General features: G+C 42.0%; 4 protein-coding genes across 5 annotated transcripts in view; 3 read left to right on the top strand and 1 right to left on the bottom strand.

Annotated features, from left to right (window-relative positions):
• LOC115356199 (pleckstrin homology domain-containing family G member 1) overlaps nt 1-13,931 on the bottom strand; it is a 76,716-nt gene extending 62,785 nt beyond the window's left edge. The window contains exon 1 of the mRNA XM_030047266.1: nt 13,660-13,931. Coding sequence (XP_029903126.1) covers nt 13,660-13,765 — 106 coding nt within the window. The 5' untranslated portion in view covers nt 13,766-13,931. The remainder of the gene's footprint in view (nt 1-13,659) is intronic.
• Nucleotides 13,932-41,081: 27,150 nt separating this feature from the next.
• On the top strand, nt 41,082-46,990 carry paplnb (papilin b, proteoglycan-like sulfated glycoprotein). Its single transcript, XM_030047906.1, has 13 exons — nt 41,082-41,259; nt 41,508-41,590; nt 41,987-42,096; nt 42,636-42,696; nt 42,806-42,908; nt 43,225-43,355; nt 43,498-43,815; nt 44,116-44,292; nt 44,383-44,533; nt 44,633-44,713; nt 45,191-45,362; nt 45,472-45,550; nt 46,532-46,990. The coding sequence occupies exons 2-13, from the start codon at nt 41,534-41,536 to the stop codon at nt 46,874-46,876; spliced, it is 1,785 nt and encodes a 594-aa protein (XP_029903766.1). The 5' UTR covers nt 41,082-41,259; nt 41,508-41,533; the 3' UTR covers nt 46,877-46,990.
• A 519-nt stretch (nt 46,991-47,509) lies between these two features.
• On the top strand, nt 47,510-51,350 carry erh (ERH mRNA splicing and mitosis factor). The gene is made up of 4 exons (XM_030047905.1): nt 47,510-47,658; nt 48,066-48,153; nt 50,276-50,396; nt 50,517-51,350. The coding sequence occupies exons 1-4, from the start codon at nt 47,656-47,658 to the stop codon at nt 50,617-50,619; spliced, it is 315 nt and encodes a 104-aa protein (XP_029903765.1). The 5' UTR covers nt 47,510-47,655; the 3' UTR covers nt 50,620-51,350.
• A 314-nt stretch (nt 51,351-51,664) lies between these two features.
• Nucleotides 51,665-65,866, top strand: smek1 (SMEK homolog 1, suppressor of mek1 (Dictyostelium)). Of its 2 annotated transcripts, none has more exons than XM_030047903.1 (15): nt 51,665-52,793; nt 53,813-53,868; nt 53,973-54,071; nt 54,229-54,846; nt 55,971-56,048; nt 56,154-56,270; nt 57,345-57,461; nt 57,681-57,812; nt 58,667-58,769; nt 58,858-59,016; nt 59,156-59,325; nt 60,204-60,343; nt 62,687-62,877; nt 63,242-63,453; nt 64,725-65,866. In XM_030047903.1, the coding sequence occupies exons 1-15, from the start codon at nt 52,652-52,654 to the stop codon at nt 64,842-64,844; spliced, it is 2,454 nt and encodes an 817-aa protein (XP_029903763.1). In that variant the 5' UTR covers nt 51,665-52,651; the 3' UTR covers nt 64,845-65,866. The 2 variants fall into 2 exon arrangements, with proteins under 2 accessions (XP_029903763.1, XP_029903762.1); XM_030047902.1 differs by having other exon boundaries at nt 51,666-52,793; nt 60,201-60,343.
• The last annotated feature ends 5,884 nt before the right edge of the window (nt 65,867-71,750 follow it).

Below are 71,750 nucleotides of genomic sequence, written 5' to 3'. Positions count from 1 at the left end.
GAGCTGGAGATTGGCCAGGTGGGACAGGCGGTACCGGGGCTGGGGGAACTGGGGGGGACTCCAGGTGGGACCCTCACATTTACCTTTGTTTTAAACTCTCTGCTGGGACTGTGTATTAAGCGCAACAGCTATCAGTACCATATACTCATAATTGATTTAGAGGCTGATATGTTTGGCTGAGCATGGCAAAGCTGTAAAACATGGACCCTCTATAGTCAGCCATTGTGAAAACCATCAATCAGCCCATCAATCAGCTTGTCGGGTCACATCTGTCACATCTGTCCTGGCTGACAGTGCCAGTAAGGTTTATTCAAAACAGCCTTTACACCAAAGATGGTGAATAAAGAGAAAGATAGTGGACTAATTTGCAAGAATCAGGCAAAATCTACCTGTTGTCATTGTCTGATCCACCCGACCCGATCCTCGTTTGCTGCAGCGGGCCCGGTGGAAACTGCAAGCTAATGCTATCTGTACCATGTCACATTCATTCGTTCATAACATTAACATGAGACAGTATCGTTTCTTTGCATCTACGACAATCTTTTGAGAGATTTGAAAGCATGTGTTTGAAAGAACGATGCTCAGAAAGTTATGGATTTCAGCTTTAAAGCATCAAAAGGTGTCAAACAACTTCCAAAGAGAGGATTTTTTAAAGACAATGATTGGGTTTTTCTACAGTCATATGGGCACTGTCAATGACAGGATATGGTCTGATTAGTTATTAGACTGAGCAGCATGTGCAGATACACAGAAAATTACTTTATTGTCACTTAATGTACAAATTATTAGGGGCATTTTGCAGCCTTTGTGCACAATTAACACCTCAGTTTTCTCAAAGGTGGAAACCCCTTCTCTAAGGGAAACTAATACATTTTCATGGATTTTATGTGGATTCGACTCATCAGTGCACTCCATCAAAAGAGTAAATGCCTTAATATTTTGAACATCAAAGCTTGTCAACAAACATGCCTCCGGAGCTCCGGGGCAATTCTCGAGAATACCGATTATTTACAAAGTTATCATTACTGTTTTATTGCCGTAGATATTAACAAGTAATAAAACGACACTTCCTCAGCCCTAATAAATTTTACAGTCCCTCGGATGTTGTTGGTTACCTGTTTCTAAGGAACAATCCAGAGAGCTACAAATATGCGAGAAGGTGGTATATGGCAGGGTGCGCTTCATCCACCCCTGTTGCACGGGACAGTTGGTCTGACCCGGGGGTCACGCGTCTGATGTTTGTGTTTGGTACAGCCCAGGGCGACATCCAAATACAGCTGCTCACTCGGCTCAGCCTGCCACTAGGAAAAAAACACCAGTCAGCAAATAAAAAGCCTCGAAAAAGAAGGAAGAAACAGACTTGCGACTCGAGACCAGAAATACAGTTTATTTGGAGTATTCTGGGCTGCCCGGTGCAAGTCTGTCGCTCTCTAATTTAATAGAAAAACTATTAAAAAAAAAAAAGAAAAAGGTTGTTGGTTGCAAAATACCAGCTTCCTCGCCGCAGCGTTTTATTTTTGTCACATATTTCACAGACGGCGCTCTCACTCGTCTCCCTCCTCTCTCACTTGGCAGCGTCTTTCACATGTACATTAAATGGAATGGGTGCCAAAAATAGATCGGCGTATGCAGGGAGGGGTGAGGGGTGTGGGGGGGCTGTAGACATAACAAAACTAGAGAGGAAAGAAGCCAGCCACATATATATGGGGGCTTGGGGACTCAAACAGGGAAGGAGGGAGGCGCCAAGGCCAACAATGGCACACATTCACATTCTGGTTCAACCTACAAGTTTCTGGTGGCCTCGTTATTCGGGAGAATTAAGTGGAACGGCACTCGGCATCACAATTCAAGTGTGTTTCTACTGCACAGGAGTCCAGTCAATACTGTGAATGTGAACCACCACTAAAAACTTTATCAGGTAGACAGGCAGGGAGCCGAGTCATAAACAGCAGACGTGGGGTGGATTAGATCAAAAAAAAAAAAAAAAAAAAAAAAAAAAAATGGTTTGAGTTAATCTTTTTTTTCTAATGTGGTAGTCAGTGTTGGACTTGTTAATGTATTACTCATTATTACTTGTTACTCATTTTCAGATTTATTAGTATTACTCGGTTACCTATCCTGTGAATGATCAGAGAGAACAAACAGCATCAAATAGAGAGGGCATGTTAAATTTCCTTTTGCCAGGCTGTATTTTTTTTTTTTTTAAGCATAATTTGCTCTTAAGTGACCTGCCTGGTTATATAAAGGTTAAATAAAAACTAAAGTTATACTGGTGTCCTCTCTAATAGCAACAACAAATTAGGGATTGTTAGAGGAAGCAGTGGATTCGAATATCGGCCACTAATGTTTTTACTAGTAAGGGAATCATTTGTTGCACGACTCATTACTGGTTCAGTGTTACCGCATAACACGGGCGGTGAATGTTATTTTCACATCTTTCAGGTCTTTCAGGTCCAGCTCTGTTCAGGTTTTCAGTTTGAGCAAGAGGAAAAGCTCCCCCAGATGCCACTCCCATTCCCGGATCTTCAGCCACCAGACTTTAATCTTTCCCACTTCATTTGTACCTGATGACATCTCAGATTTGAGGTTTCTCGCTTGCAGAGACAGTTCAGCGATAGTGACTGAACTGCCTACATGATCCTGTGATTCACAGATTGTTTAATTCTAAAAAAAAAAAAAAAAAATGCTGAAATGAAAATAAAAGAAAAGACAGATTACCAACTGTGCTTTTGAAAGAAGACAAACGGGCATGTAAAAACAACACTGACTCAGCAGAAGACCAAACAAAGGGTAACATGAGGCCGATGTCAATATCTGAAATCTTCCCACCCATAATAACAATTACAGATACTGATATCAATGTTTGAAGAATCATAACACAAATGCAGGTGCAAAATAGGCAGAGCTTTTCAGACAGGGCGGTCTCTTTTTTTTTTTTTTTTTTTTTTTTAAACAAAAGACTATGTTAGTTTTAGTCTGTTACTAATTTGACAGATGTGTTAAGTGAAACTCCTTGGAAAAAAGATCACAGTTTCACACTCGCCCAAATATCGACAGTGAAAATAATCCTGGACTGATACCGGTATTGATTTTAAAGCTCATATCAGCCGGCACAGATAAGCTGCCTATGAATCAGTAAATCCCAAATCGTGGTCAGTCTGAGTTCAGAGATGCATCATAAAGCTAATGTGGCGCGCGTACTTTCTCTCTCACTGGACTGGACTGGTTTGTGACTGCCCAGCAACCTCGGAGGTCAAGCTTCCTCACCTCCCCACCCTCGCATTTCACTCAGTCACCAGCGGCTTCCCACTGCCAGCTGAGAGCTACGGGGATATTTTAAAAAAACAAGAGGAATTTATTCTCCCCGCAACATTCAGCCCCACATAGTTTCCCAGTTAGAGCTCCAACCTGATAAACTTAGCAGGCGAGGAATCCGCCCTACTGGCATAAAAATGTCACTGGGACATTTTCTGGCCATGGTGAGCTGCTGACCCCTGGCCCGTCCTGGCTCTCTCTCCTCTCCTCTTCTCTTCTCTTCTCTCCCGCTGGGGAAACATCTGATGGCTCATTAAAAAGACTGTTTTCCCTGATCAAGATGATGAGGCGAGGCCCCATTAGGTTCAGGTCTCGACGTGGATGAGGTTTGATCTTGGGAACTTGGCTGGACGCTGCTCCGTCTCACGAATAGAGGAGCAAGGATTACTTTATAATTTGGTTTTATTATTTTGGTAAACAAGCTTGTTGGAAAGTGCCGGTGTACAAAAATAGGGCAGATAGCCGGATGAAACTGTGGTGGTGCAGCTGCTCATCCATGAAACATCTTTCTTTCTTTCTGTATAAACACATGTATAAACAACAACAACAAACACACACTGAGGGGGAAAAAAGGGTCTTTAGGGGCCTGGCGTGTACCGATTTCAATGGGAGGTTTAATTGGCTTAAGCTGCTGTGTCGAATCCTGTCGTCTGACTAACACAGTACGGGCGCACACACACACACAAACACACACACGTTCACAGAGAGATAATAACAGTGCTGTGAAAGTTTGCCAGCCTTTGATATCTAAGTTTGCAGCATCATATCTTTGTGTCCAACCTGTCCATTTTCCCTTGCAATCTGTGTTTAGAGTAAAACTAAGCGTATTTCGCTTAATACATGTAGACATTTACAACTACACATATTTATGTTATAAAAAAAAACAGTATATTCATATAATGCAATTGCTACAACCTGTCTAAGTGTTAAATGAAGTACTGCAAAATGAGTTAAACTAGAAATTCCTCTCCAATAATTTTTCTGCTGAGGCAAAGCTGTTGGCCATCCGTGCATGACACACGCACACTAACAGCAAAAAGCAAACAAGGGCCCACACACCTGTGTAGATGTTTATACACACAACCAAAATCCACAGACAGCAGTATTTTCCCCTTTGATAAGAGGATATGTTTACATACCCTTATTATGCAGCATTAGTTCTCCACTAGTGTACAGCAGTGACTAAGTGCAGGGCGGGGTTACGACAGAGGTTGGGACACACACACTCACTCACACACACACACACACACACACACACACACACACACACACACAGAGTACAACCTACCCCGCATTCAGCCTCTTCACAATGTTTACAGCCCCTGAATGGGCAGTGATGGCCTCCTACGACTGTACAATAAGTGAGTGTGTCAACAGAGCAGCGTTCCCATATATAGCCACTCCTGTTAGGACTCCTTTCCTCGGCGTCTGAAATTAGCCCGCTCCGTTCAGAGCCACCAAAGGAGTATTTCAGTCTCACCCTGCCTGACCTCTGACCTTTGTGCCTTGAGTTTACACGGCCACAACCTGTAGGGAGCAGCCGGAGAGGAGCTGGGGGAGGCAAGTGCACAGTCAAACCTCTGTCAAGGTTGTTAAATAAATACAACAAGGGTATCATTTGTCAGCATGGGAAAAAAAAAATCATGGAGCCACTAGGAACTGACTGATATTGAGTTTGTAGGGCCGATACCAATACCGATTATTTGTAATCCAGGAGACCAAAAACTGATATTTAGGCTGATATTCATTTGTAATAAATTTGAAAGTGTCAAAATTTACAGTATTAGAAATGCCAAAACAAACCTTGCTTTGAATTGACAAGAGAATTACCAGAAAAAATTTTTTTTTTTAAATCAAATAAGAAAAAAACCCTATGAAACCTAAGAAAACCTAAGAAAAAAAAAATCTAAAACCTACACCTAAATAACCTGACACCTACAACTAAACCCAATAAATCTGTAACCCTCCAGTTCTTAAGGCAGGTAAGTAGGGGCAACAAGCTACAACTTAGTGTTTTTGCTTTTCTACAAAACTAAAATAAATATGAATCCAGTGAAAATGGAAATACATATTATAACCACTTTATTGGAAACACTGCCCACCACTGAGGGAATATAAAGCTTAGGGGCGGCATCTTAGGAAAAGGGAATAGAGAGGTTAGGGAACATAAGGCAGAGGGAGCATAGAGCTTAGGGAACATAGAGATTATGGAACATAGGGCTGAGGGAACATATAGCTCTGCAAACATAGGGATGAGAGAACATATAGCTTAGGGAACATATAGCTTGGGGAACATATAGCTTGGAGAACATAGAGCTGAAGGAACATATAGCTTAGGGAGGACTGGGATGAGGGAACATTCAGCTTAAGGAACATAAGACTGAGGGAACATATAGTTTGGGGAATATAGGGTTGAGGGAACATATGGCTTAGGGAACACAGGACTAAGGGAGTATAAAGCTTGGGGAACATAGGGCAAATGGAATATAAAAATTAGGGAACACAGAGTTGAGGGAACATATAGCTTAGGTTACACAGGGATGAGGGAACATAGAGCTTGGGGAACATAGGACTAAGGGAGTATAAAGCTTGGGGAACATAGGGCAAATGTTATATAAAGCTTAGGGAACATAGAGTTGACAAACATAGAGCTTAGGGAACATAGGACTAAGGGAGTATAAATCCTTGGGAACATAGAACTGAGGGAAAATGGGGGATGATGTCGGATGATAGCAAACCACGGCTAATTGAGTCTCCCTGCCTGCAAGAGAAAATATAGCGCTTAGGGAACATAGGACTGAGAGAACATATACTATAGCTTTGGGACCATGGGGCATGAATCAACTTTTTGGGAACTGCAAAAACTGCCTTGTTTTTATCTCGATCATCATGCATGTTCAAGATTAACCAACATTATGTTGATCTCATGGTCCACAATGTCTCTCCTTCTGAGCAAAGGATTATAAACAAACAGACTATATTTCATTGTGGAGTAACGCTTAAAGTAATATAATTCTAACTACCTCTGCAGGCTTGGTAACCTGTCTCTGTAGAATGGCTCTTGTTCAGGTGTCAAAGCTTTTCTGAAGGTATGCATTAAAGTATTTTCATAGGTAACCATTTGAAGTACTAAAGTCAGTGGGCCAAACTTTCCCTCTCCATGTCGCAACCATGTAATTAGGTGAAACATGTTTTTACAGTAGATCTTCTGCAAGCACTTTAAGTGGTGGGTAGTCGTGTACAAAAAAAACACACACACACTTAAATCACAGTCTAGGTATGTCTTTCAGGATGTCTCTCCTTGCTTGACACATGCAGACGGCCGTGTGGCAGGCTTTCAGAGAATGTGTTGTGACATATACATACATATATATATATATATATATATATATATATATCTGTACAAACACACCAGTACGCTGAGCTCAGATCCTATAGGAAGACGTGTGAGAACGGGATGAAATTTCGCTCATACAAGTTAGACAGGTTCATGTTTTGCATTTCAAACACCCACATTCAAAATACATACTGTTTTTTTACGTATGTATTTAAAATCTATCTTAAACAAAGTGCAGTAGTCATTGTTCATTTTTTATATTATACAAATCATGTTTTATTGGCTCTCAACTCTCAATTGGTGAATTCACTGCAGTGCTCAATGCTTGTCGTGACACTCCCATGTATCCTAATTGTAATTATTACTAGGAAGTTGACATGAACTTTTTTTGCCCCAGGTAATATTTACTGTAAATCCTCTATAATATGAATCTGGCAGTACACCCTCCATTTAACATATGAATCGTGTGTGGGTGTGTTGAACAGACATGGGTTAAATTAGCAGGTGTTAGGTGTTTCAAAGGTCAATTTGTACCCTCAGTATTTCGTTATCCTATTAGGGCATAACACACATAAACATACAAGTGCTGAGATGGATAAGTAAAAATAGAAGCCTAGTAGAGTGCCTTCCTCTGATAATTTGTGAGTACAGAACATAGATATTTGGTCACTTTCCACTCTGAACCCGGAAATGACATCAACTCAAAACCTTACTATCTTTAAACAGCCTGTCCAGTCACTCCAAAAGGAAACTCTGTTCACTGGAACAGACTGGAAAACTGCACTGCGGAAATCCTTGTTTAAAAAAAAAAAAAAGAGAAGAAAAAGAAAAAAAAGGCTGTCAACATGCATACTCATCTGCTGGAGTTGTGCTTTAATTTCAAATTAATAAATAAGCCTGTGTTGACATAGTCCACACTTAATCGTGTCCAGCAAGCCAGATTTGGCTGCGTGTGAATGTCGGCGTGTCTTTTTGGCCACACATACTGTATGTGTGTGTACACTGTGCAGGTCAGGTCAAGGTTCCCTATGTGTGCTATCTGTATTTAGTTCTAAGGTAAGGAGGTCGGGTCAGTCTCCTTCACAGCAAAATTCTCTTCTGTGGGCTGGGTGTATAAAAGCCACTTATATCCTCTAATTTTACATGCAGATCCTCACAAGACTTCAGTGAACTATTTGCAGCTTTTTGCTAGTTTTTATTTGCCAAACAGCTGTCATTTTTTTGCTGGGAACAGTGTCTTCCTATCATTTCAAATGACAACAAAAACACACTGATTATTTACACAAAGCTTCCCCCCCCAAGGAGTCAGGCCCCTTGAAAAAAAAGTCATTTGGTCTTCAAAAGGAGGTTTTAGGATTTTTTTTTTGATGGACAACTGAGGGGAGCAAGCAGCCTTCCTCACTGTGGCACAACAATCCAAAAATATCACTGCACTGTATGGGACAGGTCTCTGCATGTCCCTGTGCAGCTCCAGTCTGGGCCACGGAAATATGGGCTGGACCTGAAAAGACGTGCACGCACACACACACACCTTCAGGAAACACATGGCGATATCCATCAACCTTCTGCCCTGTGACACGCACACAACCACACACAAGCACACGTGCGTGCACACACACAATGATACACTGTGCATTTTGGAAACTACAACAGGAAGCAGCACCAGCAGCACAAGTTCACCCATCAAGGCCACAGCACAAAACTAATAAACATACTAACACAAACAAACGTATTCAGAACTTTCCCAAATGAGCCAACATGTTCAGAGAAAAGCTATTTTCAGAGAAAACTGTTTTTGCAAGAATGTATTTATGCATTATTAGAAAGGTTAATGAACTTCTGAAACATCTTGTTGCCATGGAGAGGACGATGCCAGGCTGGCTGGCTGGCACAGTTTTGCATGGTGAGAAAGGGCATGGTTTGCATATAAGCCCAGACCTAAGCCCTTGTTTGCATGTGTACTCACGACAGGAGTGAGAAAATGACGGGTGAGACATTGTTTGTTCTCCGCCCGAGGCAGCAGTACTGTACCTGTCTTTACCATGACATGTCTATCTAGACAGGCTTTACATGAAAGCCCGTAAATGAGCAGGGTGGTGCTGAGGCTTCTCACAAGCTATTCACTAAAGGTTAACAGCATACCCTATAGATCAGGCTTTATGCATTACACAATGTGGAGCTTTTGAGAGTGCACACTACATATCTATGTAAGTGCAAGCCCATTTGTGGCTGTGGCAGGTAGGCTCATCTTCAAGCTGAATGCCGTGCTTGTTGGCACAGCTCACTTCCCTTTCCTGTGCGACGGGCAGGAAAGGTTGTTCAGCTGTGCAGCTGAACACACGGAGGTCCGATGGTGACCGAGCTGCAGGACGGATGTGCTCTGATCTGAAGGCTTCTCCAGGCTGCAGGGACAAACAGTAAGACAGACCCACCCCCCCTCTTGGCTCACTTACACACACAAGCACTGCTGGGATCGAGCCGGGGAAAGTAAAATCATGTAAACTTTACGTCCTACTCTTACTCCTCGCTGGTCCTTTTCCAGGTTCATGGCCTAAAAATCTACTAAATAAACTGCAGGGGTTGTTGTTTTCTGTGGGATGCCCAGATATGTAGAGATGACAGCTTTGAGTGGGCCAGACACTAATACCTTTACACACAAAATTAAACCAGACCCAGACACAACGAGGAAACTCGAGGCAACCACATCAACATAAGACCCACTATTTGCCAATGAAACTTGAATATTTACAACAGATGAGTTGAGTTGGGAGCGACAGATCACCAGACAATAGTGCTACAAGCCCAGGCAAGAAAAAATCTGGTTTGTGTGTTTTAAAAGAATCTCAATGGCTCGACGACGTGTCTGACATGACAGTTTACAATTATAATGGCAACGACAAGGGCGGCCACAAAACATAATGCAGCAATCATAATAGTTTGTAGCAGCTGTGGATAGCACATGCGCACAAACCTCAATGAGTGGGAAAATATTGGTTTTCTGTGGCCCTAAAGTCCTTTGGAACAAATTTTAGCAGTGTCCCTTCATATAAAGTGTAAAATGTAAATAGTAACACATACGCCAGAAACACCCAAGTGCCCCGTCTCTTTTTATTTTACACAGTTTACAGAGATTCAATCAGCTCATGTTCTCATGGAGTCTCAAGCACACTTTTTTCTCATCACCTTCTTCCTCGGCTGTCCTCCCCCGCTCCCCAGCCTCCCGCTCTCCCCCCTCTCTTGTCGACTCCTTCACGCCTCAGTTCCTACATGTGACCTCCCAGCAGGGCACGCTGCCAGCAGCAGGTGAAAGATCGTGACCCCAAACACAAAGACTCGCTGCCTCTGCTCCTGTAGGCAGAGGGCTCCAGAGGAGATTAGCAAAATGGGGGGGATATCACATCTCTCAGCAGCACCAATTTAAGGGGAAGGATTTCAAAGCACAAACAAAGGTGCCCCTCAGTAGAACATGGACTTTTAGCCAAACCCGTCATCAAATAGCATACAGTTTACTACTGCAATACAGGCTACTATAACCCGAAACACAAAACTAATGTGGAATCAACGTTAGAAAGGAATTCATGATTCTGGCTTACTGCTAAAACAAATCTGACCTTTAATTCATGGCGTATCCGCTTTCTGTAGCATCAGTAAGTAAGAGGACTGTAGCTGCTTTCGTCGTAATAAAATATGCCAGATATGCGTTTCATGTCTCCTATGGAAGCAAGATGCGCAGTTGGGTCTTTTCCGCCTGCCGTGCGTTTGAGCTCCGCACGCGATCTGGAACTTCTTAAGGCAGAGCAGAGATAAAAGTGTTGGGTTACACTGGACATCAGGATGCCGGGTATATCATCAAACACAGGCGCACACACACACGCTTACTTGTTATTCCTATAAACCGTCGCTTCAGAAAAACACGCTAAAGGCCCATGCGTTCCCATTGGAGCTGCGCACACACACACACACACACACACACACACACACACCTGGACTTCTATCTGGATTGCCACATAAACTGGGCAGGTTGAGGAGTGATTTAAGATAATCTTCAAGGGGGAGAAATGCGATCCCGTGCGGGACCAAAGACATCCTGTGGAGCCATCCGTCTGAAAGTCCTCCAGTAAAAACATCAATCAGGAGACACGGAGAGAAAGAGAGAAAGAGAAAGAGAGAGAGAGAGAGAGCTACTTGACAGCTGCAGCCCAGCTCATCATAAACTTGACCGGGCTGCACCACCACAGGTTTGATGCCATGTGACCCAAACACCTGATGAGACGAGTAGCTGCACCGTTTCAGGGAAATTTCTAGGGTAACTCTAGTTTGCAGCTGTGCCCGATGATTTGCTGCTGCAATGAGGTTTCAATCAGGGAAGCACCCACATACTGGCCATTGGTATTGGCCGATATCAGCTTTAAAGGAATAGTCCAACGTTTTCGGCAAAATACATATTTTCCGACTTACCCAGACCAGGGCAAGGTGTTCAATACCATTTTCACCTCTGTTGGTCCAGTGGTTCGGTTTCACTGGGTAGCATTTTGTGTTAGCTTAGCATAAAGACTTGAAACCTATAGGAGCCATTAGCCTTGCTCCCTTAATGTGAAAAAATAAACCTTACAGCAACTCTGAAGCTGTCTTATTAACACAACACATGCAACAGACTAAACGTAACAATGTATTTAAAAATATTCTTGAGATAGGCATGTCTGAAAAGTCAACCTTGTTTTTCACAAGCATGTGTTCTTACAGTTCTTACAAAAATGCATACTGACATCTGTACTGACCGTTAGGGGTGGCAAATTGTTGGTATCCACCTCAAAAATGACACGGGTGCATCCCCAGATTTAATGACACAGAAACATCTTCCTTCCAGGAAATATCAGAGCACAGATTATTTTTTTAAACAGTGTGGGATGGGCACTCCCCATGAATCCACTTTAACTCATTTTTGACAATGCACCACACTGGGTGGCCTATTTCTGGGAGCGTTACTCATCTACATGGCCACAAAAATGCTTCACCACCCTTTCCACTACAGCAAGCATCAACACAGTGCCCTCAAAAGTAGCAATTTGTTACTGAAATATGAGAATTTGTAAGCTGTAGCACTGATATTAGTGTTATGATTAGTCAATCAATTAGGCGACTGACTGCTTTGGTCATTTATGCAGTAAAAACTCCAAACATTTGCTAGTTCCAGCCTCACACACATTTGCTTTCGTCTCTTCATTTGATATGATTACAAAATGAAAACTTTGTTAAGACCTCATTTGATCATTTGGCAACTTCCAATGCACATTTATCAGTGCTGTTGACATTTGATAGTCAACAAGGAAAATAATCATTGGTTGCAGCCCTGGTATGAAGGATTCAAACATGACCTTCATGACAAGAAACACTCCCAGAGGCTGATCCCTCACAAGACAAACCCCGAACAACGGTGCAGTCAGAGGACAGGACCGGCAGAAGTCTGTAAATCAAAAGAGCCGATGCACCGACAGGACAAGAGAGGATCTGAGTGCACTGCTCACCCTGCAGGGGTTTAGCGTTACGAGGTGGCACAGTGGGGGTGAAGGTGTTAAGGTCGCCTCGGCTCACATTACTTTCTCACGAGATTTAGAAGCAGGGTAACACCTGCCACCCTGCTGTGATTCTCAGGAGGGAAACTGCATCTAACTCTTCTAATTCTGCCCTGTGCCGGCCTGGGATGAACAAACCTGAACTCAGGTTACCTGCTTTAATATTTATGAGCAAATTTAACCGCCTTTTTCAGTGCCTATCAGTTACTGTAAGGAATTAATTGCATACATGATTGATCGAAGCCAGTATATCATTCTGAAAACTTGAATTTAGAGTTTACTCTAATGTGCAACAGGTACAGGAGATGAGAGGAAAATTATGTTTTTTTTCTGAGAGAGTGGTTATCGTCTTTTTCTTGTCATTTGACATTTTCTTATTAATGCAACTGATTTATGGTTCACTTTTTCTTCCTTTTTTATCACTTATGATCACTTACGTAATGTTAGGTGGCAGTGTGATGAGCCTGTGAGCGAATGGCAAGTACATGGAGACAGCCCGTGTTTTTCAAGCCACATAAATTACATTTCCTCAGTACCTGTTTCATAATGTAGTAAACTCTCCCCAAGAAAAGAAACCATCTTGGCTCATCTGACTGAGAAATTGTCAGTTTTGACAAACTATGTTCTTAACGAAATCAATCTTGGCTGTGGACAGCCATTATGTAAAGTGATGCTTCTGTTACGCAAGATTTTCATTTTCAAAAGGGTCAGTGTCAGAGTTCATCATGTCTCACCGCATTACCATAACTCTCCTCAGAGAAGTTCATGTTCCTTATGCCCATCTCTCCCTCTCTCTCCCTCTCTGTCTATCAATCTTTTCTCGCTCTCTCTCTATCTCTCTCTCTCTCTCTCTCACACACACACACACACACACACACACACACACACACACACACACACACACAAAGAGTAGTATTTTTTTCTTTTAAAAAGTCACTGTCCCATTTTCCTTCCTTATAATTAATCTCCCCTGTGCAGTCTCTTCCCTCGTCACTCTCCATTATCTTCAATCTGCATTCATCTGTCAGCACTTATCTCCTTTATCCGAGGCTAGACTCTAACCTGCAGACTTCTCACACGAGTTAAATTTGCATACCTAGGGCACCTCGCACACCTGTTTTCTGCACAAACGTATCTTCTCGGTAGAAATAACCCAAAGAACCCTTATGAGCAGCATAAAATCCTGAGTTTGTATAATGCCCTCAAGTCATGACCCTAAATCTTACTGATTTGTAACAGCTTGGTCAAAAAGGCGCACAAATTGGAAAAGTTGGTTACTACTGACGGCAGCGGGGGGAGTTGTAGAGGGAGCGGTGGGGGCCATACCTGTAATGAACCATGTGCAACGCATGCTTCTACTTTACCTGCGAGCGTTTCATTAAACATATTGAAGGGACTCTGGCGGCTCGGGACTGAGCAATTCTTTTCACTCACTCGGTTTCTTTGAAGATGTCTTTGGAGAGCGCAATTGCGCAAATCTTCGGTTTCCTGCAGCGGCTGGACGCGCCGCTGCTCCCGGAGACAATAAATTGTTCTTCATTGAGCCCTGGGGGAAATTCTCCGATGTGTCTAAACTGCTTTCACTTTGAGCCACTTAACAACTCCGCTGGGTTAAACACACTGAGTATCCTGGTCAGAAAATGTCACGGGCAGAAAATCCTCCACACTGCGCGGCTCTGTGTTGTGCTGCGGTCGGCAAAGTGCAGGCGCACCTGATTTGAATGGGGGTTCATTCTCAGCAGGGCACAAAATGCCACTGGTTGTCCTCAGTAGGCTACAGTGCAGACATGTAAATCAGCCTCAAGGTCTACTGCTCAGATGTGAAAACTTTTTCCACACCTCTTCAAATAAAAGGCATTCCAACGGGCTACCTTCTTTTGACTGTCAGCAAGAATTATCTTTATTTATTATTATGTTGATTTTTATGATTATTTTGGCACAACTTAAACCAAACTGCAACCAGGTACTTTATGTACCCAGACAACCTCACCAGAAACTGTTGACAGTCTATTGATAGTAATTTGAGCAGGCACGCTTGGCATGCAACATGTAGCCGGCTGGCATAAATAACATAGTTGAACATTTGTTGATAGTAAACTGAAAATGCCTCTCTGATAGTGTGTTGAGACTATTTTTGCTGACAGTTAGCTGACACACTGTGCAATACTTGCAGTGGACTGTCAAAATAAAGTGATACCCTACAGAGACTCAACAGTGAGTGAGAAGTTTTATCCTTTTTTTGACTTCTATCATTGATATGTTTTGATCCCCATGCTTAACATTTAGCTGATTTTTATTCTAAAATGTATTATCTGGTAACTTCAGCTCCTTTTTCTTGGGAAAATTAAACCGATTCTAGTCTCTTTTTGATTTTAGTGTAGTACACACAACATAACCACAGTCCATAACAAAAAATCCTACTTGCCTAAAAGCAAAGATGACATAACAAGGCCTAAAAACTGCTGTTGATGGTATGAATGGAATTCATCCACCCTTGAAAAGTGTCAATCTCAAAACTTCATTTGCTATGAGCCAACTAATTTTTGCCTCATCTCTTATTCTCCTAAACACCGGGGAATCCCATAAAGATGTGAACTGAACAGAGCAAATACAAGACATAAAATCTGATGAAGGCTGATATCTCCAGCCTCCGCCATGAGCCTCTTGATGGTGTGTGAATCTGTTGGCAACCAGGGAAAATCATACTTCCATCTCAACACTGGGGCTGTAACATGCTGCATTTTGCTTTATTTAATAGTTTAACTGTTATCTGTTGGTTATATATTTAAGCTGTGGATGTGATGGCTCTGCTCTCTGCAGCAGTAAAAGATCAATTAGCTCGGGGTGATCTCACTAACCTGTATGGAATTCAAAAGTCCCTGAAGGTCTGCTTAGCATCCAGCAGCTTGGGTCTCATGGTTTTAGTTTTCATCTGGCCTTTGACCTGCAGCGGAGATGCACAGGATTCCTCTGCCTGTCTGTGCCTTGTTTTGTTTTTAGGCTAAAATATTATGTAAACATAATCAACACAATTCAAATCACAATGCAAAATCACTCTTCAACTGCACTGCTCCCACGGGTGGGTTTGTCATCGCTGCGCAGCCGAGCTTTGTTCAAAACCCACAGAACTTTATTTTAAATTCTAGTGGAGATTCCAAGGTTTCCAAAAATACCAAATATGTCCTGCTGAATTACAGGGAAATGTGTTTAAAAATGATGAACAACACTTTCAGATGTTTTCTATTTTTGATGTAATGGTGCGGCCATAAAACAATGGCCTCTTGTGTCTGAATGTTTCACTCCATATAAGCGTGATGTAGCTTCAATGAAGCGTCACAACCAGTAGATACAGAATGTATAATGTGCCATTGTCCTACAGTATTACTTTGTTGCTACTTAAGGGGAAATTCGTGGGAGAATCTGAGTTCAAAGGGTTAAGCATTCAGGAGGTTTGGACATTTAAGTCCCATTCATCTATAAAAAGAGATTATCGTTATCCTCACTTTTTCCCAAGAGTTTTGTTCACTACTTCACGCTGGATGAGGGTGATTTCTTCAAAATCAGATCAAAATATGTATACGGTGCCAGTGGTAGCCTTGAGGTTAGAGTAGCTGGTTTGTGACTGAAATTTTGTTGTTCAAAATCCTCTATCTGGTTGGGAAATGTGGTTGGGGAAAGTGAGTGTCTAAATCTTTTCCCCTCCCCAAAAACCCTTACAGTGCCCCCGAGAAATACACAAAACCCCCAACTACTCCTGTGGTCAGCAATAAAAAGGCTGTGGTCGTACTGGGCAGATCCCAGTTGGCAGTGAGTCTAAGTGTGTGAATGTGAAGCAGGGCATTGCTGGGAAAGAGCAATCAGGCTCACTTTCCTCTGATTTGAAAAAAAAAAAAAAAAAAAAAAAAAAAAAAAAAAAAAAATTAAAGTGTCAAGAAAATCTGCTTTGTGTGGCCCTGATACCTACATCAATGTGGACCATCATGCTGTTTTGAATATTACCTTACAGCTAAGACCAGTTGTGAAGAAAACTTCTCAAATTCCCCAAATGCTCAATTTAAACTAAACATCCTGCACTGAAAATGTTACATGTTATTCACTTTATTGTACACTCACTGTAAAGAAGAGCTCCCCTCGGGGTTTGATCATTAATGAATTAACTTGCAAAAAGTATTTTAGTGTTGTAGCTCTAGCTGCTTGATATACTGTTGGCTAGTTTACACTCTGACAGTGCATCATATTTGATGTTTTGCATGCAAAACCTGACTCTGCAAAGTGATTTCTCACTACAGCTGCCAGATAAACACAGTGCAGTAAATACCTCCCTCTGAAAAGTAGTGCAGTAAAAGTATAAAGTCTCACAAAATGCAAATAGTTTCTTTTCTGCCTAAGAAAAGCCTGACTCTGACAATTGCCCAGGAAAAACTCCACTAACATCCCGGCAGTCAAATAGAAAGTAAAGGAAACCCAAAACCAAACCCAATCCCTTCCTTTTGTATTAATAGCCTATCATTAGTGTAGTGAAAACACAGTGTGAGGGAAGGACATGTCTGTTATCACTGAATTAGCGATGGAAACTGGGTCACAGCCAGGAACCCATGGGGACAGACCAGTATGGTCCTTTACCTTCCACTCATACCCTGCCGCTCCTCCCCATTTACCTCACTAATCATGTGCCTTCCTCTCTTAAAATAGGTTCAGTGGCAAAATCTTGCACTGTAATCTTATTTTGCGGCGAAATGAATCGTGGCTGGGTCCCGTGTTTCGTTACGGTCATCCTGTCTGGACAAAGCTGTCAATAAAAAGGAAGAAGGGCAAGGTCTCCCCTCCATAGTTTGATTTATAGGCCTCATGCTCTCTGCTGTCTGCTGGGAGAAATCTTCCGGCACTGCAGAGGCCTGGGCCCAGATGATTGTCCCACAGGGGATAGGCTCGGCCTCGGAGCCTTTTCACGCCGTATCGTCTTTCCTACAGCGAGATGACTTCATCGTCAACTGAAACCGTTAGAGTCCTGACAGTGATGAAGGTCTCCCCTCAGGTAGCAGCCTAACAGACAGACAGTGCTGAAGCTGTTTATTAACATTGCTGTGTCCTCTCAGCATGTCAGTGTCTAGCCTTCCAGTTAGAGGAATTATAGTGGGGTAATAACAGTTTTTTCCCCCCAAACAGGTGTAGGCATGCCTAGCCATTTTCAGTAAATGGAAGTCCCATAGTCCAAATACTTTTGAGTTCAACTAAGAAGGTTGTGGCCGTGAACCTACAAGTGTGGGAGTCAAAAGTCCTAGTAACTACATTAGCCGCTGGCAGTGAATTGGCTGACTCACACCTGGGTAAGCAGTCAAAAAATAACCAATAAAACTGCTGCTGCTGCTGTGATGACATAGATGCCTCTTGAATTGAAATAATTTCATGCTTGCTTCCACTTGTGAGCACCGCGTCACGTTCTCAAAGCTTTAGAGATGGATTTCTGAAGGAACGTACAGCAGGGAGGAGGCTCCGATGAAAATGATTTCATAGGATTAGTCATATGACAATGTCTGTGTGTATCCTGTGGCGTGGGACAACAGAGGGAAATGATGCACCGTTCAAAATAGGCTTTTATCTCAGATTTTTTTTTTGCTGCAGGACTCTGAAATGACTTCCTGGACTCCAGATAAGTATTTCCTGCATTTACCGATGTTTATGCCCCTCTGGTAATGTGACTGCATCAGTTCCTGTATTGTTTGTCCTTACACGTCTTTTTCAGTCTTAGTCATCCATCTGCGCTCGGTGTCTTCTGAAGAATGTATGACACTCCTACTCATTTCCCCGAAAGCAACTGGATGTAAGCGACCATCAAGGCAGTTTGACGGCCTGTTCAAAGACGGTCCGAACCTGTTTCCGTCTTCGGAGGAGAATCACGCTTCATAAAAGTTGCATGTTGAAGAAGCTGGCTCTATTGGCTAAAATCGTCTTCATAAGACTGAAAGGATAAAATCATCTTCCTACGCTTCATCATTCTTGATATAATTAGGCCATGCTTTCACTTAGCTGAGTCACACCAGTGTATTACAGGAAGCTAAGGGTTATTGCTTGGAAACTATATGCAGGGAAAATGCAGAGAAACACGATAAATGACATCTGGGTTGGAGACACATCATCACAGGAAGTTTCTAGAGCATAGAGACTGGGAACACATCCTGTTGATTTCCCGTTTTTGCTTCCCATAAACAGAAATGTAATATACACAGTAAATAGGTGATGTGATGCAGGTATGGCATATATGAAACATTGTAGGATCTGGCACGTTTTCTTATATGGACCTATCTGTCCAACTTATATGACAAATACATGTCCTCTCATGTTTTTGCGTCACCAGCCTCTACTGTCGTATACGTGTGTTAAGCAGGTTTGGGTGCACATCCAGTACATGACCATATAAGGACAATATGCTGATTTCATACACTTATATAAATTACTACACATACATATATCCAGAGGGATTATGTGTTTGGTTCATATGGCTAGATAAGTATACGTCAACATTTTTCCGACATATATGTTCATGTATTAGATTTCTGAATGGGATATTTTTAATGCCAAAAGAATAGTGACAAACTGTATGTTGTCTAATTAGTTCAGCATTATAAATTATTACTTTTGAACTTTCACCTTTTTCACTGAGAGCGTGAGAGAGATTAAATGTGCATACATATTCTTAGAGATTAGATCATTATGCGTGTGTGTGTGTGTGTGTGTGTGTGTGTGTGCAACAATGCTGACTGGTGTGATTGTGGTGAGGTGGTTTAGGGACTACTTATCTCTGGCAGGCTATGGAGGAGACATGGCAAAGACTGCTGGTTGACTCAAGTCACGCTAGGAGATAAACAATGTCTGTCGTTTGCCAAAAAAGAACAAAAAAAAAAAAAAAAAAAACAAGGGAGCGATATGACAGATGAGATGCCTGACGCTGGGCTCGGCGATGTGCTGCAAGTAACAAAGACCCAATAAGAAGGAAGATGAGGGCAGCCATAACGTGATGCACGACAGATTTTTCCAATGCCGTGTGCGCTCGTAACAATTTAGATGACACATAAACACTGTTGGTTTTTAACAAACTCTTCATCAAGCCATGCAGGCTCAACAATACTAGGAAAAAAATGCATGTGGGCACCAAACACTGTGCTTAGTCTGCAGTCTGGATTAGCACTCCTTGAATTGTTCTTACAGACGATTTTGACACCGACTCAGAGCAGCTCACTGGCACTGCTATCACACTTTCCCATGCTGTTTTACCCCAGGGCTTTGCTGTATACACTGTACGTCTCTCTCTTTCTCTCTCTCACACACACACACGCACGCACGCACACACACACACAAGAAAGCTTATCTCCACCATCGGCTGTGAAATACTGGGAGCCCGGGCCTGCTGCTTTCAGAGCGAGACCCGTCTGTGCGAGTGAGAGAGCGCCTTTGTGATATCAGACCCTGAGACAGAAAGAGCTGTCGAAAGTTTGCCAGGATTAATAGACATTAGCACATGAAGTCGCGAAGAAAGCCGGAAACACCACAGGAAATGCCTAAGAGAGTGTGTAATGCCATCTCTGATCAGGGCCCATGTGGCACCCTCATAATATATGCTTATATGGTGGGAAAATACTGTGCTTTTGTAGGTTTAGCACACAACGCTGACTCTGTTTCCGTGTCTTTTGCCTGTTTTAACACATCAAGGTTTTGTTGCATGTGACACTGACATGTTGTGTTAGAGCAGACAACACACCAAATTAACAAAACTGAGTCGCCCGAGTGCTGAATGAGATACCACAGTTCTTATTTGTATCAAACCAGAATGAACAATGGTTTCACATTATTTACGTATGATAAATTAACAAATGTATGTCATGTTTTCAGGTTTTGTGACGTAGTACAAATCGAAAAAAACGCCCCGTTAGGCGTTAGGTGGGGTTTTATAACATGAACCATACTCTTTTCCTCACCTTAACCAGGTAGTTTTGGTGGCTAATGAAGCAAACAAAAATGGCAAAAGTGGCTAATGTCAGCTAGTGCCAGTGCATGCATGAACTCAGCAGCCGTAAAATGTTGACGCAGGCTCCACCACAGTGGCTATTAATCTAAATATTGATATTTAGTGTATTTTTGGTTAAGAAATGTTCACGTTTCAACAAGACGAGCTAAAATAGGTCATAGATAATAACAGCTATGATGATGATGATGTGTATGTTTGATTTTTGTTGATGAGACGAGGATAAGACAAAAACTTTATTAGCAGACTGTCAGACATTCAAAAATCCCTTCTCTTGTGTATCTCTCAAAATATAGCCTTGCAGTGTGCCGGCCTGTTATTGGTTGAATTGGTTTAATGAGGGCGGGGCCGCCGACCCTGATCCTCAGCCACACAGGTACACAGAGTTTGCTGCGTCCCCTTTGCTGCGATTCAAAAAACAATCCATTCAAGCTCACTGGCTTTGTCGTAAAAAAAAAAAAAAAAAAAAAAGAATAGATCTATAGACACATTTTACTTATGATTCTGCAGGAAATAAAACACAATGCACAGCAGTAACAGAAGAGACGCCCTGTGCTGCTGTTTGACGGGCCTAGTTCTTGTGATCATTTGCCAGTAATCACTGTATTTGCATTTTGCAGTGTTCCACAGGAAGCAGCTAAATATTATAGCCACAATGGTTACAGAAAGAATATTTTATTTCTTGAGTTGGAGTAAAGCAACGTTCATTGCAGGGTCCTATTACTCTACTCATCACACTGCATCATCAAATACATGTAGTTCAGACTGAAGTGCATCTAAAATCATCTCTGTGTGTGCTTGATGAAAAGTTACTGTGTTGATTCCATTTTAAAAATCACAAAAATGCATTTGACTAAAATGAGACCAAAACTTCTATAGATTCTATAGATTTTCTATAGATTTTGTTGACAAAAACTGGATTAAAACTTCTATAGATGTTGTCACCTAAAACTAGACTAACAATAAATCAGATGACTAAAATGTGACTCAAACTAATATGCATTTTGTTTGATTGAGTTCATTATGTCGTCTCTTACTTAGATCTTCTATGTATTTTCTTTTTTTCAGACATATAAGGTTTATTTATTTACCTGACATGTTTCGGCGTTTGACTTCCGCCTTCATCAGAGTGTCACTTTATCAAACAACAGCTGATAAAGATGCGTCACACCAACACCCAGTGACACTCTGATGAAGGCGGAAGTCAAACGCCGAAACATGTCAGGTAAATAAATAAACCTTATATGTCTGGAAAAAAAAGAAAATACATAGAAAATAATGTGCATTTTAGTCACAAGACTAAGACTTGGACTAAAACAAAATCAGCTGCCAAAATTAACTCTCCAGCCTCCAGGGAAGGCCGCTGGCTGGGTTGAGCTGCAGCTTCTCCTCTGTCTGTGTTCAGGCTTTGACTCTGACACATGCTCATCATTTCAGTGCATGACTTTCCACTGGAAGACAAACAATCATTGAATCAACCAACATCCTCCACCCACTTCAGCTCACAGATTAACACAGCATGTCGACACCAACTCACTGGGAGCTGTGGTGGATGCTGCCCACAGTAAATCTACTGTATAAGCTCCAGCCGGTCAGTGACCTCTGCAGGGTAGTCTTCTGCTGTCAGGTGGCCAGTTGGCTGGGATCAGAAGCAGAACCAAGTGGAAAGGTCAAGAACACCTTGAGTCACCTTTCTCTCCTGTGTGAATGGAGTTAATGAATGAGAAAAAAATGTTTGAGATACTACGAGATACAATTTTCACTTGTTATGTTTTGATCGTTGAGATGGTGACACATCCTGAGAGTCAAAAGGCTAGACAGAGAGCTGTTATCTGATCAGCACAGGAGGAAACCACCTTGTCTCTGTCATCGCTGTCACTGGAGCAACACAAACTCCTCGGTAAACATCCCAGGTTTTGTTATTTTGCTGAGTTGACAGTTCATTGATGAGCAGTGAAAACCTCCTCTCCTGAGCTCAGGATATTGTAGGCAGGCAGGTGGCTGACAGGTGCCAGCATGCAATGTAGTTCACGACAAAGTGGCCGTTCCGGTGAGGTGACCAAGAAGAAAAATACTTTCCAAATCCACTCGTCACAGTTTATCTCTCCGTGTGGATTAGCAACTTCCGTTAACATTTGCAACCTGGGAAAACATTTGCAGCCAACGATGTTTGAAAATTTGTTTTGGTGTTTATGTGACAGTCAAATATTAGAGTAAATGAGTTGCTGATGATGGCTGTGAGGAAATATGACCTGTGGTGTTATGTAAAAGTCGTCAGTGTAAGACGAGCAGGGAGGCGCAGACACACCTGTGGGCCAGTGCTTCGTAAGTGTTTTATCATTCTTCATTTCTATACAAAACCTTATCTTAGATCGCCGTCATTTCCCAGGGGAAAAATACACCACGTCTGTGTCTTCCTGTCCTCTTTCTTTACATGTTTTCCCTTACATCATTACCTGATGTCACAAGGCGTCTAGAGGAGATGATATCATCTGGATAACTTACCTGGTTGCAGTGACATGATGATCCAGAGGCCTCATTTCGAGCAACGGTTTTTGCTGTTGTTGATTTTTACATAATGCTAGATCTTTCCTGTGCAGTGATTCCAGTTATTATAATAATCAAAATCAGAAATACTTTATTGATCCCTAAGGAGAAATTGCGTCAGTTGCAGTTGCTTTTCTCTTGAGAGAAAAATATCTGCAAGGATAAGTGAAATTATAAGAAACAGTGAAGGAAAATAAGGAATATAAAAATATGTGCATTAGAAATTTGAAAAAAAGGGTGCATTATGTAAAAGTATGTGCATTAATCCAACGAAATTATTACAACAACATATGCAGAAATAAGAAGTTGTGAATATGTGAAAAGTAAACCTATAAGATAACCTCTAAGTTTCAAAGTAATGAAATCTATAGCAGCCTAACCATGGGAAATGAGAGAAATTTACTTTTGATGTATCACAATAAATCAGTGTAACTCAGCACTCTTAGGACCAAACTGGCATTTTTTTTTCACAAATGCAAAATTTCTACATCCTTTAGAAATGAAGGCCCCAGCTCTCATACAAAGCCTTGAGCTCTCTCTCCTTTCCTTTTACTGGATGTACTTGCTCTTCCGTCTGTTTTGACATGATTTTCCTCCAGTCCCACACCTTTTCTTCCTTTCTCCTCTCAGTGAGATTAATGTCCAGCAGCAGCCTACACGCCGACCTCTGATCTGAGATTTTCCCTGAATAGAGCATTTCAATTCACACCTGGTATGGAAACTTCTCAACCGAGTGCTACTTTACCATTTCTCGTGACTGACACCTTTATATGACACTTTCATAAGTAATTTAGAAGTTGAGTCCCGCTCTGCTCGATCTCTCACCTCTGCCTCCCCCTCACAATCTTCTTACTTGCCTCTCAGTTTCCCAGAAATCTGATCCACTCCTACCTATAAACCCTGACTTTTCCCCCAATTCTCACTATCTTGCTCCATCTCCTCTCCTGTCATCTGTTGTTTCCTTGTTGCGTTACACGTCGTATTTATTTCAGAGAAGACCTCCACCCAGCGTCCTAACACCATTACACACACCCTGCCTGTCAAGATCCTCTCAACGCCAGGAAGCTGGAGAGCAGGTGGGGGGTCTACAGGAAAAGGGAGTCTGCTTTCTTCATCAGCCCACACCAGGACAGAGGGATCGGGTGGAAGTCTAGGCCACCAAACCCCAAGAGCTCCTGGCTCACCGCAGACAAACCTTGATTTAGTCAGCAACAAAGGGAGTAGTGTTTAAATTTTTTTAGCAATAGGCCATTGTTATCGAGGTGAGAACGTGAGACACCTTTCAATCTGAAATGTCTGGTGGCAAACAAAAGTGTTTTGTCAAATTTATCCTGGTCTGTTTGCAGCATGTAATTTCATGAATGGTAACTGTTTTGAGCCTCGACTGTTTGAATTAGCCTTGATGATTCACCCTGACTTACCGGACGTACAGAATAAATCTGCCCGTCCTGCAAATATATTTGCACAGGGAAAGCGTGAAGGCAAATATAACAAGTGGTTGGTAAAACATGGAGCTCTCAGGGGCAATATTCAACCATGCTATTGAAGAGACTTGCACAAATCATAGGAAAATCATATAAAAGTCACATTAATAACACAGGCTATAGATCCCTAGACTGTCTATATCAGTTTCTAATTCAGTCTCTGCACGTTAAACTCTACTTTTATGCAGTTCATGAATACAACAGGCTTGCATTACCTTTTAGTCTGCAAATCTCTCTCCTGTGACAGTGAGCAAATGTGCGAGCACTGTCAAGTCGTCAAGATGCATTGATAAGTCGGACCTTGATCTCTCTGACATGTGAATAATAATAATAATAATAATAATAATAATAATAATAATAAACTTTATTTATATACGTAGCACTTTTCATACAGAATGCAGCTCAAAGTGCTTCACATAAAAAGAATAAAAATAAGATATGTATACATATATATACACATACATACACACTGATAGATAAAAACAACAAATAACAAATAAATAAATAATTGAGAACATCAACAGCAGGAATAAAAGGGGATAAACGAGAAAAATAAGAGGTAGTGTGTTACATTAGAACATAGGAAACGCAGCTAAAAATCTGAAGTAAAAAAAAAAAAAAAAAAAATCAGACATGAATAAGAATACAAATGCCTTAAGATGGATTAAAATGTTGGAGCATATGATATTGAGTAAAAGTCATACTATAAAAAGGCATGGTTAAAAAGATACGTTTTTAGGCGTTGTTTGAAGATTTCAAGAGAGACTGCCTCTCTAATGTGTTTGCATCAGCATCACGCAGTATTTGCAGACACCTCTGAAGGAAAAAATCATCTAAGTTCATAAATCATAAGTTCTGGCGGGCTGATTGAGGTTTCAGATCGGCCAGACTGGTGTTTCGAAGCGCTCACAGTTTGTTGCATAACATGTTATGACACTTGTTGAGCCTTGGTAGACCAGACATATGATTTTACACTTTCATAATCAGGACACAGCAAGTAGGATCCTGAATTATGTGGCCAGCAGGTTTGACTGCGAGAGGTCTCGATCTGTCCCTTCGGTGTATTGTCAAATTAACAAAAAATTTAGTTGAATCAGGATGGACCCGCGAGCCGGATCCCGAGGTGGAAGTTTTTTTTTGCTAGAACGTTCTAAAAGGAGGTAGGGTGTCACCGGCAGGCTAGCTCCCTCTCCCTCAGCATACTTTATAGAGAGCGGACAGATGGAACTAGGCTGTCATTTAGCTAAAGTTAGTCATGCAATTAGTTCACACACTAATTAGCTGTGAGAGGAGCAGAGGCGCACCAGATTTCCCCGGTGTCTAAAACCCGTTTCCCAGCCTGAATAAGAGTAAATGAGGTCCTGACAGCAGCAGGAAATATCCAAAAATAAAAAAAGGAAAAACATGGCAGCTGAAATACAAAGAGGTTTATCAGCGAGTTGATGTGAGAGCGGCTGTGATTTAGTGATGGGAAGAGCCCGGCTCGTGGGAATGTGAATTTCAGTCCCCCCCCTATCTTGTACCGCAACGAAAAATATTTCACATTGCTTAATCATGAATGGCTACAACAATGAAACCACTCTTTGCTGCGCGGCTGCCAAAGTCAAATATATCATTGGCCGTTTTAAAACACAAGAAAAGTTTGCTTTAAAATTTATGGAGGCTGTTCAAGGATTTACAAGAGTCTATAAAGTACACCTTTATGCCGCATTGTATATAAGTTTAGTTCAGTTTTGCATTATTCTCTCTCAAACATCCCTCTGTGCTCAGAGTTGGGACTCAATGTGGTTTCACTTTGAGGCCAGGGGTTCCTCAAAAGGACACATTCCCACATGCTTGTAGTATATGTTAGCACGGCTAGTCAAGCGTAGCATTGTTTGAAAAAAAAAAGAAAAAAGTGAAGGTCCAATCAGTGCTCCTCAACCTGTGTGTGTGTGTGTATATGCGTATACGTGCATGTGTAGGTGTGTGTTGAGGTGAAACCGCAAGCCCAAGAATGTGGAAGGGAAATAAAACAATTAAAGCTCTGTTAGGGGAGTGCAGGGCTGGCAGGCATCTCACATCAGGTGCAACAGAGACCCAACAATGGAGCGCTCTGGGCCGCTGAGCAGATCAATGTCATATGTATCGTTTATCAGGAACAGGGCCAAACGTTTCACTTGACAGCCATTCTGGACACATTAGGCATTCATAATGGGCACGAGTCGCGAGAAGGTCAGCTTGATGCATTCCACCTCGAGTTACATCTCTGTCTTTTGAATAGGATCCTCCCGGTTTACGTTCCGAGGTCTTTGGTCCAGATCACTTCTGTTTGCACTGATTTTCCTGCTCAGGTCGCGCGGTTCGTAGCCGCTCTAGGCCCTATTTATATTACAAGGAACAGTTTGCCCCAAATGCAGAGAAAGATATTTACCCCCTTACTCCTGGTGCAATCCATCTATCCAGATAGTTTCTGTGTGATTTGGTGAGGTTTCCAGTGTAGAGTACAATGGAGTTGGACGGGCATTGTTTTATGGACCTCAAACTGTCAAACCGTTGAAAAACAGGACTAAGAGTTTCGTCGAGAACTATTTCCTGAGGAGGAACACTGGCAAACGCTATCTCTCTGCCTCAATGAGCAGGAATTTGAGGTGGATCGCCAAAGTTGGAAAGGAGCAATTTTTTTTCTGTTTTGGGTGAACTGTTCCTTTAAAATATGCAATCAATACAACCGATACCGTCTTTGCATATGAGTCATTTTAAATTGCTTGAAACGGGTGCCAATATAAACGTGAATCACACATTTTCCACATTCTGAACCTGTGAGTCCAGGCAAATCAGGATACAGATATCTCCTGCGGGGGAAAACTTTGGAACCGCACATCTGACACTGACAGCTATAGTTTCCTAAGAAGTGGATAAGTGACCCAAACGCTCTCGAACGAGTCCCGCATTGTTGTTCCTCCGAAAGTGGAGAAGAAAGTCTCTGGCATCGAATGAAAGCGGGGGAGGTCTCTCTGGAACATTAGCTATTCATACACTTGTACTCCCCTGGAGGGACGGGACTGGGAATCCCACCCGTTTACCAGAAAGAGGAACATCTTGGGGAAACAGATCCAGATCTAAGGGCTAAGGGTGGGGTGTTGCCTCACCGATTTTCCTCCCACTTTCTTCCTTCCACTTTCCTCCCCTCACTGACATGACATCATCTGAGTGTTTCGTTTTGCATGTTAGGGGATTTAGCGGACGTCTCATTTGCACGGAGACAGTGATAAGTGCAAGATAAATGGCAGTTTAAGTATAAATATCGCTCTCTGTTAGAAAATCCCGTAATTAGAAATGGGCCCCTGTTGTGTGTCTTAGACTGAAGGACAACTTGTTTTTGTTGCATTCCCGTCGTGCATAAAACATTTCTCAAATTGCTTCAATCTACATATTCATCATGCCACAGATAGAGGAGAGCAGCAACAGTTGGTCTGGATCCTTGAGCCGAGACATTCACAGTGCGATCCCCTAAACACGCCCGCACACACACACACGCATACATACTAACATACATAAGGAGTACACACATAAGGAGTTTTCCCACATTGGTTCAATATGAATGTGAGTGAATGGCAGCAAGCTATTCAAAGATATACACTGTATGATCTCTTGACAAAAAGACAAAATAGGACTTGTGGGATCCTTTAAAGTTACTGGCAATATTTTCTATCGCCACTAGAGGGAGCGCTGTTCATCATAACCACAGATCAGAACAAATACAGGCCTTTAAACTCAACCCTCCTCACCTTCCCTCCTGTCTTTTGCCCTTTTTTTTTTTTTTGACAAGGTAATCATGTGAAGTGATGAGGCAGTAGTCTATTGCAAGTAATATAATGTACAGTGTTGGCTAAAACTTGGCTTTTGGGATTATAGAGACAATTTTAGATTTACATCACCAGAGAGTTTACTACACACAGAACTGGGCTTTTATGTTCATGCAAAATAAAGCCAAGTAGAGAAGCCAAAATATTGTCTGTGCTTGATCTAGTTATTTTCCAGTACATAGGAAAAGCATAAAATGCAGCATCAGACATAAAAGTGATGCTGCTCAAATGAAGCGCTGCAACCAGCAGATACACACAATAAAGGAGAAACATATTATGATAATAACATTTAATAGATACAAATATGACTTTTAAGCTAAAGGGGCTGTTTAAGGGAAAATTAGAGCTCCAGGGGTTAAATTGCCTCAATGTCCATAAGCATGCTCAATCATTAACTACACTTCCCCTCCTCCCATGGAGACCCGTGATCATCTCGGTACAGGACCCCATCTTGAACTCTATATCGACAACAACGCACCCACAGCACCAGATGGAGAGCCATAAATCAGGGGCCCATGCACACAGGCGAGTCCATAAATAGGATCACAGCTCTGGGGGGAGTTCAGGATGCGAGGGGTGGGGGGGCATCGCAGCAACCCCCTGGTCTCCTGAGTGTCCCAAGGGCTGAGGCACCATGTGAGCCCCTGGGCCATAACTCTCCCATTCTTTCGGTGACACAGAGCTGTTTTATGCTTTCATTTGCCTCTGAGTAAATCATACAGGGGAAACACGTGGGATGCACTTTTTCCATGGCAATGGCCACCGGTGATGGTGGGTCGTCTGGAAGCGTTCTGCACAGACAAACCAGATGTGTGTTTGTGTGTGTGTGTGTGTGTGTGTGTATCAGAGAAAGAGAGAGAGAGAGCGTCATTAAAAAAAGATCAGCAGACTGGGGTTGGATAAAATTATGTAATTGATCATGCAGTGGCCTCCATCCTGTCCAAGACACCTTGGAGTGCGTTATCGTGCTTTTCCCCTGGCCATCTGCCAGCAATGAAAAAGTAGGGAAAGTTGATTAATTTAGGGAGTAATATGCTCTGAAAATAAAGTCTGTCTGCGTTATTTCTGAACAGGTCAGACTGGAATCTGGAGCGGCCTACCGCAGTAAAGGCGACACCGCTAGCTGATTTGGCTAACGTTATTCAGCTTGAGCCACGGCAATGGATGTCACGGCTGATTTGCCAAACTGGGTAAAATACATACATATATATATATAACTACACAAAAAAAATGGCCTGGCTAGCTTTGTATTGGTGTTGACATTAGACCAAGATTACATGCTGTAAAATCCAGGCCTTCCAAATCTGTCAATTTTAGATGAATAAACACTTTTTTGTTATTTTTGTTCAGTTTGGTTTGTTAATTACAAGGACAGTGAGCCAGGTGCTTTGTTTATCTGACTTGGGATTTATGGCTTGTGTCTTCGCTCATAAGTTCAGAAACTGGAAATGCAAAAACATCCGTACAGAGCTCAAAGATAAAGATAAAAAACAACCACTAACAGCTATTTACTGCTGCTGTTTGCTATTTGGTGACACCATTTCTGAATCAGCTTTACTTTTCTCATCTATTCCAACCTCTCGTCACTTCCTTGCTGATCAATATGACACTTTCCGAAAATCTGCCAATATACAGCACACCTTCTGGCAGTACAACCCATATAGCGATGGCAGACCATCTGAATTGATACATTTAATCTCTTGACCACTGTAAAAGGGGTTCAAGCATGGTCATAGTCGGAGGGGCCGGGCAGTTGTTGCAAGCGTGTTTCTGTTAAACCCCCATGAGTGAATCTATTTGCTGAGGCACCTCTGACACTCATCTGGACCACAACAATGCCCCCTTTCTCCTCTGTGCCTCACGCTTGGCTGGGCTCCCTGAATACAACCCAGGGCAAGATAATCCATACCCCTGAACCCCCACACAGCACTCGCAACGTGGAAACACACGTACACGCATGCACATGCTGGCACTTACGCAGTCACACGTGTGTTGGACGTTCACCAAACTTGAGCGTCGTTTGAAGAATTTTACCCACATGCCCCAAAGCGCGAGCAAAGGCCTCCATGTATAATGTGCGCACATGCACGCAGAGGGACAAAAAACACACACACATGCAAGAGTGGAGGCAGACAATACACACAGTACACACAGAAGCACCGGGCTTCTCTCATCTTCCACCAGGGCACACAGCAAACCAAACTGGGAATTACAACATTGCCCCCATGTGGTGATCTAAAGTAATACAAACTTACTCCTCCATGTTTAGTCTTCTGCTATTACATGTACAGTTTCATTGAATTTGTGCAGTGTATTGATCATTCTGTTGAATTCAAAAACCTGCTTACAATATTCATCAACTCCTCCTCTGAATTATAGCAAAGCCTCCTAATAAATAAATGCAGTTTGTTCTGGGTGAATCTGTTGCTGCGGAGTTCAAAGCGGGGTCCAGGGACCGACCGGTGTCCTTGAAGGGCTAGCAGGGGGCCCCCGGCAAAATGATTTGAATAATTAGATTTCACTATCATTTCATTTACTGGAAATACGCTAAAATAGCAAATGTGTTCATGATTATTTTAACATCTCACCACTTTGAGTCTATTTGACATCTAAATAATGATATAATGAAAAATGCCTTAGAAACCCTTGTATGTCACATCCCTGCTCATATTGTACATCTGTTTAACAATATATGCCAAAAAATTAAAGAATTCTTTGGATTTTTATGTCAAAACACGATATTTTTTTCTTGCTGTAAAACAAAACGTTTAATTTCGTTATACAACCTGTTGTATAATGACCAATAAACTTCCTTGTATCCTTGTATCCTTGTAATATCATGACATCCACCCGTCAGTTCTTCTTTTAGCGCTGAGCACAGAGCTAAAATTCATAGTCACTTCTTAACATGCAAATCAAATTCCTCTCAACATTATGTCGTGCCTGTTTCTCCTGTTACACTCATATGGAAGTTAGATACTCTCTGAACTTTAACACTTAACATAAGCCAAAATATATTTTCATATCAGGGTCCTTCAGGCAAAATCACTCCATGCTTGCTTAATGAAGTCAACCTGGGAGTCCTGAACGTGAAAACATTTGAAAACACCTGGTCTAGAAAGTCAGGTGTGACAGTCAGGTCAGGTGTGACAGCATACATATTACTGTCTCATAGTTACATGTGTATGATACTTAAAAGATTCACTATGCAAAATTGCAGAAGGTCAATTTAAGTGTGGCGTTTAGACTTACCTGAAAAAAAAACAAAAAAAAAAAAAAACATGATGTAGGCTTATTTTAATGGTCTGTGTGGTTCATTGGCCTGACTTGTTGATAAATTACATGCTTATTTCACATTTCCCTGGCAATTTTACATGGTGTGCTTTGAAATAATCCCCATTTTCATATGAGCTAATGGCTGTTGTGCAACTCTGGCGCTGGACAGTTTAATAACACAACTGTAACTGAACCTTTACTCAGTTTATTAATGTTTTCAGCCTGTAACACTCTGTCTTTAGACAAGTTTGTCCCTGGGTAAAACACTTTCATTTGCAGGAAGTGGCATGTATCCTGTTTCCAGCAGCAACACAACTTTGTTTGGAATAAATGAAGAGCCCTTGATAACATGAGCAGCGAGAGACACTGTGGCTGATCAAAGAAAAGAGCACCACTAAGAGAAACTTCAACAATTCAACAGCAGAAACAATTCAGCAACAATACATTTCAGTGAAAAAAGTCATCGCAGTACAGCCCACACTGTCTGACTGACAGGTGATCTCTAGGAAGTGCAGTGCAAGCAGACCACAGCGACGAATAATTATCGCCGAAGACGTCACCACGATAAAAACAACACTTATATTTTGAGGATTACAACTTTACGCCTGAGGAGAAACAGATTGAACATGCCTCTTCAAATGAGAGGCGGTGAGGCCCCACAGACACAAAGCTGAAAAGAGACAAGTGAAAGCTCACTGTGAATGAGTCACACAGGGTGTACATGTTGTGAGGGTGTGTGTGTGTGTGTGTGTGTGCTGTGTTAATGTATGCATATATGCGCGGAATGAGTGTCTTTAACATCCTGCTGCTCCACAGTTCTGAGTTATTTCCGTCCAAGACAAAATTGCTGTTGTGTTGTCAGCTGTGGAACGGAGAATAGTAAGGACTAGTATATGGACAACATTTGAATGTGTGTGTGTGTGTGTGTGTGTGTATGTGTGCACATGCAGAGTGAAAGGTTGTATTAACAGCAGCTGTTTTGTCTGCAAAATACCTCGGCCAAGTCACATTTGGGCACTTTCCTGTCGAGCAACAACAATGGCCACCAGGTTGGGGTCAATTCACTTTCAACTCATCCATTTAAACAGACAGACGGAAACTGCAATCCACACAATACAGCCTTCATGTTAAACACACCTTTTTGGCTCATTTCCTGAGACACCACAATCATTCATTAGTCCCCGGTGGTTCATTTGCACTCGTGCACCAAGATAACACTTCAGCGTGCACACAGTGTTGAGTCATCCAGGCGAGAGTCAGATCACTCTTAATTGAAAAACTTAATTTCTTTGTTTATGCAAACTACTATTCCCTAAGGTCAGCGATTCGTTTAGCATTGCATAAAGGCCCCTAAAATGATTCATTCAACCTGGGGCTCACATGTGGTATTACACGTGAGCCCCAGGTTTGTAGTATCACATACCTCAGAGCTGCAGTTGAGTCCTTCTTCACCACGGCAGCCGTTCACTGTGAGTTGTGCGCGCTCCCCCAAGGCTCAGCAGACATCACTGTTGTTTTGCAGCTTCTATAGAACTCAGCTTTCCTTTGCTATTTCAATAAGGTGCACATCTCTGTGGCTCAAAACCATTTATTGCATTCTTATTTCATCCAAACTATTTATCATTTTGTGTGGTAGAGTCAGACTGGCTGCAGGCTAGTGAATGGGAAAGCTTGCGTGGTGAATTTAAATCTTTCCAACAAGAGACCTGGAAGCATATCTGGGTCTTTATGGCTTGAATGTTTTCTTCAATGGCAATTTATTGGAACATAATAGCAATATATTGAAGAGATCATAGTGGGCACTGTGAGATTTAAGGAAAAGAAATGGCTCAAAGAGGCTTTGTGCTATACGTGCATTTCTAATGTCAGTCTTGTATGTCTCCTTGTAGTTTCTTTCTGATCAAGGTCAAAATATGTTTTGTGTGCATCATTGTGTGCATCTACTAATGATGTTTTAATTTTACATTTAGCTATTACAGCATACCAAAATACAGAACAACACCAACATTTCAATTTGTGCTCAGGATCAGGCAGTGTCTGGTGGTGGTGACAGTAAGTTACAGAAATCAGGAACATAAATAGATCAGAAAGTATTCATGTGGGCTTCCACCACACCAATTATCAATAAAACATTGGCTACAAACTCTTCTTGATGTGATTTACCTGGAGTGGTCATCAGCTAGGATTAATAATGCTAAACCAAGAACATTAGACATGTGGAAAAAAGCCACAGAGGATATTAAAAAAAAACTACTGTCATGACTTTTGAAATGCTCTTCTAAGGTAACTCAATACTTCCAGTTAGTAATCCTGACTAACATTTTATTTAGGGGAGGAGGGGTTACGTGCATGTATTTGTGTGGTCTTGATTGTTATATAGGTGTGTGAGTGTGTTATTGTGTATGGGTTATTATGTGTATGCATGTGTGAATGTAATGTAGAAAAATGCCATTACTTTAATGTTGAATATAATTGTATATTTGAACTGAAGCTTTAATAAAAACAGTTGATTACAAAAAAAAGAAGAAGAAAGTATTCATGTGGTGTGTCTAATGTTGCATAAATAGGAATATGACTATACAGTTATGCATTGCATTTAATATACATGCAAAGAAGCTGATTTGGGGGATAACATCTTATGGTTAAGGTTATGTTAAGGAGCTAGTCACAAGTATAAAGATGATGCACACAGTTGTTTTTCTGGTTGCACAGGACTGTCAGTCCAAAACGTCTTTGTGGATAAGAACACAGAGTCCTGTCTGCTGCCTGGACGTGTTCCTTCCTCATCAGGGTGTGTTCCTCTGTGGCCTGAGCCCTCACCAGGAGCCCTGTGCTGCCTGCGTCAAAGCCTCCACATTCACTGATGGCAGACTTTTTTTTTTTCAACTTCTTTTTTAATACTTTTACAACCATTCAAAATGACTTGTTTACTTCCTTCAATGAAAATATGCGTGCAGCAGCTACTTGTGGTTGCGAAATGCCTTTTGTTATCAGTTGCTATGTATTGCCGTGACCAAACGTGCTGCTCCCACAGTGCCATGTGCAGGGCTGATAGGAAACAGGAAAAAAATGCTTCTCAGGAGTTTAGAAAGATGTGTTTCGTATCAAAATAATGGGTTGTGAATTGTTTTCATGAAGCACATTGATCTCAAAAATGATCTTGTATAGCTGGAATTCAAGTCAGTGATTAATAATATCCACGTTTAAAGTCACAAAGTATTAAATGAGAAGGTAGTGGCTCCCAGAGCACAAACATATCACCTTGAGCACTTCATCAACAACAAAGTTTACTAAATCTGAGAAGTTATAATTCAGTTTACATCACATTAATTAGAAATTACAGGTTCCATTCTAAATTTCTATGCAGTTATTTTTGGAAATAGTGTTGCTTTTTGTGGATTGCTCAGTGCTTTTAAAACACGAATGATTACAACCTCTAAGCTGAAACATACTTCAAGATCAAGTCCAAGCTCAAGTACATCAAGTTCTGCCTCTTCACATGTCTGGCATTAAGAGCTGATAAGCAGAAGCATTTCAACAATATTAGGGTCTAAAATAGGAAGACTACAGCCAGACAGGCCTATCGCGATCCTAGCGAGTGGGTACACTGGCTGTGAGGTGGGCAGATCCCCCGTCTGCTGGACACGAGCCACGCTCCGCTTATCTTTGGCCTGCATGTTGGAGCATCCTGCTGGTGAGGCACAGTGAGTATTTTACCCGAGGTAGAAGCTCTGTACTCATTTTCTCACCTTTTCACTGGGCTCACAGACAACACTGTCGCTGCTAATGTTTGTGCACTTTTTCAGTAGCTGGTCCACTGCAAGATGTGTAAGTGCAATGTTTGTAGTTTTTCTCCGTTATCCGGCTTTACCCACGCTCGCTATGCCTGATAATAGCTCATAGTGCTGTGAATGAGGGGGCAGACGTGTCACATTTAACAGGACTTGTTGCAGCCACTATTAATGCTTTGTGCAACTCGAGAGAAAAAAGTTAAACTAGAATTGATTCGTGTCTTTTTGCTTTTTGCTATAATTAAGAGCACTTTACCATACCTATATCACTTGTTTTAATTTGCTTGATGTGATTGGTTTCTTTGTCATGGCTGCCATTAAATGAGCTCCTTAGGTTTATAAATGGATTCATCTCTGGCTAAAAAGTTATTTGGCTGCCTTATTTGTTCAGTTCTTTTCTCTCTCTGTCTCTTTGCTGATTTTTTTCTGTGTGCAGTGAACATCTTTTATGGATGTTGTTTATTCCTGCCATCAACAGCATCTTAAAAAAACAAAAACAAAGCTGTGCACAGGACATATCTGAAGTTTGGATGACCTAAGTTCATTTGGTACATTGAAATTTAAATATTCATCTTGATCCGCTATTTTTTTCTCACTGAAATATTCAGTGTTGCAAATGAGGCTCATTGCATTGCAAACATTTCAAGCTGTGAGGTAAAATCTTTGTCAGAATAGACAACAAAGATTCTTTATATATGTTTTCCCAGGGAATCCTTGACATTTATTCTATTTCTGAGTCTGTTTTTGTACATCTGGATTGCAGCAGGGACAACATTAAGCTTTTTTCACTAGTTTTCTGGCCTACCTTTTATGTTTGACTTCAGCTTCACTGTGCGTGCATGTCTATGTATTACCTATCTCAAAGAAAAACTAATGAATTCTTCGACTTTTCTTGATATAGGGTGTTGTAGCAGTTAGGGACCCAAACGTTTGTGTTAGCAACAAACATTTGGCAGTTTTTCTCATTATCATCTACAGCTCTAAATATACCAAAAATATTTTTGAACTCTCAGGGAGAGGGGAGTCATATTTGTATCTTGTCTTTGCAGTGGAGTCACTGCAGTAATTTGTCTTGCTTTGATAAGAGAATGGGGTGGTGAGACCAGCCCTGGCAGCAGCATGTCGACCCCTTATCTTTACAGCCATTTAAAGGGTAGCTACCATGTGCCAGCCCTTTAACATTTAAATACTCTCCTTTAAGATTTTATTACATGTGTCGCTCATTGCCTGATGCTGTCACACATGTCGCCCATCAAGTTACCATGTATTTCTTCATATGGAATCATTTCACAACTTATTTTCTACAGACAGCAGCTAAAATAAATGTGAGTTTCTTTTTCTACCAATGACACATGCACATCAGTACACTCATTTAATTGAAAATACACTATCTGAATATCCTAAAGCAACTTTACACCCTGATAAGAATCAGTGTTATGGATTCTGTGTGAATATTCCTCTATCCTCATTTCCATTTTTGATTCATCTCTTTTTCCTGTTTGGTAAGGCTTGCGCTTTGCACTTTTGACTTCAATACACAAATGATTCTAATGGGTAAACTGTTCTCTGTAATTTGTTTCTGATGAGATATTTTATAGGAGGTAGGAGGAGACTTTTATACATTTTATTATATTGCTTGACAAATAGAAAAAAAAAACAATATAGACTGACCAACATTTTGAGATTTTATACTTTATACTAGGATTTTATACTCAGTCAGTGACCACACTTAGTCCCATCTTAGGTGGATCATTTGATGCCATGGTTTTGGCTCTCACTGGAATGCCCATTCCCTAACAAATCATCAGCTCATGTCCTTTCACTACCTTCTTAAAAGGATAGTTATTTTGAACCTGGGTCTTTATTCTCACATTTTTATCATCATGATGACTGACTGTGTTAAAAAGTTATTACTTGCTAGCCCTTAGTAGATACAAGATGGCTTGTAGTCAGTTTTAAACATGTTTTACTGGTTAAAATTGTGGCAAAATGCACTGATATACTGACGAAGAGGATATTGAAGTTTGCAAAAAGATGACTGGCCATCTCCAGGTCCTGCTCTTTGAGAGGGCAGTTTTCATATAACATACACAACATGTTTTTCAAATCCAGCAGTGGCATTGTGGTTTTAAGTGAGCTGGAAGGGGATGGCTGCCTCACTCAGGTTTGCTGCTTTAGTTTCCCATTTCCTCCCATATGGAAATCGAATATGTATATCTATCTATCTATCTATCTATCTATCTATCTATCTATCTATCTATCTATCTATCTATCTATCTATCTATCTATATATATATATATAAATAAACATACCATATGCGCCTATAGTAGAGAAATATTATTATACAGTATATATTACATACCTAGTAATTTATGAACCTCACATATGCAACACCCTCTGGACGTGGTGAATGCATGGGACATATGAAAACAACATTTTGTCCTTATATGGTCATATGTGTGCACACATATCTGCTCAAGATTTGAACATGATGATGGAAGCTTGAGACTCAATAAACAAATAAATGAATAAATAAATAATTCAGGGAGGATGCAGTTATGATATATCAGTCCATATGTGAAAATGTGCCACATTCAAATATGTTTCATTTGTGGGTATTTCATGATATGGACATACCGCACATGCCATGTATGGAAATCCCCTATACGTGCACACTGTATATTACATTTTTGTGTGGGCTGAGTGCTGCGAGACAGAAAAAAGAGTGTGGTACAGTCTTCTGAGCTTCAAGGGCAGAGCTGAGCATTTGGTAAACAGAGCAGAATACGTGATGTTCATTTGAGTTAAATTCTATAAAATAATCACTGCATTTGATTACAAACATTTATGACAAACTGGACTGTCACTGTCATACATGGCACATGGACCAGTATTTATAATAAAGACATAATCATAAACTGATGTGAAATCAGTGGTTGTAAAATGACGGTTTCAGAAGATTTCCACTAGCACTGAGGTTATGCGGTGTGTTGACTGGTTACATAACCAGTGGGAAAAAGGCTTTTTTTCCCCTTTTTTTCCCCTAAATGGTTCCAGATTCATTCATCTAAGAACGCTGAATTATGTATCGTCATATCCACTGACTGGTCATTTTCACATATGCACTGTAAAAACATTATTGTTATAATTTAGATGAAAAAGTCCCACGGACCACTGCTCATTTTACTTTGTTTCACCCAGTTTTAGCGCTCTATGTCGCCCCCTGGAGGTGCATCTAAAGGGCCTACTGTAGGAGGTGGATTATCTCCCTATACAGTCTATCTCTGTTAAGCAGCCTCTTCTATAAGATGCAGTCATGCAAATCTAATTGAAAAACTCACCGTATTGCCAATACCTTTGCAAACCTCACATGGATATCATAAAAAGGGACTTATAAAATTTCAATAAACCAAAGGAACTCCAAACTATAGGCTACCCTCAGATGAGTCCCACTGCAAATGCACTGTACATCAACTAGACCTCTTCAAAATAGCCACATCTTAAACTGGGTGGTGCCTCGGGAATTCCTCAACACGTCTGGAGGCCCAAGAGCAGCCTCATGCAAACAGACAGAGAGAAATCAGCAGAGGAGTATAGGACATTTACCTGAGATTGTGGGAGATAGAGAGGGGATGTAACAGTATAACGTGTGTGTTGTGTGTGTGTGTGCCTAAACGTGTGTGCGTGTGCATGTAAGTGTCAAGGCCACCCACAGATGAGTTGAAAAAGACAGGGTTAATCTGTGACTCAGACAGCCGTGGCAGTGAATAGACTGGGAGGAGGGTCCAAGCTCTTAATCTGATGTCCCGCCTGCCACTCACCCTAACAGGCAAAGGTGGTGTGTTGCCCGGGACAGCTACACCTAAATGGATTATGGGACAGCACATGTCAGTGAAGGGGCAGCTGGACACACGCGCACACACCTACACACACACTAGGAGAGGAGATTAGAGGCTTAAACTCCTTACTGATTCACAGGGACGAAATGTGCAGGAGCGTCAGGAGCATTTTGGACATTCATAACCCCTTCCCAGTTGTTTCATTCACTATTCAGCCTGTCTCAGCCTTTTGACCTTTACTGGCAACCAGCTAAACACTTTCATTTTTTTTCCCAGACATCTACCTCACAGAAGTTTGACTCCAGTTTTAGGCGATTAAGAGCAGCTACAGAAAGATGGAATCAGATGCACAGGCTCCAGAGTCGGACACCCAGGTCTCAGAGGAGTCCGACAACCAGGTCTCAGAGGAGTCAGACAACCGGGTCTCAGAGGAGTCAGACAACCGGGTCTCAGAGGAGTCGGACAACCAGACTGAGAGTTCAACCGGGACGTCCGGCTTTGAGGTAACCGCTGACCGGCTGGAGCAGCTGATGAAGAGCATGGAAGTGCTGCTGTCCGACGTGGAGCAGCTGCGGAGCCACTGCAGCCACCAGGCCACCGAGCTCATGCAGTCGGCGGCGGAACTGAGGCAGCAGCAGGAGGAGCTGAAGGAGAACTACGCGGAGCTGGCCCGGGACATGCAGGAGGTCATGGATACCATGGAGGACCTGCTCAGCACCAAGAGTGCCTTCGAAGCCAAGGAGAAGCAAGCGCAGAAGCTAAACCGGCAGCTCTGAGGCACAGAGAGTGACTGGGGACACTGTGACAGGCTGCATGTCATTTGCGGGAAAAACAAGACCGTGTGGGAGGGGTTTGGGGTGTGTGAGTCAACTTGGGTAAGGAAAGGAGGGAGGGGGGGCTGTGGATGTTTTCTTGGCTCTTGAACTATGCTTTAATGAGGTTCTTTAATTGACTTTTATAGACGTTTGCTGTGATTTTAGGGCTTACATTCACTGATGAGGGGTTTTCAATTGTATGTCATTGCACTAAATCCAGCAAATGTCATATTTTCTCCCTGGGGTCACACGGTCAAGGTGTACTCAAACCGAAATGAGAGAAAATGTTTATGTTGTGGACATGAATCACTTGCTTGACCACACAGAGATGCAGCATGTGCTCTGTGTCAAAAAAATGATTTGCTGATATCCCTGCAGTCATGATCATCTACTTTTTTTTTTTTTTCCTTTTTGCCCTCGCACCATTGACCATTACGTATTTCATCCTGTCACTGAGTCACTTTGTGCTGATAGCTTAGTATTTGTTGCTCTGTTTGTACCGCAGCGGCCCAGCCTGGATGTCTCCTTCAGCCTGTGGTCTGGTGAAGTGCTGCAACGGGAATCTCGCTCCCTGTTGGTACTGGTGGTAGACCCCTCATATTACCTCCCCACCAAGACAACGCTCCTCTGTGGTTTCTAGCTAAAATAAACCTAAATAGATCCCTAAAGCCCTACGCCACCCGCAGGCTCCTCTGCTGTGATTTATCTGTGTGTATTTAGTGGTTTTGGAGTGTGTGAAAGATATATTCAGTGGTCAGCAACCTGAACCAATATCAACCCATGGGAGACTTTAGGATCTCTTTTATCCTGAATTCTACATTCTGTATTCGTTTCTTGTATTCCTTACGTGATGATTTTATGAATATTACTGCTTGAGCAAATGCAATTTCTGTATAAAACAATTAAATTATACATCTAACTTATAAGTCCTCTTTCTCCTCTTCACTATTTTGCAATGATGTAATCTAATATTACCTTTTTTTGTTTGTTTGTTTGCCCGGTGGCACCAATATTTTATTTTTTAAAAGCCTTCTCTTAATTGAAAAAAAAAAAAATTACGACCTATAGTTTTCTTTCAGTAAAATGAACATATGAAACAACTTCATCCAAAACGAGCAAGACAAAAGTGATCTCTCGACAGGCTACAGTCCAAGTGGTAAAAATAGAAGGCAAATTCACAGCCAAACTCCCAAAATATGAAGATATAATTCAGACGTGTTCTGGGGACGGGAAAAAACGTGTCCTCCGCGCTTGAAACCTGACACCTATGGGCTGTGATGTTGAGGAGGAGAGGTGACGAGGTGAGGAGATAGAAAGCTGGGTGTCAGTGCTCACTGTCTCTCCCGAGCTTCACTTCCCTCTGGACTTCTCAAATCAACAGGATCTCACCCACTGAGAATTCATTTCATCAAGGTAAGAGCCCAAGATCTGCTGCAACTCTGATCATCAAATGGGATGATCTTAATCATTATCTATCCTGGTGAAAATTTTGATTTGCACAATTATTGGCTTGATTACAAATTAGGGAATGACATAGAAAGTGAATAAGTCTGTTTATCAAATTGTACATTTCAGTGCACATTAATGCTACTAGTTGTGCATGCATCACCATATATTTATGATAGGTATAAAATAGTATAAAGTAATTTTGTCTTCATCAGTTGTCCTGCAGAGGCTCCTGGTGGACATGAACATCCTGCAGGTCCTGTGTCTCCTACAGCTGCTAGCTGTACCTGCATTCACTGTGAGTCTCACTTCAGAACATCAATACATATTATACTAAATGTATTTCAATATCAAATCCCACTGAAAGGTATTGCAAAGAATACTTGGCACAGTTTAGTTAAAACTCAACATAATACATAATACACATAATATTACATTACTTCTGCACATAAAATAATACAAAATGTGTTATTTTGATACAGAATTACAGCAGAAAAGATGCATTCACATGTCACAGGATAGTTTTATCTACAGGCGATGCTGTGTTTAGGGGATGGTTTGTGGCTAAACACTCCCGATGCTATTCTGGTGTGTCTACTCTGCTCTTAGTGGGTGTTGGCGGCTCGTGGTGGGCTATAGAGTATGGCATGTGCTAGAACTGTGTGTTCCTACCAGATTTTTTTTTTCCCCACAGCGAACCCGGCCCACTCAGGACTACTGGGGAGAGTTTGGACCCTATGGGCCATGTAGTCGCTCCTGTGGCACAGGTGTGGCAATGAGAACCAGGACATGTATCACTTCAAGGTAAGATGGAGAGAAGATGCCTTCTCTTTTTTTACTTTACTAATTAGTAATCTTATTTGCTTGTTATAGTACTTGATAACACGGCTTTAACAAGAGTGCTTTATTCCTACGTCTTTATTTTTATATCAATGTCACTGCATTGATATTGTTGTCATCACATGGTTGCCGATGTAAACCATGTCTCAAGATGGCGCCACTCGAGTGGCATCCTGTTGTAGCAGCTCCTCTTTAAGTTTCTAAGCTTTTGCACATGCACATACCTAGACATTAACTCCACCTGTGCAATAATTATTATGTAGCATTCAATTATTCTTTTACTCTGTGTGCACTCTGTGTGTCTTATTTATATTTACTTATTTATATATTTTCATGTCTTTGATTGTTGTTGCTGCTGCAGCACTGTGAATTTCTCCATAGTGGGACTAATAAGGACTTATCTTATCTTGTCTTGTCTTATCTTATCTTATCTTATCTTAAACATCTTTTACCAGACCACTAAAGTCCAATGCAGTTACCTGAACTGTGCTCTCTTTTTTCAGGACAGATGGAGGACACAACTGCCTGGGATCCTCCAAATCCTTCCGCACCTGTAATACACAGGTAAATACCCTCACACTCTAGTACTTTACGCATTCAAACACAATCATATATGCGCATCATCTTTACTAAAAATGTGCAGTACTTATTATAATACTTTCTGTCGGTGTAGGAATGTCCAGTGGGGTCCAGGGACTTCAGAGAGGAGCAGTGCTCCCAGTTTGACAGAACGGAGTTCCAGGGCAAACCGTACACATGGGTGCCTTACTATGGAGGTAAAGGGTTTACTAGACACATTCAGATTAGCATCTGGGTGAAACAGCACTTGCAAATAGCTATTGGTGTTTCTTTAGCCGCCACAACATGTGTGGGGTGTCCATCAAGACAAGATGCCAATCACTGAGATGTAAATTTTAACGTATTCTTAGATTCATCACCATCTGTCTTGCTCTCACTGTATTGTCCTGTCTGATGAAGGCCACCTGTTTCACACTGGTGCCAAAGGAGATAAAACATAAACTAAGAATTACATGCAAATACTGTATGACCAAGGTCGGTGACAGGATGTTTTATGGACTGTCTGTTCTGTAGCAACCAATCCATGTGAGCTGAACTGCGTCCCCAGAGGAGAAAACTTCTTCTACAGACACAAACCTGCAGTTGTGGATGGGACAAAGTGTTATGTCGGACGCACTGACATCTGTGTGGATGGTGTCTGCAGGGTAGGGGCAAACCTGTGAAGAAGAAATATGGACTTTTAGAAATTATAATATGTGCACCACTTGATTGTCAGATTTGTTTTTATTTGTTTTAAGCTTTATGTGCAGGAGAGGCCTCAGTTTTTTATTCTTTGTTCCTTTCCAGCTGCTCACAGCTGGAGATTTTCCAGGCTTGGATGAAGACATTAACTCTGTCCACTCCACCACTCCTGTGGCCACTGGTCAACACCCAAGGGAGATGCGCACATACAGATACAGAGCTGGTGTCTACGGCGAGTGCTCTGCCACCTGTAACGGAGGCATGCAGTATCGCAGAGTGGAGTGTATTGTTCAGGACTCGGTGACCCCTCAGGTGGTCGATGAGTCTTTCTGCATTTCTCAGCGTCTACTGAGGCCAGCGAGCCAGCAGGCCTGCAACATGCACCCGTGTGGTGCTGAGTACAGCGTCTCCAGCTTCAGTGTGGTTGGTGTCTTGCACGGGAGGACTCCCACACTCATACTGACAAAAACATGACAGGAATTGTTTTGATGATGCTCCTCTTTTTTAACTTTTTTATATAGTCTGTTGTGTCTGACAAAATTGCATCTTCATAAACCAAAGTAGTCATTTTAAGTATTTTTCAAAATAAATAAAGGGAATTTAGTGCACTGTTGATGTGTTTGGGTTACAACACATGGCACCCTTAAGTTGTTGTCTTCTCTTGTTGAGACTGGTGACTTCATCTGGAGTATTTTTTGGTCTCTTGTCTGTCATGACGGTCAGTGTTCGGTGAGTTGTGGGGAGGGCCAGCAGACGAGGGAGGTATTCTGTGTGGGACTTGGAGGAGAGCGTCTGGGTGACCACGCCTGCAGCGGACTAGTACGGCCCCATGCTGTCCAGACCTGCCGCAGAGCCGCCTGTCACACACGCATCACCTGGCATGTGACCGAGTTTGGCCTGGTAGGTGAAGGGAAAACAGAGCGACTTGAAAGTGGACAGAAATGAAAGCTTTTATGTCCACTCATTTTACTCTCTTCGCCCCGGTTTCAGTGCACCAGAAGCTGCGGCGGTGGCGTGAGAGAGAGGAGGGTGGGCTGTTTTGATACAGACCTGAACCCCTATGAGGAGGCCAGGTGTGGACAATCCAGCAGACCCAGCACTGTGGAGACATGCAACACACAGGCATGCCCCGGGGCACAAAGTGAGCCTAATCCTAATCTGTTATACTCTCTTACTGTTTGAGGATGTGTGTGTGTGATTCTATTTTTTTTTCTATTTACCCATCCTTGTCTCTCTGTAGTGGTCCCAAGTGTGCAGGACCCAAGAACACATGGAAGCACCGTGAGAGGATTCGTGCCCTATGTTCCAGGAGAGCCTTCAGGTATGTAGAAGAACATGTGGGGGATGTTTTGCTTGATTTCTGTTTTTCTTTGCATGTTTGAACATGTAAATTTGACGCCGTTTTTATGTGTGCATATGCTTTAATAAACACAGCAGCAGTAAAAAAGAAAAGACGAGCAAGGAATCTTAAAAACCCCTTTCATACATGAATGCATCCCGGGATGGTAAACCAAATGTGCCCTCATGTTCTAATTTTCCCTGCATGTCTAGACCATGATGACTCTGATCTCTCACTGCTTTCTTATCCCTCATTCGTAAACACAGAGCTCAAACAGTTTCTTTTACTACCTTACTACCGAAACCCATATTTACATTCCAAAATAGGTTACCCAGACAAACATAACTATTACCAAATATAACCCTTAAAACCTAGTATAAAGATAAACATGTATTTTGCACAGCTTTAAGGTATATATGGTAGCAGGGCACATGTTTGTTTGACCATGTCTGCTTCTAGGTGCACTTCCTTCAGCTCCAAGGCCAGCTACAGACGTTCCCTATGAACCCTTCCGCACAATAATCGGTCCTCACTGTGCACAGTCGTACTACGGCTGCTGTCCTGATGGCCACACCTCCGCCACCGGGCCCAGGAATGAGGGCTGCCCACAAGATGACTGTGTTCGCACCAGGTAAGACTCCATTTCCCCTCCTAATCAATGCCTGAATGTCTCAGCTCAGTATAAAGTGTTGGCTTGTTTTCTGCAGAGTGTGTGAAAAGTTTCTCTGCCTCTGCCATAGGTACGGCTGTTGCTTGGATGGGGTGACACCGGCTCAAGGCTTCGGAAGGGCGGGATGTCCTGATTTCCCAGCAACTGTGGTAAAAAAAAAAAAAAAAAAATTGTATTATTTTCTCTTGATGCTTTCCTGTGCTCTCCTTTCCTGTTTCCGCCGCCCAGAGGTGACCACTGGACTCCAAAATCTATCATTTATTGTCAATATGTTGCATTTAGAATAGAGGAAAAAATACTCAAGAAAAGGGAACTGGAAGGGAACTGTTTTTCCATTAGATTTGTCTTGATTCATGTTGATCTCATTTCATTTCATTGACTGGACTTGATTTTATTACTTGCCCATTCATCCCCCAGTTGCACTCCTGGTCAGCCTGTAACTGCGTCTCCTCTTTCTGTGATCCTTCCAAAGATTTTTTCCCATTTTTTTTCCCTTTTTTTTTTTTGAGGGGGGAGTTTTCTTTCTCAATATGAGAACTCAGGGGGTGTCATTTTGTTTTCTATAAACTGTGGCACTTTAAACCCCTTTGAGGCCGTAAACAGTGATTAAAGGCTTGAAATAAACGGAAACTTGAACTTGAAAATTGGTTACCATTATTGCAGCTTGAAGAGTAACCAAACCTCAAACCCAAATCTCTGTGAGGCCTGACATTCAAAGGCGAGAAGCAGGAAATGCTGGTCTTTTTTGGCACATGACGTCACCCTCACCAGATTACAACAGGTGGCGACAGCACATGCCACCAGGCCTCACAAAGATTTGAGTTTAGGGTTTGGACACTCTGCACATGATACGAGTCTACAGATGTCAAAGAAACACACCCTTCTCAAAAACATATATATTATTTATTTAGTTAGTCAGTTATTACCATTTCTGCATCCAAAGTGTTTCCAAGCTTTGTTTCTAAGTGAATACATAACATTTCAATAGTGGCTACATGCTTGCCATTAATAGATTTGCAGAGAATAATTATGCACCTATGCTGAATTTACCAGTATTGTGCAGGTGGTTGGTTTCTAATTTATTAATCTCCCTCGGTATCTGTCTCTCCTTTCTCTTTTTCTTTTTCTAGCAGCGTTCACCTCCCTCTGCCTATCCATCAAGTCCATCCACTCCATCCACTGCCTCTACTCCCTCCACTGCACCCTCTCCATCCTCTCCATCCACCCCATCCACTGGTGATGTGTGCTCCATGCCGCGTGACGAAGGCTCCTGCGATACCTGGAGGGTCCGCTTCTACTATGATTCAGCCGCTGGCAAATGCACCGAGTTCTGGTATGGAAGCTGTGAGGGCAATGGCAATAACTTTGCCACCCTGGAGGCATGTCAGAGAAGATGCGGCAACGTGGTGAGGGCAGCTCCAAGAGCGACTCCCCGGAGAGGGCCGACCAGGGCTGTTCTGAGGGCAAGGGCATAACCATGCTCACCACTAATACCTCTGATACGCAGGACGGACCAGAACGGCTTCTCTTTGAAATGTATCACACTACTCCTGTGCACACACACACACACACACACACACACACACACACACACACACACACACACACAGACACACACGCATACACACAAACATGTAAGATATATATAGTACAACATACCCCACCTTACACTGAAACAACAATAAACCTACAATAAAGATAAATCTGTCCTGAAAAATATGCCTTGTTACTTTTTCTGTATTTTAATCCTTTTAGAATATCGATTTTGTTTTGTCTGAATTGCTCTGTGTATACATGTGTGTAAATTGCCTATTTTGTCAGAATACACTTGCAAAAATGATTTAATCTCAATATAACCAGTCTTGGTAAATAATAAATAAATAAATAAATAAATGTATGGTCTGCACTGGTGGATAAAGGGATGAGTGTGTGTGATATCAGGCTTAAAATCACAGAGAGAAAAACTTTTGAAATTGGTACGTGTGTTTTTTTCGTTTTTTATCCTTTTTTTTTGGGTGAAAACAGCGAGGAAGAAATGACAAGTTTTATTATTTTAAACGTGTGTGTTCTTTCTCGAGTCATACCTTTATTTTGAAATACCACTGACTCTCACACCGGAAGAGGATTATACTTCATTTCCGTTGTATTTTGAGCTGAAACAGCTGCTCTGCACGGTGAATTGAGAAAGATAAACTACGTTTGAACACGGTTTTGTTGTCCAAACCAACAGTCACAGTCTGGGTTCAACGCGAACATGGTGAGTGCGGTTTTATTTCATGTTTCGGCGTTTATGAAGCCGCAGTATCTTAATTATCCTGCTGCTGAGCTAAAACAACGTTAGCAAGGCTAATTAGCTACCAGGCTAACGTTTACTGTGTCAAACCAATATGTTGACCCATTTCTGTTGCTGCCATGAACATCTAACCTATAAATGAACAATTCATGTGATCAGATCATGCGGACACAAGTGAATTTACCATGATTCATTTTCTGTGTGCCGAGCCGACACCACAGCTGAATGAGTAGGCAGCATGTTTGGTGAAAGAAACTGAAGTGGCGATCACAAATAGGTCTTAAATAGCTGCTTCCTTTGTGAAAAACCTCTCTTCGGCTCCCGTGCCTCGTCTCACATAACATGGGTATTAATTGTTGTTGTCTTTACAGTCGCACACAATTTTGCTCGTCCAGCCAACCAAGAGACCCGAGGGCCGCACATACGCTGACTACGAGTCAGTCAATGAATGCATGGAAGGTGAGACCTCACTTTTGTCTTTTTGTCTTATTTTAGTGCTTATTTGATGGCAAGATTGCAGTTTTTATGGATGATTACAAAAGTATGCATTGTCTCATAACAACTCAGTCAGTATTTCTCAGTGTGGCTTTGAGCTAGAGTCATTTTACTTTGATATTATTCAGTTTATCCTTTTCCACTGCCTGGCCTTTCCCCAGGGACGAGGACTCCTTTGAGGTGCTGTCTGCATTTTGACTGTGGGGATGAGGGGGGAATTTAGTTTCAGGGACATTTTCTTGACCCCACTTGTAGGGCTTTTCCACTGGGACTTTTGGCCATGCTCAGTCAAACAATGCCGTGCTGATTTGCATTTCCATTACCAGTGTAAGTGTGCTGAGTTGTGCCGTGGCATTCCCGAAATGTCCCATCTCCAAAGTATGTCCAAAGCGTCTCGGACCTGCCCTCAAGTGGGCTACGACAGCTTCACAGGGCTTTGTCATGATTCATTGGTTAGAGAGAAATCGAGCAGCTTTGAGACAGAGCAGTTTACAGCTAGGAAATACAAAAATGAGACTTGTGAAACTTGTATTGTAGTTGATAATCTACCCATGTTAAAAAAAAAAAAAAAAAAAAAATCAGTGAATTTCCTAGCTGCATTAATAATGTTCATATTAGGCAGGCATTAAAAAAAAAAAAAAAAAAAAAATCAAAACACTAGTGTCCCTACAAGTGTTTTGTTTTCACGTAGTAGAACACAGAAGAAAACTTGCCTGTGGGCAAATGGTGGGACTTCCCTGTTATCTTCAAGTGGGGAGCGCTGTTGTGATAGAGAGCAAATCCCAGCTACACCGGGCTGACACACCCAAAATGGAGCCGAGCCAGCATGTGTATGGAAAACCACAAAAGGTGCCTGCTCCAGTGGTAGTACTCTCCAAGGAATTTGGGGGTTAGGCTTGCAGGGGTGACCGTTGCTGATTGGTCAAAAACAATTCAGTGAAGTCTAATTTGAAGTGAAGTCTAATTCGAGCTCTGTCCTAATGTCTTAGTCTCCATGGCTAGCCTGTTGTTAGCCTTGCTGAACAGTGGGCATGTCACAGATCTGGGGTCTGTTTGAGCATGACAAGTTAAACCCTTTTTCAAGTCCTAAAAGAAGAACGCAAAACAAAAATTCCCCTCTCAGAAATGCCTTCAGAGCACAACGTTGCTACACTTTGAGCGTTTTTAGGTTTGATTTTTTGAAAACAATAGCAGTAGCAGCATCTATATCATTATCAATTAATTTCCAGTTAGTCAGTGTTAGCTATATATGCATTGATCTCTCTGGCCCTGGCACAGCTTAATTACATCAACGTTTGTCCTGCCCTACAATGGTGCCGATTGGGCTAATTTGTGTCTCAGCTGAGAAATCACACTTGAATTGAGCAACATCAGACCGATAAGCTATTTATGGCTGGAGATATACTTGCTTTTAACTACATATAAACACACACATGATGTCTGCCTTGCAAATCCTGCAGCTGTTGGTTGTGCATGTTCTCTGACATTAATGCTACACATCCGCAAGATGCAATACACATGTATGAACAGTAGGGTGTGGGAATGTGGAAAGCTAAGGGGTCTGTTGGCATGTCAGCACCAATAATAGTTGAAAATTTTGAAAACAAGCTAATAGACCAAGTCTGCAAATACCCACATCTTAAATACCATCTATAATAACAGTGTCGCCATGTTTATTGTTTACATCGTGAAAATCTGGAAGTTTTATTTACGTAAAAGATGCATGTTATATGCACCCATGTGGGAAATATAAAGTATAAACATCTATATTCCTAGCTATACATAAGTTAATATTTACTACAGGTCAGAATTGCTATTCTTTTGGAATTTCTCAGTTATCAAGTAGTGCATATATTGTGGGCACATGACAGGAAAGTCGTAATAAAATTCATAACATGCACAACATGTCATGAGCTGGAGATGAACGCATAATATTTGAACTTTGCAGTAATCCACTGAACTGTGAAACTTCCTTTAGTAAGAGATGTGAAGCATAACAGGACACTTTCGCTTCTTGAATTTTGTCTTGAGTTTTGTCAGTACTCACATTTTAGAAAACGTTCTCCTCTCTGCGACTCTCTTCCAGGTGTGTGCAAGATGTATGAAGAGCATCTGAAGAGGATGAATCCAAACAGTCCCTCCATCACTTACGACATCAGTCAGCTGTTTGATTTCATCGACGACTTGGCAGATCTGAGCTGTCTGGTGTAAGTATGAGTTTGCCATTAAACGCCTAAGATTTTGATTTACTGGAAAAGGATCACGACATTGGTGTTTTATCAGTTGAATATGTTTTTTTTTTTGTAATATGTTTTTATTACATGTAGGTACAGGGCTGACACCCAGACATACCAGCCGTACAACAAAGACTGGATCAAGGAGAAGATCTACGTGTTACTGCGGCGTCAGGCTCAGCAGGCTGGGAAGTAAAGGCAGGGGAGGAAGGAGGTGTTGTCCCTGCCACACAGACCTGGAAGCTCTTTACCCTGCACTACTTCAAATTTGTAACAACCTCATGGTAAATTTCCCGAGCAGCTTATAGATCTGTGCATACGGTCAACATTGGATCCATCGGGGGGGGTTCAGATAATCAACACATTGGGAAAGGAAGGTGTTTTTATAAATGGGTTGAAAAGAGAAACTGGGGGCTTTCTACGGTCATGGATGGAGTTGCACTTGGTGGCATACATTTGTTTCTCATACAGTCTGTGCTAAGGACGGGGCAATTTCCCTGCAAAGACTAACTTATAGGTGACGAAGGATCTCTTCCAGGAGAAATGCTCCACAGTATAGATAAAAGCAGAGTTTTTGTTTGACAAATTCTTGTCTCTTCTGATGTGTTTTTATTTTCTACGAGTTTTGTGACATTTTTTTTTTATATATCTATATATACATTTAGGTGGATTTGAACATGCTGTTGAAAGAGGGTGATTTATTCTGTTTTAAAGTACACTGACTCCACAGACTGACGAGTTGATTTCAGAAGCTATATTTTTTCCGCATCGCATCTGTTACCATACCTCCATCAGATATGTGAAATGCCATTTTTGTAAACTTTTTAATAGTTTCTGCCTGACGTTTTATTTTGGTGTTAATCTCCTCACTCCTGTCAGCGAATTCTCCTTGATTTAAAACAAATAAAATATTGTTTTTTTTTTGGACTGGTTTCGATTGCTTTATCCGCTGTAACAAGAATGAGGGACAAATTGTCCTGTTGAGACCAAAGTTATATAACAGAAATTGCAGGTTTTCCTCCCAGCTCTGCAAACATGAGCCGCTGCACTGGAGCGCAGCTTGCAGAGTCAAATGCAAAAAGTGTTTGACGGGAAGCTTGAGGTGGATGCAGAGACCCAGCCGGGGGTTGCAGGGTGATGCTGGATGCTGCTGGACCCCCCGTGCCGAGCCAAACGCGCGCAGCGCCTCGTGAAAACACGCTCCTGGGTGCACTGTCTCTTTAAATGTGGCGGGCTGCCCTGTTGTTGCTGTGCTGGAAACCCCGTACTGACTCTGAAGGGACCCAAGATGGCTGAATACTCACGGGGGGGCAGTTAGCAATTACCTAAGCAAGACGTCGGGAATGAATGGCAAATAGCATTATAATGTAAAGCGTAACCTCGGAGGACGCACACGACTACAGTTTGTTGAGTTGCATATTTTTGTAATGCACGGATACCAGTAAGGAGAGACTGGTCTCTCCGCGGCCCCGAGCCAGAACATGGCGGAACACTTGGGGAAGAAATAGCAGCTAACGTTAGCCAGCTAGCGTATTATCGAGACACACAATTAGAAGCGTCGGTTTGAGACAAAACACCGGCTTTACGGTCCGTGAACGCAAAACAATGTCGTCGGTGCATGGCCCAAGTCTCTCCGTGATGAATGGTTCTTTAGCGGTGAACATGTTGAGCGTAGGCAGTTAGCGTACCAGCTAGCTAGTTAACTTACCAGGTTTGCTAGCTGCTGTCACTGGCTAACGTTGCGGGGTCGCGTACAAACTGTTCCCACCAGCAGGCAGACTATTCGGAACAATTGAGCAGAACTAGACGACCACACTTTGAATGTTGTCCTTTCGCCTGTCTGTAAAAACCGTGTAATGCTACCCAGCTCTTCTTTAGTCGATTAATAAGCCTGCTGACGCCAGTGTCCTCCGCACTATAAAATCAGGCTACTGCTAGCATGCTATGATGTTCAGTAAGCGGATTTCTGCGGCGCGTTGCCTGTAGCCGGGACGAGACAAGTTTTGGGGGAGTTTTGTCAAGATCATCGGAGATTTTAGTTTCAACCGCAGAGTAGATCGGGAAACACGCCTGGTTTGACTTGTGAGCTGGCCGGGTTGACCCTTGACATACAGTGGAGCTGCATTGTGGCGGACAGGTGTAACAAGTGAATTGAAGAAGAAGCAGCCAGCCTGTAAAGTCAAGGCGAAGGCCCGGGAGGGAGATCCCGGTTACAGCCGCCTGCCAAGATGACGGACACTCGCCGCCGAGTTAAAGTTTATACCCTCAATGAGGACAGGCAGTGGGACGACCGTGGGACAGGACACGTCTCATCCAGCTATGTGGAGCGATTGAAAGGCACGTCTCTCCTGGTGCGAGCGGAGAGTGATGGTAAGATGAAGGGGGATCACATTCCCACAGCTGTGTCCTGTGTGCCTTATTTCATTTCCACAGTAAGCCTTCTACTTGAATGTGCTTGTTCATTTCTGCCTCCTACAACCATATAAGAAAGATTGCACGGGCCACAGAAACACAGCTTTATTGGGAATGAAATGAAATGGGAAAGATTGGAGAGTTTTGGATACATTCAGGCTCTGATCAGGGACTGCAGCAATACAACGGATAGATAGATAGATACATACATACATACTTTATTCATCCCGAAGGAAATTCACAGTTTTCAGCAGTATCCACAGAGTACAAGATTAAGTAAATCAAAAATAAAGAGTAAGTAAATCAAAAATAAAGAATAAAAGATGACCCTCGAGATCTAAAGATCTAAGTACCAATGTGCAAAAAAACAATGTGCAAAAAACCAATAAAACCAGTGTGCATCAATGTATACAATGTGCATAGATGAGGGCAATGGTAAATTTACAGTATACGGAGCATGTTTGATGACAGGAGTGCATGGTTTAGTCAAACTGTCACTAGTTGAACACCCCTAGATTGCACATCTTGGAGGTAGCACAGACGACAGACCTACTTCTCTGGCTTCTGGTTTTGGGAAGGCTTATGCTATCAACTCAAGCCAGAGAATTAGTATGGCTTTTAAATGAGTGGCATTTTCATTTGACTTTACTTGAAGTCTTAAACTAATCAGTGCAACAATGGTTCTGTGAGTAGTAAATGTCTACACTTACTCTCCCACTCACATAGATGAGTAGCCTGAGACATAAAAGATCACCTGCACACAACAACAAACACACACTCATCAGCACTGTTTCTTGCTTAGGCACTAGCACTTTGTCAAAACTGCTGTTTTCCTCAACATCCACGGCGTAGCTTGACACAGAGCTGAATTTCTAACCGCTTTTACTTTGCAGTTGGCAGATCTGCAGCTTAATTTTGTGTTGTAATGAGAGTACATCGGCTGTGTTTGAGGATATCTTTGTTTGTCACCCCTAAAGGTTCCCTACTGCTGGAGTCCAAAATCAACCCAAACACAGCCTACCAGAAACAACAGGTCAGGCCACGGTCATAGCATCATGCAGTATATGTTGGAAATGGATGTACCTCTTATGTTCATTGAATTCAAACTGGTTTGTTTGTTTGTTTGTTTTTGCACAGGACACATTGATAGTATGGTCAGAGGCTGAGAATTATGATCTGGCACTCAGCTTCCAGGAGAAGGCCGGCTGTGATGAAATCTGGGAGAAAATATGCCAGGTAACTGCACTGCTCTTTTTGTGTGGGTGTATGTTTGACCATCCATCCATCTGTGCATGCATTTGCTATTAAGTGTAATTTGTGTGTTGTTTGGGATAGTTCCTGTAACCAGCTACATTTGGACATCACTTGCCTATACATTTGGTTTGCTGTTTAGGTGCAGGGGAAAGACCCATCGGTGGACATCACCCAGGACGTGGTGGACGAGTCTGAGGAGGAGCGCTTTGATGACATGTCATCTCCGGGCCTGGAGCTGCCGCCGTGTGAGCTCAGCCGCCTAGAGGACCTGGCCGAGCTGGTGGCCTCCTCACTCCCATCGCCGCTGCGGCGAGAGAAGCTGGCACTTGCTGTAGAGAACGAGGGCTATATCCGTAAACTCCTGGAGCTTTTCCGCGTGTGTGAGGATCTGGAGAACCGAGAGGGACTTCACCACCTTTATGAAATCATTAAGGGCATCTTCCTGCTCAATCGTACCGCACTCTTTGAGGTCATGTTCTCTGAAGAGTGCATCATGGACGTCATTGGCTGTCTGGAGTTTGACCCTGCACTCCCGCAGCCGCGGCGCCACCGGGAGTTCCTCACTAAGACAGCCCGCTTTAAGGAGGTGATCCCCATCTCTGACCCGGAGCTGCGTCAGAAAATCCATCAGACGTACCGGGTGCAGTACATCCAGGACATGGTGCTGCCCACACCCTCTGTGTTTGAGGAAAACATGCTGTCCACGCTGCACTCCTTCATCTTCTTCAACAAGGTGGAGATTGTTGGCATGCTACAGGTGAGATGGACAACTATATTGATTCACATACAGAAACCAACATTTAAGAGTACTACGGATAGGTTTTTAAAAATAAGAATTTGCATTTCTTTGCCTTTTCAGGATTTGAGTCATTGTAAAAGCAGTCCAGTGACAAAATAAATGCAAATAGGCCCTCTACAACCAAACTTAATGGACATAAATAAATCTTTCATGAAGTAGAAATACATACCTGGAGTATAATTTTTAGGCTGGGTGTGCATTTGGTGTGGTCTAGGGCTTAAAGTAATTACAGGATTGCACAGCACACAGTTTTTATTTTTGGTTTATTGTGCTTTACTCTTGAGTTCCCCTGTGAGTCTTTTTAAGGTCATGTGACCTTTGTTTTTGTACTGTGTCAACTCAGCACTGTTTATGTATGGGTATCTCCATAGAGACGAAGGAGTGTCGTGTAAATGAGTTATGCTGCGCTAGAGGAAAACTGAAACTTGCGTGTTCTTGACTCTGGTACACTGTGCAGTGTGAAGTTCAGGAGTCCAACACCACTGATATGAGTTTCTCTGTTCCTCATCCACCACGAGGAAGCCTTAGCAAACTAAGACCCGAAAACTAACAAACCAGCTGCAGTGTTACATTGATTTAAACAAACTGTTTATATGTGCGTTTACATATTTATCGGATGATGTTGAGTTTTTGGTCTTGAAAAATGTTGCACAGTTAATTCACTGGTATAATCCACACCAGAGACAGTGTTATTTTAACAGATTTTCTTTTAATGCAATACAATACAACATTTTCTTTTAAAGCAGTTTTAACATGAGCGGAAAGGTTTCACCCCCTTCTCTGGTCTAAAGAGGGCTTATAGTGATCAGTTATTTTGATTATTTAAAAACGATGCCACAAAATAAAGTCATTGGAGAATTTACTGGATGTTGATTTTTCTTTCCTGGTTATTAATAAATTACCTGCACATCTGACTCTTCCCTAGTTTCAGTGAGCAATTCAGCACTACTAGATATGTGGAATGCACCAATTAATCTCTGACCCTAGATAAGTGTGAGGGTCAAGGGTCGTTTTGTCATCCTGGTCTTTTTACCCTCTACATTGCCCTCACTTCCTCTTTTCTCCTTCCCTTTTGATGTCAGGACGATGAGAGGTTTCTGACGGACCTCTTTGCACAGCTCACAGATGAGGCCACAGATGATGACAAAAGACATGAACTGGTATGCTAAACCCTCATCGGATTTGGTGATTTTGCGACATAACATCGTTTTTCTCCTTGTGCTCAGCATCATCGAGCTGTTTTCGTCTTTGTTATTTCCTTGTAGGTAAACTTCCTAAAGGAATTCTGTGCATTCTCACAAACGTTACAACCTCAAAACAGAGACGCCTTCTTCAAGACTTTGTCAAACATGGGCATTCTGCCTGCACTAGAGGTCATACTGGTGAGTGCTTCCACTTAAGCAAACATGCTGTCATCGAATAATTGTATAATAATTGTTTGGGCTCTGAATTTCTGGCTTTGGCTGATGTTTTAAATTTGGACTGCACAATGAACAGACATGATTTTGTCTGCATAGATGATTGCCGTTTCAATGTGAAGAGCGGATGCGTGTATATGATGAGTGTTAGTGCTTCGAATTTGCTCCATTTCAGTAAATGGTCAGCCAGGGATTCTGCACAACACAATAATACCTTGTTTAGAAAGCTGCCTCAGATTCCTTTCCCTCTGGTATAATGTTGCAGTCTCTTGTGACTTGTGAGTCAATATTATGATTTTTGACTTTTTTTTTATTTGGTCACGCACACAGCTCCAGTTTAAATGACTGATATTAAGGAGTTTTTGTCACTAGCCTAAAACTCCAGTCATACCATGACTCATGATGGATATCTGTTTTTCAAGCATTTTCCAATGCAGTTTCACCCCACAGTCTTTTCCAACAACAAGAAACATGGCTCTGAAATAATAGGATCAATTAGCTGTCCTAATAAACCTTGTAACAAATTGAAGAAAGGTGACTAGCATGGCCGCCTACAGCTGATTATTTGAAAATTTACTTCCTCCCATCCCTGTTTGTCATTTACAACCTATTTTGCACAATCACCACTCCAGTTGATTACATTTTCTGGAAAAGGACAAAAAAATCCTCCTTTCTGGATTGCTTGACAAATTTATGTGTCAAGCAAAAGCATCTACACAAATAGATATAAATGTAGATATAAAACACATATAGCACATAGGTCACAAGCAAACCTGCACATATTTTTTATTGTATACATTATATTACATGTAACACATACGCCTTTGCACATACAGACATTTGTGAGAAAAATACCTGCTCCCCCTCCTTCCCTCTTCCTGTCCACAACATACCCATAGAGGTACACTGGGAGGAAAGGGGAAAAAAATTATGTAAATGACATAAAATGCTGTTGGGCCCCTTTTAAAAATTCTTGCCTTTGTGTATCTGTTTTGTTTTAGTCCAGTGACCAATATATAGTGTGTGTTTGTGAAACAGGGGATGGATGATGTGCAAGTGCGTGGGGCAGCGACAGATATCTTCTCCTATCTGGTGGAGTACAACCCCTCCATGGTACGAGAGTTTGTCATGCAGGAGTCTCAGCAGAATGATGATGTAAGTGTATGAACCAAGTCATCCAGACAATGTTTGGGCATTGTTTAGAGATGAACAAAATAACTGAAACAATGTATAGCATTTGGCATAATTTATCCATGCATCCACTATTAAAATACCATATTGGCACTGAAATATAAAAAAATGGGGTTTAGTGCAGTTTTCGAGCGAAACAGATGTGGGGTTACTGATGTGTTTGTGTGTTTGTCGGCCTTCCAGGACATCCTGTTGATCAACCTGATCATAGAGCACATGATCTGTGACACAGACCCAGAGCTAGGTGGAGCGGTGCAGCTGATGGGCCTGCTACGAACTCTGGTGGATCCCGAGAACATGCTGGCTACGGCTAATGTGAGTGTGCATACTACTCCTACACGCTTCCCTTTCACACTAATAATGACATGATGAGGCGTAGCCACTTAAACTAGAAGTGCACAGTGAGAAAAGTTTTAGTCTGTCAAAGTCAGTAATTAACTAAAAGCAATTTATGAAGCACAAAGTGCTACGTTTTTATTGAGTTGTTTGAACATCTTCCTATTCATTGGCTGTACTTAATCCTTGGCCTACAAATCGCATGTCAAGCTAATAAGATAGAAATTTGCCATTTCTTTATTATTTAGTCATTTTCTCACACTCTCACCCATTTTGAAGTAGTGAAATATGTGAATGCTGCCTTCATTATCAATAATTAGGTGACCCAGTTTGTACCACCCACTTCCTTTTGACTTTTTGGTGTGATGTAGTCTTTGTGCTTTGTGCAGGTCTAAACTTCAAGTTTATACTTGAAGTTTATGCATTATACTTCAAATTCAAACTTCAAGTTTATTTAATTTATATAGCACTTTAAAAATAAAACATTTGCACCAAAATACTTGACAAAAAAAAAAAAACAATCAATACAAAGAAAAGAAGGACAGGTACAAAGGGTCAGATGAAGTAGCAACAATGTACATACAAAGTAGGATTATAAAATAAAGCGAATAAAATAAATGCCAATGGCAGTGCATAATTATATACAAGGAAGGTTGAATATGCATAACAATGTAGTCTTTGACAACAAAACCAGATAAAAGATAAAGGGAAATCATAGTTAATAACCAAAGAATAAAAGTGGGTCTTAAAGCATGTCTTAAAAACTTCAGCAGACAGAACTGGTCATTCTTGAGAAGCACTAGATTGATGGTTTAACTTCACGATTTTTCCAGAAAACGGAGAAGACAGAGTTCCTGAGCTTCTTCTACAAGCACTGCATGCACGTCCTCTCTGCTCCGCTACTGGCCAACACCACAGAAGAAAAACCCAGCAAAGGTATGGGATATCTGGGAGGTGTGCAGGTTTGTGCACAAAGTTGTTGTGGTTAGATACAGACAATCAATCCCTTCCTCTTTTCTCGTAGATGATTTTCAAACATCTCAGTTGCTGGCGTTGATTTTGGAGCTGCTGACTTTTTGTGTTGAGCACCACACCTACCACATCAAGAACTACATCATCAACAAGGACATCCTCAGGAGGGTACTGGTGCTTACCGCCTCTCAGCACGCCTTCCTGGCACTATGTGAGTCACGTAATCTTTAACAAATCTATTTCTTGACGCTTCTCAATTCAAATAAAACCTTATTTGCCTTGCAGAGCATACTGCTTAAGGAATTTAAGGAGTTTTGACGGTACTTTATACTTTCTCCCTGTGGCATCAGGCGCCCTGCGCTTCATGCGGAGGATCATCGGTCTAAAGGATGAATTCTACAATCGCTACATCATGAGGAACTTCCTGTTTGAGCCGGTGGTCAAGGCCTTCCTCAATAATGGCTCGCGCTACAACCTCATGAATTCCGCCATCATTGAGATGTTTGAGTACGTCCGTGTGGTGAGTATTGCCCGCACATTTCATATCAGAAGAACTATGCAAACATTGACTTCTTTTTCATTTAGTTGTTTTTTTTTAACCTGTGCAGCAGTATTTTATTTATTTTTCCCTCATTTTTGTTGGGGCATGTGACACATATGTACTCGCCTGAATTTTTTATTTATTTATTTATTTTTTTTCTACCACATCTTCCAAGTGGAAAGCCTTCATTACAAACATGAATAAAGTCAAAGTTTTGGAATTAGCTTCAATGCAAACCGTGAACGTACAGTACCAGTGATACAGCACCAGTTTGTTTAACACTTCTTACATAATCCCATACATGTTCTTTCATAGTTCTGATGTCTTCAGTATTAGGCTACAGTACAATGTGGAAAATAATAAAAGAAAAACCTTTGAATGAGAAGGTGTGTCCAAACTTTTGACTTGGTCCTGAATATTAAATGTTTAATGAGCTTAAAACAAGGTACATATGTTTCTGTACTGCATCATGCAGGATAAACAGTGGATTTCCATCTTAGTAGGGTTTCTCAGGCTTTATTGGAATATTGGTAAAATCCCTGCTAGGGCCAGCTGCAGTCCAAAAACAGCATAACTATCCTTCAGAAACCCATGTAGGTCAAACTGTAGTGTAAACTTGTTGGATGTGGCGTGGTTTGTCTGTTCGTGCTTAATTAGTTTGGTGTGATCTCCCTTCTCTATTTCTCCCCCTTCCACATTTTCTGCATCTTTCATTCCTCATCTTCTGTCTTGGCCTCAATCCTAAACTCTTTCAAATACCTGCATTTCCCCCCTTGCCCTTCTTTTCACCCATATGTGGGCCTCGCTCTTTCTCTCCTTCTCTTTCTTTCTCTCTCTCCTCCCGTTACTCCCAGGAGGATGTGAAGTCTCTCACAGCTCATATAGTAGAGAACTACTGGAAGGCTCTGGAGGATGTGGACTATGTCCAGACCTTCAAGGGCCTGAAACTGCGCTACGAACAGCAGCGAGAGAGGCAGGACAACCCCAAACTGGATAGGTGAGAAAGCTGTGGTGGCGTCACTTGGTTACGCTATCACTTTTGTTGATTGGATGGCGCGAGGTGTTAATAGTGTGTGTATGTGTGTGCGTCTGTCTGTCGCAGTAGGTTCTTCTGCACAGTGCTGTTTTGCCAACAACAACAAAAAAGAATCATGAAAGGAACAGTAAAGTCAGTTTGGTATCTCCATAAGAGCGCTGGCATAATGATGAGCCAGCAGATTGACATGAACAGAGAAAAGTAAATTAGCAACTTAGCTGAGTTGCCTTAATGAAGCTGGAAGCAGCAGATGTGTGGCATTTAGGATATATGACAGATAATTAATTGACTATCAAAATTATGTGTAATCTTTTAATTTTATGTTGATCAACTAATAGTTTCATTACTGCAATGCAGGTGTATAGTTTTTTGGTGGTTATTGAATCTCTTCAGTTTTGTGTTGCACATTTCATTCCTGTTGTGAGCTAAAATATTCCTCCCTTGATAAGTGCAGTGCCTTTTGGTTTAATCTTCTGCCGCTCTGTTGACTAGAGCTGCTACCATGGTGACACATTAAACAGAGCTTTTGTATCTTACGTGGCCAAAATCGAATGCATTGGGAAGTCAGTATAGTGTTACATTTTGTTTATAACATATGCAAACTTGGAGACAGCGAGGAATTGTTCCAGTGAGAGGGCTCTAATTAAAAGTTGGATCCTCTGAATCTTGGCAAGTGAGAGTAAAATTGCATCATCTGCTTGTTAGCTCTGCCTACTACTGTTGGCCGTGAACTGCAAGAACATAATTAGGATGTAAAAAAAGAATGGCAACGTGAAAATGAGCATGCTTTAAAGCAGTTGTTCTCAACCATGTGCCTGTGGTAAAATCACCTACTCTCATGTTTGATTGGAACGATAATCTGCACAGTCTTGGGTCACAATTGCACACAGTTGAGACAACCCTTTTAAACCATCGGTTGTCTTAAACACGGCCAGACCAGCCCAGGCAGCATGTATGTTGCCACAGAAAACAGTCTTAAGGACGCCAGTATTTGCAGGCTTACTATTAAGCTCGAAAATACAGTCAAAACTTGGGTGTCCTCATGAGAAGAGTTTTTCTGTTTCTCTTTTGTTAATATCTTTGCTTTGTTTTTGGTGTCCTAAATTGGTATGGAATGCTGAGAACCTTTCACAGCCTATCAGATTTTGCCTGATAGGTGTGAGCAGCTCACTGGAAATAATTCCGTATTTATTTTTTTCTCCACTTTGTCAAGTGGAAGATATCTACTTGTCAGATATTTATTTAGAGACATGAGTTAGAATAATCACTTAATTTGGTCGTTCAAATGCCTTATGTTCAAATTCCATAAATTTAAGCTGCATGCAAACTGTGCAGCTACAGCAGTCGTACAAGATCATTGCATGTCACGTTGTACCTGAAGTGTCGCCTAAAATTATTTTGCTTGCAGTACGTATTAAGAGCATATGATTTCAATTTTACTACACTGTCAGACTGTCCAGTGGATCTGCCTGGCAAATTTAGACACAGAAAAACATGAGGCTCCGTTGTGGCGCTCAGACCCAGTAGTGTCTGGCTGCACACCTGCAGACCTCTGCTGTGAGATCGCATCGTTAATACCAGCCATCAGAGTGAGGAGAGATGATGGTTCCACCAACAAAAACCTAGTGCTAGTTTGGGGCCGGTGCTAGTGTCTGTTTGAAGTTGGTTCAACTTGAGAACCGTCTAAGAGCCGATTTGCTTATTCCACGGGCTAGAGCTGGCTGAAGAACCACGTCACACCCCCAATCCCATACGTCAGTGATTCTTTGTTGGGTTTTTTTTTTGTGCTGAACTCATATTTTCCCCCTTTAAGTATATTACAATGGTGTGTGTGTTCTGCATCATCCCTTTGTGTTCCAGTTGGATGGTTTGTAGACTCGGGTCATTGCAGAGGTCACATTCCCTGATTGTGGACATATTTGACCCATTAGTTTTACCCAGCCTGGACCCTGTTTGGCTGTCGTGATACACAGTATTTTGATTGTGCAGCTTACACACCTGACTCTGACTGAGGCACACACTGGTAGAAAGCAAAACTGCGCAGAACAAGCAGCTCAGTAAACCTGCCCGCACTGCCTTATTTCTCTCTTTCTCTGTCTGTTGTTCTTCTGTTGCTGTTGTTTTTTTGTTTTCTCGGAGGCTGCAAAGAGTTTGGAGTTGTAAGCTGGAGAGAATTAATGCTTGAAACAAAATATTCATAGCTGCACCATCCAAAGGGGAAAAAACAACCTTTTTGATATGTGAGAATATATAGAGAATACATTCTTTGGGTTTTACCACTAAGCTATGCGCTCTCTACTCCAGCATGAGGTCGATCCTGAGGAACCACCGTTTCCGTCGTGACGCACGGACGTTGGAGGACGAGGAGGAGATGTGGTTCAACACAGATGAGGATGACCTGGAGGACGGTGAGGCAGTGGTCCCACCTTCTGACAAGATGAAGACTGAGGAAGATCTCATGGAACCTATAAGCAAGTTCATGGAGAGAAAGAAATGTACGTATGGAGCCGCAGCTACATCAACTGTCTTTACAGCTACACTGGGGAGTCTTGTGGGGATGGAGCATTTAATTCAGTCACTTTGTTAGGGTTGTGCCCTACTGAAAGTTTCCAGAGATTTCAATACCCATGCTGTAGTTACTGATATTGGAGGCATTTTGTTTCACAGTAATAGATGTTAGAAAAGAATAGATGTTGTTTTGTTTTGTTCATGATAAATGATAAGTTCCACAGTGTTTTTAATCATGTTTTTCCAAAAGGGGATGCATGTCAAGATTGGATAATGAACATTTATCTGTCCAAGAGAAGGTAAAGAACGTGAATTCCTTTCTACCGCTCTCTTTCTGCTCCTCTTCCTTAGTGAAAGACACGGAGGATAAGGAAGTTTTGGGGAAGTCGAGCTTGTCAGGCAGACAGAACCCCAGCTTCAAGCTCTCTTTCTCTGGTTCCACCAAAACCAGCCTGTCCAGCCCGCCTTCGTCTGCCTCACTCAACCCAGGCTCACCGGGATCGCCAGGGTCTCCGGGTTCAGGGGCACGAAGTTCGCCCCCCACTGCAGCCGTCACCACAAAGGTGCTTGCCTTTGTTTTTCTGTTTTACTTTGATTAGAGATGATTAGATTTTTGCTCACATACAATTAAGAGGCCTATTCAAGCCAGTCAAGTAGGGGGTGAGACACTAGATGTTTGTACTGTCTCATGTCACTTGAGAAAACCAAATCACTGGAAAAAGCATGTCCTATGCTGAACAGTAGTTGATAAATACAACAATGCAAGAGTTCTATTATTGTGAAAAATTTGTTTAACTATGAATCTTCACACTGAAACCGTCAATTTTCACACAACTCCCACAATCCTTGTTATGTATTAGAAAGAATTGTTGTCGCCACAAATGTGCTGTAGGATTGTACAGATCCTGTACTTGTTAATCTTAAAAAGTACATGGAGAGACTGAGCAGGGAAAACGAAGGTGTGGCTGGATTTTATCCTAGTGGACTGTAGGCACGTTGGTTTGAAGTCAGTTTTATTAACATGCATTTCTCCAATACAGTAATATTACTGTTTAATTAATAACAAAGACGTAATCAGTTTATTAAAACCAGAGAGGACACATTGTCAAGGAATTAAAGGAGCAGGAAGGTGTTTTTATGTTGAAGGGTTGGGGTTGATATCTTATGTGATGAAGAGCTTAGTGCCTTAAAGCAGTCCTTCAGAATTGGCAACATAAGCCCATTTTAACAGGATTAGTTGTACGGGGGTGGAAATCTTTTGTATCATGGACATTAGGGGTGATAATTAGTCCTTTCTGTATCAACTATGTGTCTGTTTTTAATTACTTTGTCAAACTTTGAGGTCCTCTGACAGATTTAATCCCATCTGAACATGCTGCAGTATACGGCTTCGATGGTTTGCTGTTGTGGACAGAGAACAGTCTCTTGCTGATTTTAACTTGCATGGACAGCCTAAAAACAAGTTATACCATTTGCAGGGATTTCACGAGCCACTCTCATCTCTATAGTATTGGAGAAAAATGACAGATTATTAAATTACAGAGATTTTAGTCCTGTCCAAGTGAGTAGATGAAATTACATATGTCTTTTGTGGATAATTAAAACCAAGACACTGTTTGGGAAACTAATCCCATCCAAATGGCGCTGTTTAAGAAATAAACTTGTAACAGAATTGAGCTGGGAAATGACTACATGCCAGAGTGGCTGGTACCACACCAGCCGCAGCCAAACAGCAAAACCAGGTGGCCGGTTTTAATTTCACAATCAGAGTGTAAGGGTGTTAAGAATTTTTAAAAAAAGATTAAATTTGTTATCTCTGTCTTGTCTGTTCCAGGGAGGTTTGGTGGGACTGGTGGACTATCCTGACGACGATGAGGAGGAGGAAGAAGAGGATGGGGAGAGTAAAGAGGACCCTCTGCCCCCTTCCAAGAAGTCCAAACTGAGCTCCAGTTAAGCATCGGTGTCTCAGCTCTCGCTCTGCTCGACACAGTTTCAGCGTGTAGACTTAATACGGGAATGATCAAACTTGTAAACAAAATGAATGAATGAATGAAAGCCACCCCTCGCTGTCAGAAGGGGGCCAAAAGAGGAGAGGACTGAGAATGGATTCAAAGCCTCCTCGGACTATCCCAGTTTATACAAGTGCCAATCAGGAGACCAGGAGTGAAGAACCAACTGAAAAGTGAGCGATCTAGCGTGAAAGTGAGGGGGGGAAAAAGGACGATAACCGTTATCGCAGTCAGGAAGTACGACACAGATTGGAGTTTGGTAATTCAGCAACTGGAGGAAATCACAGATTGCGGGCTCGGACCATAACCCACTGCCCCCCGCCCCCCACTCAGGGAAGGACATCGCAGCGACCCAGATCGGTCGGCCAATTCAGACCCAGAACCACCACTCACACCCCTCCTCAGAAACCTCCTTCCTCCCTCTGTTCCTTTCTCCCTCTTTTTCCCTTCGCTCTCCTCTCTCTCCCTCTCTTTCTCTATTGTTTTATGTTGTTTTATTTTTTTAAGTTAGTTTATAGGACCAGACGGGAGGCAGCACGGGGCAAAAAGCTGTCCTTGTTGTCGTTTGATGATGTCATCGGTGTCGTTATCGTTGCTCAGCGGACGTTCTTTCTCTAAAGAGAAAAAAGCCAGCAGTTTCTTCATTATTTTCTTTTGTTCTCTATTTGACTCTTTCTCCTTTTTTGTAAATGACAACAAAAAAGACCTGCCTTTAAATGTTCAGGACGTTTTCAGTCGCACTTGAACAGGTTTTTAAAGACCTCAGTAGGTGAGCTAGTTTTACCCTTTTTTGCCCTTTGAAACTGCAGATTTTTTGGAAAATTTGTAATCCCGTCTTGATTAAAGATTGAGTGGAATTCTAGATGTGATTAATTTTGTCATATCTTCTCTTTTTTTTTTCCTTTTACATGAGTGTACACTTAGTTGTTCAGAATATTTGGGACCATTAAAATGATCTTTGCTGTAAGATGTCCTACTACCATTTGTCCTGATAACTGAAGTGTTTTCATGCTGCTCCTTACTGTTTTATCCCAGTCATGAGATTTCCTTAGTGCTACAAGAATTTTGACCCTGCGTTTGTACCATAACCGCAGCCATCGGCCTGATTTCACTATGCAAATTACAGAATGATGTAAAATTCAATTGATGAACTGCCAAAATAGTCAACAATCAAAGATATGAGCTAAGAAATCTGACATGCAGATACTTCCTTTGATCAACTGATTGTTTGAAACCATGTAGAAGGCAGCTTGTGGCTCGGTCTGATGCAACAAATTCATGGTCAAAAACTGATTCTTGCACTAGTGACAAACATATGACTTCTCCACTTTTCCCCACAAGGTTTATTTCACCTTAGAGTCTCTTAATTGATGTTCTTTAAGACATCAGGGGATTTCAGTACCTCCCAGATTGATTTTTTAGAACTTGTTTTGACTTCTTCAGTTGCTGTTCCCCTTTGTCTCCACCAGGTGGCACCTTTGCTCTACATATCAGCAAGAGGATTGACTGTGCTCATCTATCTCATCTTTACTATGTAGGTCTGGCATGGTATTGTTATGACAGAGCCTAAATTTACACTGTCTGAAAATATCTATTTTGGTGTGCAATTGATGTTGCATCTTTTTTTACACAACTTTACCACATTGCTCATAGTACTATTCTTTGATAGCACTATTATCTGTTCTTTGACATTTAATTCTATGATGTGAGCAAGGAGAGAATGTCAACCTTTTTCATCAGCGGGGTAGTTTGAGAGGCAGATTGATGCTGTTTGCGTGACACTTTAAAAAGGATCAAAGGAAAATCTTGTTTGGGAAATGACAGTATGTATGACTGTTAGACCCCCTAATATGAGCCAATTTCGAAGCTCAGTGCAATGACTTATCCAAAACACTCAGGTTTTTCCAGGTTGACTCAGTAATCTCACTTCCTGAGGGGGGAAAAAAAATGGAAGATTGTGGTGAAGCAAAAGGTCAGACTTTGAAGGAGGCTCGTTTGTAACAGAGCAATTTTGACATGGTCATTTTCTACATGTTCTGCACATGTTTAACTTCTGACATTAAAATGGTTTTGGTAATAGCTACTGTCATTCAGTTTGAGAAAGGGCAGGCAAATGACACTAGAGCCGCGGAGTATCACAACTGCAAGTCCATTTTACTCGACAGCACTCTGGTAGACCCAAGTGTTTTCCAGCGACTGAAAATAGTTTTTGAATAAGTCAGCACCTCCCAGCTTATGTGGTCAACTCAGTGGGTGTTTGAGTGCAACTCAAAAACAAACAGCATCGGGGCCACCAAGGAGTCACTGTGTTGTCCCTCCAACTGCATCACAGCCTTCAAACATTGCTTATTAATTAAAACCCAACAGAAGAGGATCACTCAGAGCTCAGCGTGCTACGAGAGCCGCCACACAACGCCTATTAAGGCTCCCATTCACATGAAAGCCATCTCCAGACAACGGCGGCTTTTCAAGAGCAGCCCTCCCTGCCAGCCTCCGTTTGCTCCTCAGCAGGAGTGTGGCAGTGTGTGTGTGTGATCTCCCTCTCCTTGCTACTGGAGAGGCCAGCCTGCTCCTGGTGCCAACCGCTGCTCCACCAGAATGCCGCCTCCGCATCCAATGCCAAGACGCTCGCCTGGCTCTGCCCGCCTGTGTGTCTGCCAGGCTGAAGAGTCCCCATCGGGGGCACTGCCGTCCAGTTTCCTGCTGGGCCAATGAAAAGCCTCTTTGACAGCTCTCTTGATTGGCATGGCTCCCTGAGTAAACCGCCCCTCTTTATCAGAGGGAACCGGTCTGCCAGTTCTGGACTGATCACATTAGATATCAATGAAAGTAAAACCCTGTTAATGTCCATAATGTAGCGCAGCGTTGGAACTACGTTTGTAAGCTATGTAAATATCTGCATACTTTCATGACCAATACAACCGCAATTTGATATTGAAAGCAGAAATGTAAGGCTGCAAGTAATTATTTTCACTTGTAAATAATATTTTGATTATGTGATTAATCAGTCATTTAGTCTTTATAATGTCAATAATAAGGACATGCCCATCATAAATTACCAGAGCCCAAAGTGATGTTTTAATTTTTTTTTTTTTTTTTTTTTTTGGTCTCAGCAGCCTTTACAGCCAAACTATAACAAAGACATGCTTGATATTTACACTTGATAAATGACCATATAAATATAATCGGTTCATTTTGTCAGTTGACCAGTTTGATAACATTTCAGCATCAGACATGACTATTATTTAGGACCCTGTTCACAGGAAGTTACTGTGGGCCGTCCTCCACTTTCCTCCCCTCACTGATAAATGTCTGTGTAGACTCATCCACAACTGAAACACTTCCCTCCCTTCATTTACTGATTACTATGAGATACACTCCAGGTGTCTTTTTTTTTTTTTATAGCACTAATTGGCGGTTGTAACAATGCTTGCACCAGTAGCACCCTGTTCAAAATCTGTTTACAAGGGCCAGTTTTGTTTGTTGGCACAGAAAAACTTCAGCCAAAGTTTATTTCTACTCGTTTCAAGCTGTGCTGAGTTGCACAAGAGTTGCTGTATTATTATTTTTGAGGTTTTATTTGTTCCTGTACACTTGAAGATTACAAAAGGCATTCCAATCCACACACTTGAGGAGACATCCCTTAATCTTATTCCTGCCCCAGATGGCAGCAACTTAAATTGTATTGATCTTTGCATTGCTTCATAGTATTTCACCAGTTTCAGCTTATTTCAGGTGGTGTACTTTGCCTTCTGCACCAGAAGCAAGCAAAGGTCCATTCTTTCCTCAGTGAGTTCTCACTCATACAAAAAAAAAAAAAAAAGCACAACACATAAAACACAATTGTCTGTCTAATCCCGAGGTTCTGAACCATGTGCCATCCAGTGCCAATGTAAACATTACACCTGCTGATTTCTCTGATTAAAACACCTTCAACCAGAGGAAGCTCATCTGCCACTCAGCCGCTTCGTGTGTGCTGTTTAGTTGGAATGAAAATCCTGCAGATTTTTTAGGACGTGATGGCGCATGGCTGAGAACCACTGGGCCAGAAAAGAGATGATGTGCTCATTTTTTTTTTTCAAACATGCCAGGCAGGGATAAGCTTCTGTATGAGTAACAGTTACTCATTTTCAAAGTAATTCTTCAGACCTCACTCTTATGGTGAAGCGTTTGTTGAGTTTTGCTGTGTGTGTGTGTGTGTGTGTGTGTGTGTGTGTGTGTGTCTTTGTTGGTCCATTAATGGGGAATGGCATCAGGGGCCAGACGGTGCAGGCCAATCTGTGGGGGGCGGTATAGACCAATTTTGATATTACAGTAGATAAATGAAGTTAGGGTTACATGGCTTGACCTCAACCAGTGGTCTGCGATGACAGCTATTATGTGCGCCTGTGTAGACCTACATAATATTACAGCAGGGCAGGAACTGCATTTAAGATAATATCAATACATTTACCATGCATATTGGGGATTACCTCGCTCAAATTGTGATCAAATGTAATGCACTGATAAAAGAAGAGGAAAAAAAGTTAAGTTACTTCTTTATCAGTTTGCTTACAAAACAAATGAGTTTTGTGCAGTTTTGCAGCCGGATGAGTCATGTGATGCAGTAGTCCATCTTAGCATCTTATAGCTAAATTAGGCTAATCACCATATTTTGTAACTATTGCAGCATGTCAAGCAAATTATTAGTTTTACTTGTAATATTCTACATCCGATCCGTGGATATGACATAGGACACGCGGCACATTCATGCGATTTGGGGAAATCCCAAACTTTTTTTTTTTTTTACTTGAGAGGCTGTCAAAACAGTCGCACAATGTCTACTTTCATGTCTCCCCACCGGCAGACAATGACCTGTGTTTCTCCGGCACAAAGTCCTCTCTGTGTCAACCGCGGCTCCCCCCCGCATTAATGGAGTCGACTGGCCGCGTTGGGCGCACAGCACGTCCGCCGGTGTGTGATTAATCACCGCGGTAAGGCCGGAGCTGAGCGTCCCCGAGGTGGAGCGCCGGGGCACAGCGGCCGGCGGGCGGGCCCGACGGGGACCCCCGAGCAGCCGTGACGGCCCGGGTCAGCATCCGTCGGTGGCGAAATGAAAGAGTGGAGAAAAGTCATCATGTGTGACATCTGTTTCAGATTAGGGGGAGAGGTGAGACACAAACACGCACAGAAGCCCACGGCTACTTTTCATGAGCTGGGCCTTGTGGCTGACTTGTTGAATTGGGGGCTGACAGATAAATTAAGTCAGAAATGTGCACTGGATTTACAACAGGAGGTTCAGGACTGCCTCCTCACACTGATCCACAATTACGACTGAACGTGAATCTAAATATTACCGAAATCGCAAAATATATAGAATGTGCCAATAATATTGTAAATGAAGTGGTGCTACAAATCATATTGAGAAAAGGAGTGATTGTGTGGTGCAGACCCCGGCAAAATTCAAATATCATGTTTTCAATGGCTTTTTTATGTGAAAATGGAAGTTATATTGCAATGTCAAATGATCATTACCACTAAAATCATGAACTGTGTCACATTATGGTAAATGGACTCCATTACTATAGCACTACTCTAGTCTGCCTCACATTCACCCATTCATACACTCATGGCAGAGGTTTGTAATGCCAAGCTGCCCCTCGGTGTCTTGCTCAAGGACACTCTGACACGCTCTCTGGAGGAGCTGGGCGTTGAACCAGGAGTCCTCCAATTATCAGACGACCACTGTGCCTCCTGAGCCACTCCGCCTTGTAATATCTGTCAAAATAATTGCAGTATAATTGCATACTAATTGCATGTTTTTCAGCCCTGAACTACATTTCAGTTGTCTCAGTTTAAAACCCCTTTTCTAACTCCCGTCTTTCTCTTTATGTGCTTCTTCTTTGTGATTGGGATAGACGTACGGAGGGAAATCAGTACGTGCATCAGGCGTGAGTATGCAGGCCTTGTGTGACCATGTCTCTCTCTAATCCCGTGGAAATGCCATGTGTCCTGCATCTGTGATGTGATGTCCTGCCACGCTGAGACGAGGATCGTGTCTCCAGCCCCAGCAGTGAGGTATTTCCTGATGTGGAAGTTCAGTGCCCATAACCATATAATAACCACACAACTCAGCTCCTTCTTTTACACGTCATACTTCACAGAAAATCTGTCGTCTGTGTGGGGTGTTTTTAAGTGTTTGCTTCTAAAATGCACTACACCATCATTTTGTAATATATATATATATATATATATAAAAAAAAAAAACGCCTCTGTGTTATGAAAAAGCAAATCCACATGTCTGTTGGGTCGGCTCAAAACTCCCATTCACTGCAGCTCAGCAGTCACTTAAGTTCAGATCAGATACATCTGTTCCTCAATTTGCACAGTAGACTAGCAATAAGCCCTGCGCTTCCTTTGTCTTTTTGGTAGCAGGCCGTGGCCCCTTCATAACTCCTGCCACTCGGCGTCGGAGATAAACGATGAGCTTTTCCATGAAAGTGTTGGGAAGTGGAAGAATTTGGGGGCTGATCTGCTGCTGCTAAATGTTAAGTGGCCGGTATTGTGCCTCGGCATGGGGCACAGGAAACACGGATGTGAACGTAAGTGCGCTTGGGCTGCGTGCTAAATGGAAATGTCACAGTGATAAAGAGCGCACCTCCGCACCCAGGAGTGTGTGTGTGTGTGTGTGTGCGTGTATATGTGTGAGAAGCGTACTCAGTAGTCACATTGTAAATCCTTGTGGTCATCATGAGCTGCAGACAGCGAGTCAGCACAAACAAAAAAAACAAAAAACAAACACAAAACATAGCTGCTGGCCTCTCATTCACACACACACACACACACACACACACACACACACACACACAGAC

Source organism: Myripristis murdjan, chromosome 24, assembly GCF_902150065.1.
Source record: "Myripristis murdjan chromosome 24, fMyrMur1.1, whole genome shotgun sequence".
Taxonomy (NCBI): domain Eukaryota; kingdom Metazoa; phylum Chordata; class Actinopteri; order Holocentriformes; family Holocentridae; genus Myripristis; species Myripristis murdjan.
Note: the sequence above shows the minus strand (reverse complement) of the source record. Positions and strands in the feature narration are given on the sequence as shown.

What these genes read in the sequence shown, in the direction of transcription:
- paplnb (XM_030047906.1), top strand. Translation starts at nt 41,534, where the DNA reads ATGAACATCCTGCAGGTCCTGTGTCTCCTACAGCTGCTAGCTGTACCT. An exon ending in TAGCTGTACCTGCATTCACT is followed by an intron (nt 41,591 to 41,986) that starts GTGAGTCTCACT and finishes TTTTCCCCACAG; the next exon opens with CGAACCCGGCCCACTCAGGA. An exon ending in ATGTGACCGAGTTTGGCCTG is followed by an intron (nt 44,293 to 44,382) that starts GTAGGTGAAGGG and finishes CCCCGGTTTCAG; the next exon opens with TGCACCAGAAGCTGCGGCGG.
- erh (XM_030047905.1), top strand. An exon ending in AGTCAATGAATGCATGGAAG is followed by an intron (nt 48,154 to 50,275) that starts GTGAGACCTCAC and finishes ACTCTCTTCCAG; the next exon opens with GTGTGTGCAAGATGTATGAA. An exon ending in GCAGATCTGAGCTGTCTGGT is followed by an intron (nt 50,397 to 50,516) that starts GTAAGTATGAGT and finishes TATTACATGTAG; the next exon opens with GTACAGGGCTGACACCCAGA.
- smek1 (XM_030047902.1), top strand. Translation starts at nt 52,652, where the DNA reads ATGACGGACACTCGCCGCCGAGTTAAAGTTTATACCCTCAATGAGGAC. An exon ending in AGAAGAAAAACCCAGCAAAG is followed by an intron (nt 58,770 to 58,857) that starts GTATGGGATATC and finishes CTTTTCTCGTAG; the next exon opens with ATGATTTTCAAACATCTCAG. An exon ending in CTGCAGCCGTCACCACAAAG is followed by an intron (nt 63,454 to 64,724) that starts GTGCTTGCCTTT and finishes TGTCTGTTCCAG; the next exon opens with GGAGGTTTGGTGGGACTGGT.